Here is a 72,089-nt window from a genome sequence, read left to right on the forward strand (position 1 = left end):
CATTAGTGCAAAATGTTTTGGGTAAAAAATAGGCTATTAAAAGGAACTGTCGGAATGGCGGTATGTTAAAAAAAACAAAAAACATACCGCCATTCCGACCATAGGAGGAAAAAAGTGTCGGAATGGTGGGACGTTTGATAAAAAATTAAGTGTCGCCATTCCGACAATTGGAGACCCATGTCGGAATGGCGAGATGTCGGAATGGCAGCATGTAACCATGATGAAGGAGAGACCATTTGAGCAGCACAGCCATTTCGCAGCACAGGGACAGCAATCCAAGTTACAGGATCTCCCACGTGGTATCACCTGTCACATTGTGTCAAGGCATCAAAAGAAGAAAAAATCACCAAACTCAAGGACAAAAAGACAAAGACTCCGGTGAACGAAGACAGAGGACTGACAAACCAGAAATACAAAAGGATTCTCGATATCAAGATCCAGAAGAAGAGGCTAACAATGCCACGAACACTTACGATGCTGGGAATGATGCCAGCAATGAACAGAGAAGAAGATTCAGTGTCATCAATCTGCATTACGTGCCTCTAATGAGGGGGTGAATATAGAATCCTCAACGATTACAACGTCTCTGGGAACTGTGACAACAACAAGGTTTAAACCATTTTGATATATATTGTAACCTATTGTCTAAGGAATAGTGCTGAAAATGAGGTAAATCTAATCCACCACTGTCCTTGGTCTTCTGTAGGGTTTTTAAACTAATACGTGGTGGTTTGTTTTTCCACAGAAATTTGGAGATGCATGAATCTAGTGACTTAAACCAAGTAGCAGATGGTTTTATGGGGATCATTGAGAACAAATAGTTAACTTTTGGTAGTATCATCATTTTAATGGATGTAACTCTCCCCATAAGTGATATAGGTAAGGACTTCCAACGAGAGATCGTCCTCTACTGTCTTTAATAATTGCACATAATTTAGCTTTGTTAGCTCTGAGAGCCTGGAGGAAATGTTTATGCCTAAATATCTAATATTTCCTGACTGTAAAGTGATCGCAGGTATATTATGGACCCTACAGTTAATGGGCAGAACTGTGGTCTTAGACCAGTTGATAGAGTAGTCAGAAAGTGCTGAGAATTTATTTATGAGTGTGATCGTGTGACTGAGAGACGTCTGTGAGTTCTGAAGGAAAAGTAATACATCATCAGCATAAAGACTTATTTTATGCTCAATATTTTGGGATTAATTACTCACAAACGGGTAAGAAAAGGTAGTATTGCCAGACCATACATGATCAAAACAGGGAGCGGAGGTGGTTCAGCTGCAAGGTGTGAATGTCTGACTATAGTTTGTAAAAAGCGGTTAAGATAAGGTGCGAATGCCCGACAATGTATGATCAAAAGAGGGAGCGGAGGGTTTTGGCTACAAGAAGGTTTGAATGTCCGACCATAGTTTGTAAAAAGCGGGTAAGAAAAGGTTACCATACATCATCAAAAGCAGGAGTGGATGTGTTCGGCTACAAGAAGATTTGAATGTCCATCAATAATTGCTTTAAAACATGAAAGAAAATTTTCGAATATCAAACCGCACATGATCATAAGCGGGAGAGGAGTTGTTCAGCTGCAAGAAGGTGTGAATGTCCACCCATAATTACTGAAAAATGGGTAAGAAAAGGTGAAAATGCCCAACCATACATCATAAAAAGCAGGAGTGGATGTGTTCGGCTACAAGAAAGTTTGAATGTCCGACCACAGTTTGTAAAAAGCGGGTAAGAAAAGGTTAGAATGCCCGAACATAGACCATCAAAAGAGGGAGCGGAGGTGTTCCGCTGTAAGAAGGTGTAAATGTCCGACCATAGTTGGTAAAAAACGGGTAAGAAAAGGTTAAAATACCCGACTGTACACAATCAATAGGGGGAGCGGAGTTGTTTGGCTACAAGAAGGTGTGAAAGTCCGACCACGGTTTGTAAAAAGCGGGTAAGAAAAGGTTCGAATGCCCGAATATATACCATCAAAAGTGGAAGTGGATGTGTTCGGCTGCAAGAAGGTGTGAACGTCCGACCAAAGTTTGTAAAAAGCAGTTAAGAAAAGGTTCGAATATCCAACCAAACATAATCAAAAGCGGGAGCAGAGCTGTTCGACTGCAAGTAGGTGTGAATGTCAGATCATAATTTGCAAAAAGCTGATGAGAAAGGGTGAGAATGCCCGGCTATACACCATCAAATGCGGGAGCGGAAGTGTTCGGCTGTGAGTAGATGTGAATGTCCAACCATAATTGCTGAAAAATGTGTTAGAAGAGACTAGAATGCAGGACAAGACATCATCAAATGCGGGAGCGGAGTTGTTCGGCTGTGAGTAGGTGTGAATCTCCGAGCATAGTTTGTAAAAAGGGGGTAAGAATAGGTTCGAATGCCCGAACATACACTATCAAAACAGGGAGCTGAGGTGGCTCAGCTGCAAGGTGTGAATGTCTGACTATAGTTTGTAAATAAGGTGCGAATGCCCAACAATGTATAATCAAAAGAGGGAGCGGAGGTTTTCGGCTACAAGAAGGTTTGAATGTCCGACCATAGTTTGTAAAAAGCGGGTAAGAAAAGGTTCAAATGCCTGACTATAGACCATCAAAAGCGGGAGCAGAGGTGTTCCGCTGTAAGACGGTGTGAATGTCCGACCATATTTGGTAAAAAGCGGGTAAGAAAAGGTTAAATTACCCGACTGTACACAATCAATAGCGGGAGAGGAGGTGTTCAGCTGCAAGAAGGTGTAAATGTCCAACCATGATTACTGAAAAATGGGTAAGAAAAGGTGCGAATGCCAAACCATACATTATCAACAGCAGGTGTGAATGTCAGATCATAATTTGCAAAAAGCTGATGAGAAAAGTTTTCGAATGCCCGACTATACACAATCAAAAGCGGGAGCGGGAGGTTTTCAGCTGCAAATCCTTCACTCAAACCAAGTGAAAACTGCTTTGTCCTTCATATTTATCAATGTCTAGATCGACTTCAACAAAGAACAACATTGTATTTTGCAGTAGAAGAAAAGGCAACACTGAAGGATCAGGAATCCGAGAATAAGCTTATTTTCATACGTTCTGCATAATTTGGGATTTTATGTATAAAATGAATTCCTTCACTCAAACCAAGTTAAAACTGCTTTGTCCTTCATATTTATCAATGTCTAGATCGACTTCAACAAAGAACAACATTGTATTTTGCAGTAGAAGAAAAAGCAACACTGAAGGATCAGGAATCCGAGAATAAGCTTCTTTTCATACGTTCTGCATGATTTGGGATTTTATGTATAAAATGAATTCCTTCACTCAAACCAAGTGAAAACTGCTTTGTCCTTCATATTTATCAATGTCTAGATTTATTTCAACAAAGAACAACATTGTATTTTGCAATAGTAGAAAGAGCAACACTTGAAGGAACAGGAATCCGAGAATAAGCTTATTTTCATACGTTCTGCATGATTTGGGATTTTATGTATAAAATGAATTCCTTTACTCAAACTATGTTAAAACTGCTTTGTCCTTCATATTTATCAATGTCTAGATTGACTTCAACAAAGAACAACATTGTATTTTGCAGTAGAAGAAATAGCAACACTGAAGGATCAGGAATCCGAAAACACGCTTATTTTCATACGTTCTGCTTGATTTGGGATTTTGCTATAAAATTAATTCCTTCACTCAAACAAAGTGGAAACTACTTTGTCCTTCATATTTATCAATGTCCATATCGATTTCAACAAAGAACAAGGCTGTATTTTGCAGTATAGGAAAGAGCAACACTGGAGGATCAGGAATCCGAGAATAAGCTTACTTTCATGAGTCCTGCACGATTTCGGATTTTCCTATAAAATGAATTGCTTTGCTCAAACCAAGTTAAAATTGCTTTGTCCTTCATAGTTATCCATGTCCAAAATGTATCAAGCATAAAGTTCCTCATATTACCCTGAATGAGAAAGAAGCATCCCTTTGGTTGAGCAATACGTTCCTTATGAGGAGTTATGCATGATTTCGGATTTTGCTATAAAATTCATTCCTTCACACCTTTTTTTTTCACCGCATTTTATAGATTATGGTTGGAAATTTCAACCACTCTAATCCGAAGACCTCTCCTCCCGCTTTTGTTAATATATTTGAACTTTAGTTGGACATTCACCCCTTTTTGCAGCTAAACCACCTCCGCTCCCTGTTTTGATCATGTATGGTCTGGCAATACTACATTTTCTTACCCGTTTGTGAGTAATTATGGCTGGATATTCACACCTACTTGCAGCTGAACACAATCTCTCTCGCTTTTAATTATGTTTGGATATTCGAACCTTTTCTTTACTGCTTTTTGCCAACTTTGGTCGGACGTTCACACCTTCTTGCAGCCGAACAACTCCGCTCCCGCTATTGATTGTGTAAAGTCGGGTATTTTAACCTTTTCTTACCCGCTTTTTACCAACTATGATCGGACATTCACACCGTCTTACAGCGGAACATCTCCGCTCCCGCTTTTGATGGTGTATAGTCAGGCATTTGAACCTTTTCTTACCCGCTTTTTACAAACTATGGTCGGACATTCAAACCTTCGTGTAGCCGAAAACCTCTGCTCCCTCTTTTGATTATACATTGTCGGGCATTCGCACCTTATCTTACCCGCTTTTCACAAACTATGGTCAGACATTCACACCTTGCAGCTGAACCACCTCAGTTCCCTGTTTTGATCATGTATGGTCTGGCAATAATACCTTTTCTTACCCCTTTGTGAGTAATTATGGCTGGACATTCACACCTACTTGCAGTCGAACAGCTCTGCTCCAGCTTTTGATTATGTTTGGTTGGATATTCGAACCTTTTCTTAACTGCTTTTTACAAACTTTGGTCGGACGTTCACACCTTCTTGCAGCCGAACACCTCTGCTTCCGCTTTTGATGGTGTATAGTTAGGCATTTGAACCTTTTCTTACCCGCTTTTTACAAACTATGGTCGGACATTCAAACCTTCTTGTAGCCAAAAACCTCCGCTCCCTCTTTTGATCATACATTGTCGGGCATTCGCACCTTTTCTTACCCGTTTTTTACAAACCATGGTCGGACTTTCACACATTCTTGTAGCCAAACACATCCGCTCCCGCTATTGATTGTGTACAGTCGGGTATTTTAACCTTTTCTTACCCACTTTTTACCAACTATGGTCGGACATTCACACCTTACAGCGGAACACCTCCGCTCCCTCTTTTGATGGTGTATGTTTGGGCATTCGAACCTTTTCTTACCCGCTTTTTACAAACTATGCTCGGACATTCAAACCTTCTTGTAGCCGAACACATCCACTCCTTCTTTTGATGATGTATGCTTGGGCATTCAAACCTACTTTTTACCCGCTTTTCATTAATTTTGGGTGGACATTCACACCTTGTCACAGCCAAACACCTCCGCTCCCTGTTTTGATCATGTATGGTTGGACATTCGCACCTTTTCTCACCCGCTTTTTGCAAACTATGGTCGGCTGTTCACAGCTTCCTCTCCACCATACTTGTATGGTGGGATATTCACACCCACTTGCATCCGAAGACCTTTTGTTGATATTTAGTTGGTCATTCGCAGCTTACCCGCTTTTGGCAAACTATGGCCTTCTTGCAGCCAAACACCTCTGATCTCGCTTTTGATAATGTAAGGTTGGGCATTCAGACCTTGCTTCACCTGCTTTTCACCAAATATAGTCGGACATTCACACCTTCTTGCAGCCGAACACTTCCGCTCCACCTTTTAGTGTTCTATCACACCTTTTTTTCACCGAATTTTATAGATTATGGTTGGAAATTCTCAACCACTCTCATCCGAAGACCTCTCCTCCCGCTTTTGTTAATATATTTGAACTTTAGTGAGACATTCACACCTTCTTGCAGCTGAACCACCTCCGCTCCCTGTTTTGATCATGTATGGTCTGGCAATACTACCTTTTCTTACCCGTTTGTGAGTAATTATGGCTGGACATTCACACCTACTTGCAGCCGAACACCACCTCTCTCGCTTTTGATGATGTATGGACCGGCATTCTTACCTTTTCTAACACATTTTTCAGAAATTACGGTCGGAGATTCACACCTACTCACAGCCGAACAACTCCGCTCCCGCATTTGATGGTGTGCAGTCGGACATTCTCACCCTCTCTCATCAGCTTTTTGCAAATTATGATCTGACATTCACACCTACTTGCAGTCGAAAAGCTATGCTCCCGCTTTTGATTATGTTTGGTTGGATATTCAAACCTTTTCTTAACTGCTTTTTACAAACTTTGGTTGGACGTTCACACCTTCTTGTAGCCGAACACATCCACTCCTGCTTTTGATGATGTATGGTTGGGCATTCGCACCTTTTTTTTACCCATTTGTCAGGAATAATGGGTGGACATTCACACCTTCTTGCAGCTGAACACCTCCTCTCCCACTTATGATCATGTGCGCTTTGATTTTCGAAAATTTTCTTTCATGTTTTCTAGCAATTATTGATGGACATTTAGACCTTCTTGCAGCTGAACACCTCCGCTCCTGCTTTTGATCATACCTTGTCAGGCATTCGCACCATGTCTTACCCGCTTTTTACAAACTTTAGTCGAACATTTACACCTTTTTGCAGCCGAACACCACCTCTCTCGCTTTTGATGATGTATGGTCCGGCATTCTTTCCTTTTCTAACACATTTTTCAGCAATTATGGTCGGACATTCACACCTACTCAGAGCCGAACACCTCCGCTCCCGCATTTGATGGTGTATAGTCGGGCATTCTCACCCTTTCTCATCAGCTTTTTGCAAATTATGATCTGACATTCACACCTGCTTTTGATAATGTATGGTTGGGCATTCGCACCTTTTTTTACCCATTTTTCAGGAATTATGGGTGGACATTCACACCTTCTTGCAGCTGAACACCTCCTCTCCTTCTTATGATCATGTGCGGATGATATTCGAAAATTTTATTTCATGTTTTAAAGCAATTATTGATGGACATTCAGACCTTCTTGCAGCTGAACACCTCCTCTCCCGCTTATGATGGTGTATAGTCGGGCTTTCGAGCCTTTTCTTACCCGGTTTTTACAAATTATGGTTGGACATTCAGACCTTCTTGCAGCCGAACACCTCCGCTCCCTCTTTTGATCATACATTGTCGGGCATTAGCACCTTTTCTTACCCGCTTTTTAAAACCAGGGTCGGACTTTCACACCTTTTAGTAGCCGAACAACTCCGCTCCCGCTATTGATTGTGTACAGTCGGGTATTTTAACCTTTTCTTACCCGCTTTTTACCAACTATGGTCGGACATTCACACCTTCTTACAGCGGAACACCTCCGCTCCCTCTTTTGATGGTGTATGTTCGGGCATTCGAACCTTTTCTTACCCGCTTTTTACAAACTATGGTCGGACATTCAAACCTTCTTGTAGCCGAACACATCCACTCGTGCATTTGATGATGTATGGTTGGGAATTCGCACCTTTTCTTACCCATTTTTCAGTAATTATGGGTGGACATTCACACCTTCTTGCAGCTGAACACCTCCTCTCCCGCTTATTATCATGTGCGGTTTGATATTCGAAAATTCTCTTTCATGTTTTCTAGCAATTATTGATGGACATTCAGACCTTCTTGCAGCTGAACACCTCCGCTCCAGCTTTTGATGGTGTATAGTCGGGCTTTCGAGCCTTTTCTTCCCCGGTTTTTACAAATTATGGTTGGACATTCAGACCTTCTTTCAGCCGAAAACCTCCGCTCCCTCTTTTGATCATACATTGTCGGGCATTCGCACTTTTTCTTACCCGCTTTTTACAAACCTTAGTCGGACATTAACACCTTCTTGCAGCTTAACCACCTCCGCTCCCTGTTTTGATCATGTATGGTCTGGCAATACTACCTTTTCTTACCCATTTGTGAGTAATTATGGCTGGACATTCACACCTACTTGCAGCCGAACACCACCTCTCCCGCTTTTGATGATGTATGGACCGGCATTCTTACCTTTTCTAACACATTTTTCAGCAATTATGGTTGGAGATTCACACCTACTCACAGCCGAACACCTCCGCTCCCGCATTTGATGGTGTATATTCGGGCATACGAACCTGTTCTTACCCGCTTTTTACAAACCATGGTCGGACTTTCACACCTTCTTGTAGCTGAACAACTCCGCTCCCTCTTTTGATTGTGTACAGTCGGGCATACAAACCTGTTCTTACCCGCTTTTTACAAACTATGGTCGGACATTCAAACCTTCTTGTAGCCGAACACATCCACTCCTGCTTTTGATGATGTATGGTTGGGCATTTGCACCTTTTCTTACCCATTTTTCAGTAATTATGGGTGGATATTCACACCTTCTTGCAGCGGAACACCTCCTCTCCCGCTTATGATTATGTGCGGTTTGATATTCGAAAATTTTCTTTAATGTTTTATAGCAATTATTGATGGACATTCATACCTTCTTGAAGCCGAACACATCCACTCCTGCTTTTGATGATGTATGGTTGGGCATTCGAACCTACTTGTTGCCCGTTTTTCATTAATTATGGGTGGACATTCACACCTTGTCGCAGCCAAACACCTCCGCTCCCTGTTTTGATCATGTATGTTTTGACATTCGCACCTTTTCTCACCTGCTTTTTACTATTGTCGGCCAATCACAGCTTCCTCTCCACCATACTTGTATGGTAGGAAATTCTCACCCACTCTCATCCGAAGACCTCTCCTCCCGCTTTTGTTAATATTTAGTCGGGCATTCGAACCTTTTCTTACCCACTTTTTACAAATTATGGTCGAACATTCACACCTACTTGCAGCTGAATACTTCCGCTCCACCTTTTAGTGATGTATGGTTGGCATTTGCACCTTTTGTTACCCTCTTTTTATACTTATTGCTGAAGATTAAGTTGTTCTTTCTCAAACTACAATTTTTTTTTAATTGTTGAAACTTGATTTGAAGTGGATAAATAAGGACGACAAACAGTTTTAAGTCACGCTGATAGAAGAAATTAATTTTATAGCAAAATCTGTATTTCGTCATATGTCGAGAGATGCTTATTGCTGAAGAAGTTCTTTCTCATTCTACAAAGTACAACGTTGTTTATCGTTGAAACTTGATTAGACATGAATAAATATGAAGGACAAAGCAGTCTTAACTTGGTTTGAGTTAATTAATTCGTTTTATAGGAGAATCCGAATTCGTGCTTATTTTCGGATTCCTGAAGAATGAGTCTGGTTCTTTCTCATAATACAAAGTTTGTTGTTTATTCTTGAAACTTCCTCAGAAGTGAAGAAATAAATGAATGCCTATCAACAAATGTGGGATCTAAACTCTACTGCTTACTCTAAAATAATTTCTTTTCTCAATTCAGAAATGTGTGTGTGTAAGTCACAACACCCGTGACACCAAAACGGCTTTCTTTTCTCTACACTCTGCACTATGAGCACACACACCAAATCAGAAAGGCTTTTTTCTCTCTTTTCTACATTATGGACTGTGGGGACACAAAACCGCTCTCTCTTTTTTTTTTATCGTGTGCCAGGGCGTTGTCTCACGTATTAGATTGTGCTTAAGATACGAATGGGTTTATCAGTCACATCAGAATCCATACATACTGATCCTCCCGTAATAAAATGGTCGGATCTTATCAAACACACTTTGTTTCTTGTGACAATCAAGTCAGCGAAACAGCGTATACACGTCAAGACACTGAATCAAGTTTGCCACAAGAACTCATAAGTTTGGCAGTATTGCTCTGCCGTCAGCAATCATACATCCATTTTATTTTCGTGAGACATGTGCAGGCACCTGTTCATCTACTGTTCTATCACTATGAATTAGTTTATCTATTATCAATAAGGATACTTCTACAACTACTATCAAAGTATGTCCAGACTTCTTATGTTGTCAGTTGCTATATATGAATAAGTGGGTAGCTACTGACAAGCATTAAGCATGTCACACAGCCCAAACATATAACATTTCAGGACACACCACACAGTTAACAACCACAGTGAAGTGTCAAAGCCCAAACATTCAACAGGACACTTACACAACACATTCAAATCAAACAGTCAGACAACATACAAGAACATATACCCCAGCCGGCATTGCTCCCTGCCTATTTTCCTACAGCTCACTATGTGTGCGCACACCTTTATTCACAAACTCTTCAACTTATAATCTTTTACCGAAGCTGCTACAGCTCGATTGGCCGAATACCCTTAGATCCTATTTCGGTGAATTTGACATCTGCCTTACATGTAACAGATTAGCGGTTTAGCAGTTTTAATTTAGTTTGAGTGAAGGAATTCATTTTATAGCAAAATCCAAAATCGTGAAGAACTCATGAAAGTAAGCTTATTCTCGGATTCCTGAAACTTTAGATTTGCTCTTTCTTTTACTGCAAAGTCATGGTAAGACATGGTAAATATGAAGGACAAAGCAGTTTTAACATAGTTTGAGTGAAGGAATTCATTTTATAGATAAAATCCCAAGAGTCTGCTGAGAAAAGAGAGTGAATGCGAAGTAGACTTTAACATGGCTCTGGGAGCGAGCCGAGTGTGGGCTAAGCGGGAGAATTGCTTGAAAGAAACGCGACACCGAATGAGCGGTCAGAACAAAGCCTCAATACGGTGTTCCCGTGGTGTTTTTGTTGCTGCCTTGTCGATTGCACAGGGGCAAGCGTTTCAACCAAGCAACGCTCACCATGGGGAAGGTGGCTATGGCAACTAGCCTGATGCCCTGCTCCCGCAGTGACGGATAATCGTACTCTGGTTTCTCTTCATAACATACAAGTCTTTCGCCTTTTACTAAAGACTTTCGTGGAGAGCAGCACTAATGAGTTGTTTCTATTTTTGGCAGGCTTTACCTTTGCGGGTGAAGCCCTTTCTGTCTGTGCAAAAGAAATCTTGTTACTGTGCAGAGTGACTTCTCTGAGTAGAGTCGCCTTACTTGTTGCGATTGTGCCGATGTTCGAAGCTGGAGTGCAAAGTTGTTGCTTGAATGGTGCTTGCTGGAGCATGCGGGAGTGCAAAGTTATACCATTTAAAAGGGCTGAAGAGTGCTCAGTGCAGCGGGTGGGCGGAGGTGCAACGTGACACTCTGGCCACCTATGGCCATAAAAAGAACACTGCTACAAGTGCGCATTGTGCCAGCAAGGGCCCTCGGACCTGAAACAGTGGACAGTTATCGCTTCTCGGCCTTTTGGCTAAGATCAAGTGTAGTATCTGTTCTTATCAGTTTAATATGTCCTCTATACGAGGACTACATATTAAATGGATTTTTAAGAATAGGAGTTGAAAAAGGTGCTTGCTCCGTTCACTCCAAGCATCGACCCAGTACTGCAGTGCCGCTGGGAACGGTGCGCTCTTCTCTGCTCTTGTGAAAAAGCAAACAGCGGTGCAGGATGGAAGTTTCTGGGAGCCCAAGATGAAACTTTCTTTTAATCTGCTGAGAAAAGAGAGTGAATGCGAAGTAGACTTTAACACAGCTCTGGGAGCGAGCCGAGTGTGGGCTAACCGGGAGAATTGCTTGAAAGAAACGCGACACCGAATGAGTGGTCAGAACAAAGCCTCAATACGGTGTTCCCGTGGTGTTTGTGGCTGCCTTGTCTTTTGCACAGAGTAAAAGACAAGGCAGCCATCGAATAGGGCCCGATTGTTCCTACTTGGTCAGCCGAGGAGCAAGGGGGGGGAGCAAGCGTCTCAACCAAGCAAATCTCACCAAGTAGGAACAATCGGGCCCTATTCGATGGCTGCAACACCTGAAAGAGATATTGATTCGAGACCCGATCAAAAGCTTTTTCAAAGTCTAAATTTAAGATGACAAGCCGGGTGTTTCTGTCTCTAGCGTAATCAATGATGTCTCGAATCAGTACGAGGCTGTCGGTGAGTTGTCTCTCTGAGATGGCACAAGCCTGGTCTGGGTGAATTACCTCCTCTAAAACAGAGGACATCCGTGTCGTTAAAACCTTGCTAAAAAGTTTACAGTCAAGGTTTAAAAGTGTGATGGGCCTCCAATTCTTTAGGTCAGTCTTATCATTTTTATCAGAAGTGAAGAAATAAATGAATGCCTATCAACAAATTTGGGATCTAAACTCTAGTGCTTCCTCTAAAATAATTTCCTTTCTCAATTTAGAAATGTGTGTGTGTAAGTCACAACACCCGTGACACCAAAACGGCTTTCTTTTCTCTACACTCTGCACTATGAGCACACACACCAAATCAGAAAGGCTTTTTTCTCTCTTTTCTACATTATGGACTGTGGGGACACAAAACCGCTCTCTCTTTTTTTTTTATCGTGTGCCAGGGCGTTGTCTCACGTATTAGATTGTGCTTAAGATACGAATGGGTTTATCAGTCACATCAGAATCCATACATACTGATCCTCCCGTAATAAAATGGTCGGATCTTATCAAACACACTTTGTTTCTTGTGACAATCAAGTCAGCGAAACAGCGTATACACGTCAAGACACTGAATCAAGTTTGCCACAAGAACTCATAAGTTTGGCAGTATTGCTCTGCCGTCAGCAATCATACATCCATTTTATTTTCGTGAGACATGTGCAGGCACCTGTTCATCTACTGTTCTATCACTATGAATTAGTTTATCTATTATCAATAAGGATACTTCTACAACTACTCTATCAAAGTATGTCCGGACTTCTTACGTTGTCAGTTGCTATATATGAATAAGTGGGTAGCTACTGACAAGCATTAAGCATGTCACACAGCCCAAACATATAACATTTCAGGACACACCACACAGTTAACAACCACAGTGAAGCGTGTCAAAGCCCAAACATGTAACATTCAACAGGACACTTACACAACACATTCAAATCAAACAGTCAGACAACATACAAGAACATATACCCCAGCCGGCATTGCTCCCTGCCTATTTTCCTACAGCTCACTATGTGTGCGCACACCTTTATTCACAAACTCTTCAACTTATACTCTTTTACCGAAGCTGCTACAGCTCGATTGGCCGAATACCGAATAATCCTAATTCGGTGAATTTGACATCTGCCTTACATGTAACAGATTAGCGGTTTAGCAGTTTTAATTTAGTTTGAGTGAAGGAATTCATTTTATAGCAAAATCCGAAATCGTGAAGAACTCATGAAAGTAAGCTTATTCTCGGATTCCTGAAACTTTAGATTTGCTATTTCTTTTACTGCAAAGTACAACGTTGGTTTTTTTGTTTAAATCTTTCAAGACATGGTAAATATGAAGGACAAAGCAGTTTGAACATAGTTTGAGTGAAGGAATTCTTTTTATTGATAAAATCCCAAGAGTCTGCTGAGAAAAGAGAGTGAATGCGAAGTAGACTTTAACACGGCTCTGGGAGCGAGCCGAGTGCGGGCTAACCGGGAGAATTGCTTGAAAGAAACGCGACACCGAATGAGCGGTCAGAACAAAGCCTCAATACGGTTTTCCCGTGGTGTTTTTGTTGCTGCCTTGTCGATTGCACAGAGTAAAAGACAAGGCAGCCATCGAATAGGGCCCGATTGTTCCTACTTGGTCAGCCGAGGAGCAAGGGGGGGGAGCAAGCGTCTCAACCAAGCAAATCTCACCAAGTAGGAACAATCGGGCCCTATTCGATGGCTGCAACACCTGAAAGAGATATTGATGCGAGACCCGATCAAAAGCTTTTTCAAAGTCTAAATTTAAGATGACAAGCCGGGTGTTTCTGTCTCTAGCGTAATCAATGATGTCTCGAATCAGTACGAGGCTGTCGGTGAGTTGTCTCTCTGAGATGGCACAAGCCTGGTCTGGGTGAATTACCTCCTCTAAAACAGAGGACATCCGTGTCGTTAAAACCTTGCTAAAAAGTTTACTGTCAAAGTTTAAAAGTGTGATGGGCCTCCAATTCTTTAGGTCAGTCTTATCATTTTTATCAGAAGTGAAGAAATAAATGAATGCCTATCAACAAATTTGGGATCTAAACTCTAGTGCTTCCTCTAAAATAATTTCCTTTCTCAATTTAGAAATGTGTGTGTGTAAGTCACAACACCCGTGACACCAAAACGGCTTTCTTTTCTCTACAGTCTGCACTATGAGCACACACACCAAATCAGAAAGGCTTTTTTCTCTCTTTTCTACATTATGGACTGTGGGGACACAAAACCGCTCTCTCTTTTTTTTTTATCGTGTGCCAGGGCGTTGTCTCACGTATTAGATTATGCTTAAGATACAAATGGGTTTATCAGTCACATCAGAATCCATACATACTGATCCTCCCGTAATAAAATGGTCGGATCTTATCAAACACACTTTGTTTCTTGTGACAATCAAGTCAGCGAAACAGCGTATACACGTCAAGACACTGAATCAAGTTTGCCACAAGAACTCATAAGTTTGGCAGTATTGCTCTGCCGTCAGCAATCATACATCCATTTTATTTTCGTGAGACATGTGCAGGCACCTGTTCATCTACTGTTCTATCACTATGAATTAGTTTATCTATTATCAATAAGGATACTTCTACAACTACTCTATCAAAGTATGTCCGGACTTCTTACGTTGTCAGTTGCTATATATGAATAAGTGGGTAGCTACTGACAAGCATTAAGCATGTCACACAGCCCAAACATATAACATTTCAGGACACACCACACAGTTAACAACCACAGTGAAGCGTGTCAAAGCCCAAACATGTAACATTCAACAGGACACTTACACAACACATTCAAATCAAACAGTCAGACAACATACAAGAACATATACCCCAGCCGGCATTGCTCCCTGCCTATTTTCCTACAGCTCACTATGTGTGCGCACACCTTTATTCACAAACTCTTCAACTTATACTCTTTTACCGAAGCTGCTACAGCTCGATTGGCCGAATACCGAATAATCCTAATTCGGTGAATTTGACATCTGCCTTACATGTAACAGATTAGCGGTTTAGCAGTTTTAATTTAGTTTGAGTGAAGGAATCAATTTTATAGGAAAATCCGAAATCGTGAAGAACTCATGAAAGTAAGCTTATTCTCGGATTCCTGAAACTTTAGATTTGCTATTTCTTTTACTGCAAAGTACAACGTTGGTTTTTTTGTTTAAATCTTTCAAGACATGGTAAATATGAAGGACAAAGCAGTTTGAACATAGTTTGAGTGAAGGAATTCATTTTATTGATAAAATCCCAAGAGTCTGCTGAGAAAAGAGAGTGAATGCGAAGTAGACTTTAACACGGCTCTGGGAGTGAGCCGAGTGCGGGCTAACCGGGAGAATTGCTTGAAAGAAACGCGACACCGAATGAGCGGTCAGAACAAAGCCTCAATACGGTTTTCCCGTGGTGTTTTTGTTGCTGCCTTGTCTTTTGTACAGAGTAAAAGACAAGGCAGCCATCGAATAGGGCCCGATTGTTCCTACAAGCGTCTCAACCAAGCAAAGCTCACCGTGGGGAAGGTGGCTATGCCAACTAGCCTGATGCCCTGCTCCCGCAGTGACGGATAATCGTACTCTGGTTTCTCTTCATAACGTACAAGTCTTTCGCCTTTTACTAAAGGCTTCTGTGGAGAGCAGCACTAATGAGTTGTTTCTATTTTTGGCAGGCTTTACCTTTGCAGGTGAAGCCCTTTCTGTCTGTGCAAAAGAAATCTTGTTACTGTGCAGAGTGACTTCTCTGAGTAGAGTCGCCTTACTTGTTGCGACTGTGCCAATGTTCGAAGCTGGAGTGCAAAGTTGTTGCTTGAATGGTGCTTGCTGGAGCGTGCGGGAGTGCAAAGTTATACCATTTAAAAGGGCTGAAGAGTGCTCAGTGCAGCGGGTGGGCGGAGGTGCAAAGTGACACTCTGGCCACCTATGGCCATAAAAAGAACAGGGGTGTTAGCGGACAAGTGCGCATTGTGCCAGGAAGGGCCCTCGGACGTGAACCAGTGGACAGTTGTCGCTTCTCGGCCTTTTGGCTAAGATCAAGTGTAGTATCTGTTCTTATCAGTTTATTATGTCCTCTATACGAGAACTACATATTAAATGGATTTTTAAGAATAGGAGTTGAAAAAGAAGCTTGCTCCGTTCACTCCAAGCATCGACCCAGTACTGCAGTGCCGCTGGGAACGGTGCGCTCTTCTCTGCTCTTGTGAAAAAGCAAACAGCGGTGCAGGATGGAAGTTTCAGGGAGCCCAAGATGAAACTTTCTTTTAGTCTGCTGAGAAAAGAGAGTGAATGCGAAGTAGACTTTAACACGGCTCTGGGAGCGAGCCGAGTGCGGGCTAACCGGGAGAATTGCTTGAAAGAAACGGCATACCAGAACAAAGCCTCAATACGGTGTTCCCGTTGTGTTTTTGTTGCTGCCGCTGTTTGCTTTTTCACAAGAGCGCACCTGTTGAGGGGGGGCATGGGGGGGCCTGGGTGATGGTGGGTCTCAGGCCCGGGCTGCTGCGACTGGTGTGACCGGGTGGTTTGTTTGTTTGTTTTTTGTTGTTGTTTGTTTGTTTTTTGTAGAGGTCCTCCGGAGTGGGGTTGGGTTAAGTGGGGTGGGGCGGGATGGGTACCTTCTGGGGGTACAGTAGCTCCCAGAATATGGTCGCTGCAGGCCCCACAGAAGTCTTTAGTAAAAGGCGAAAGACTTGTACGTTATGAAGAGAAACCAGAGTACGATTATCCGTCACTGCGGGAGCAGGGCATCAGGCTAGTTGGCATAGCCACCTTCCCCATGGTGAGCTTTGCTTGGTTGAGACCCCCCCCCCCCCTTGCACCTCGGCTGACCAAGTAGGAACAATCGGGCCCTATTCGATGGCTGCCTTGTCTTTTACTCTGTGCAAAAGACAAGGCAGCAACAAAAACACCACGGGAAAACCGTATTGAGGCTTTGTTCTGACCGCTCATTCGGTGTCGCGTTTCTTTCAAGCAATTCTCCCGGTTAGCCCGCACTCGGCTCGCTCCCAGAGCCGTGTTAAAGTCTACTTCGCATTCACTCTCTTTTCTCAGCAGACTCTTGGGATTTTATCAATAAAAAGAATTCCTTCACTCAAACTATGTTCAAACTGCTTTGTCCTTCATATTTACCATGTCTTGAAAGATTTAAACAAAAAAACCAACGTTGTACTTTGCAGTAAAAGAAATAGCAAATCTAAAGTTTCAGGAATCCGAGAATAAGCTTACTTTCATGAGTTCTTCACGATTTCGGATTTTGCTATAAAATGAATTCCTTCAATCAAACTAAATTAAAACTGCTAAACCGCTAATCTGTTACATGTAAGGCAGATGTCAAATTCACCGAATTAGGATTATTTGGTATTCGGCCAATCGAGCTGTAGCAGCTTTGGTAAAAGAGTATAAGTTGAAGAGTTTGTGAATAAAGGTGTGCGCACACATAGTGAGCTGTAGGAAAATAGGCAGGGAGCAATGCCGGCTGGGGTATATGTTCTTGTATGTTGTCTGACTGTTTGATTTGAATGTGTTGTGTAAGTGTCCTGTTGAATGTTACATGTTTGGGCTTTGACACGCTTCACTGTGGTTGTTAACTGTGTGGTGTGTCCTGAAATGTTATATGTTTGGGCTGTGTGACATGCTTAATGCTTGTCAGTAGCTACCCACTTATTCATATATAGCAACTGACAACGTAAGAAGTCCGGACATACTTTGATAGAGTAGTTGTAGAAGTATCCTTATTGATAATAGATAAACTAATTCATAGTGATAGAACAGTAGATGAACAGGTGCCTGCACATGTCTCACGAAAATAAAATGGATGTATGATTGCTGACAGCAGAGCAATACTGCCAAACTTATGAGTTCTTGTGGCAAACTTGATTCAGTGTCTTGACGTGTATACGCTGTTTCGCTGACTTGATTGTCACAAGAAACAAAGTGTGTTTGATAAGATCCGACCATTTTATTACGGGAGGATCAGTATGTATGGATTCTGATGTGACTGATAAACCCATTCGTATCTTAAGCACAATCTAATACGTGAGACAACGCCCTGGCACACGATAAAAAAAAAAGAGAGAGCGGTTTTATGTCCCCACAGTCCATAATGTAGAAAAGAGAGAAAAAACCCTTTCTGATTTGGTGTGTGTGCTCATAGTGCAGAGTGTAGAGAAAAGAAAGCCGTTTTGGTGTCACGGGTGTTGTGACTTACACACACATATTTCTAAATTGAGAAAGGAAATTATTTTAGAGGAAGCACTAGAGTTTAGATCCCACATTTGTTGATAGGCATTCATTTATTTCTTCACTTCTGATAAAAATGATAAGACTGACCTAAAGAATTGGAGGCCCATCACACTTTTAAACTTTGACTGTAAACTTTTAAGCAAGGTTTTAACGACACGGATGTCCTCTGTTTTAGAGGAGGTAATTCACCCAGACCAGGCTTGTGCCATCTCAGAGAGACAACTCACCGACAGCCTCGTACTGATTCGAGACATCATTGATTACGCTAGAGACAGAAACACCCGGCTTGTCATCTTAAATTTAGACTTTGAAAAAGCTTTTGATCGGGTCTCGCATCAATATCTCTTTCAGGTGTTGCAGCCATCGAATAGGGCCCGATTGTTCCTACTTGGTGAGATTTGCTTGGTTGAGACGCTTGCTCCCCCCCCTTGCTCCTCGGCTGACCAAGTAGGAACAATCGGGCCCTATTCGATGGCTGCCTTGTCTTTTACTCTGTGCAAAAGACAAGGCAGCCACAAACACCACGGGAACACCATATTGAGGCTTTGTTCTGACCACTCATTCGGTGTCGCGTTTCTTTCAAGCAATTCTCCCGGTTAGCCCACACTCGGCTCGCTCCCAGAGCAGAGTGTAGAGAAAAGAGAGAAAAGAAAGCCGTTTTGGTGTCACGGGTGTTGTGACTTACACACACACATTTCTGAATTGAGAAAGGAAATTATTTTAGAGGAAGCACTAGAGTTTAGATCCCACATTTGTTGATAGGCATTAATTTATTTCTTCACTTCTGATGAAGTTTCAACAATAAACAACAAACTTTGTATTATGAGAAAGAACCAGACTCATTCTTCAGGAATCCGAAAATAAGCTCTATTTTACGAGTTATGCACGAATTCGGATTCTCCTATAAAACGAATTCCTTAACTCTAACCAAGTTAAGACTGCTTTGTCCTTCATATTTATTCATGTCTAATCAAGTTTCAACGATAAACAACGTTGTACTTTGTACTTCTTCAGCAATAAGCATCTCTCGACATATGACGAAATAAAGATTTTGCTATAAAATTAATTCCTTCTATCAGCCTGACTTAAAACTGTTTGTCCTCCTTATTTATCCACTTCAAATCAAGTTTCAACAATTAAAAAAATGTTGTAGTTTGAGAAAAAACAACTTAATCTTAAGCAATCAGTAGGGTAAGAAAGGGTAAGAAAAGGTGCAAATGCCAACCATACATCACTAAAAGGTGGAGCGGAAGTATTCGGCTGCAAGTAGGTGCGAATGCCTGACAATGTATGATCAAAAGAGGGAGCGGAGGTTTTCGGCTGCAAGGTCTGAATGTCCAACCATAATTTGTAAAAACCGGGGAAGAAAAGGCTCGAAAGCCCGACTATACACCATCAAAAGCGGGAGCGGAGGTGTTCGGCTGCAAGTAGGTGTGAATGTTCGACCATAATTTGTAAAAAGCGGGTAAGAAAAGGTTCGAATGCCCGACTATATATTAACCAAAGCAGGAGGAGAGGTCTTCGGATAAGAGTGGGTGAGAATTTACAACCATAATCTATAAAATGCGGTGAAAAAAAAGGTGTGAATACCCCATAGAACACTAAAAGGTAGAGCGGAAGTGTTCGGCTGCAAGAAGGTGTGAATGTCTGACCATAGTTTGTAAAAAGCGGGTAAGAAAAGGTTTGAATGCCCGAACATACACCATCAAAGGAGGGAGCGGAGGTGTTCCGCTGTAAGAAGGTGTGAATGTCCGACCATAGTTGGCAAAAAGCAGGTAAGAAAAGGTTAAAATACCCGATTGTACACAATCAATAGCGGGAGCAGAGTTGTTCCGCTACTAAAAGGTGTGAAAGTCCGACCATGGTTTGTAAAAAGCGGGTAAGAAAAGGTGCGAATGCCCGACAATGTATGATCAAAAGAGGGAGCGGAGGTTTTCGGCTGAAACAAGGTCTGAATGTCCATCCATATTTTGTAAAAATCTGGGAAGAAAAGGCTTGAAAGCCCGACTATACACCATCAACAGCTGGAGCGGAGGTGTTCAGCTGCAAGAAGGTCTGAATGTCCATCAATAATTGCTAGAAAACATGGAAGAGAATTTTCGAATATCAAACCGCACATGATCATAAGCGGGAGAGGAGGTGTTCAAATGCAAGAAGTTGTGAATGTCCACCCATAATTACTGCAAAATGGGTAAGAAAAGGTACGAATGCCCAACCATACATGATCCTAACAGGGAGCGGAGGTGTTTGGCTGCGACAAGGTGTGTATGTCCACCCATAATTAATGAAAAGCGGGCAACAAGTAGGTTTGAATACCCATCATCAAAAGCAGGAGTGGATGTGTTCGGCTACAAGAAGGTTTGAATGTCTGACCATAGTTTGTAAAAAGCAGGTAAGAAAAGGTTAAAATACCCTATAGTACACAATCAATAGCGGGAGCAGAGTTGTTCCGCTACTAAAAGGTGTGAAAGTCCGACCATGAATTGTAAAAAGCAGGTAAGAAAAGGTGCGAATGCCCGACAATGTAGGATCAAAGGAGGGAGCGGAGGTGTTCCGCTGTAAGAAGGTGTGAATGTCCAACCATAATTGGCAAAAAGCAGGTAAGAAAAGGTTAAAATACCCTATAGTACACAATCAATAGCGGGAGTAGAGTTGTTCCGCTACTAAAAGGTGTGAAAGTCCGACCATGAATTGTAAAAAGCAGGTAAGAAAAGGTGCGAATGCCCGACAATGTAGGATCAAAAGAGGGAGCGGAGGTTTTCGGCTGAAAGACGGTCTGAATGTCCATCCATAATTTGTAAAAATCGGGGAAGAAAAGGCTCGAAAGCCCGACTATACACCATCAACAGCTGGAGCGGAGGTGTTCAGCTGCAAGAAGGTCTGAATGTCCATCAATAATTGCTAGAAAACATGGAAGAGAATTTTCGAATATCAAACCGCACATGATCATAAGCGGGAGAGGAGGTGTTAAAATGCAAAAAGGTGTGAATGTCCACCCATAATTACTGCAAAATGGGTAAGAAAAGGTACGAATGCCCAACCATACATCATCAAAAGCAGGAGTGGATGTGTTCGTCTACAAGAAGGTTTTAATGTCCGACCATAGTTTGTAAAAAGCGGGTAAGAAAAGGTTCGAATGCCCGAACATACACCATCAAAAGAGGGAGCGGAGGTGTTCCACTGTAAGAAGGTGTGAATGTCTGACCATAGTTGGTAAAAAGCGGGTAAGAAAAGGTGAAAATACCCGACTGTACACAATCAATAGCGGGAGCGGAGTTGTTCGGCTACTAAAAGGTGTGAAAGTCCGACCCTGGTTTGTAAAAAGCGGGTAAGAGAAGGTGCGAATGCCCGACAATGTATGATCAAAAGAGGGAGCGGAGGTTTTCGGCTGGAAGAAGGTCTGAATGTCCAACAATAATTTTGTAAAAACCGGGGAAGAAAAGGCTCGAAAGCCCGACTATACATCATCAAAAGCGGGAGCGGAGGTGTTCAGCTGCAAGAAGGTCTGAATGTCCATCAATAATTGCTAGAAAAAATGAAAGAAAATTTTCGAATATCAAACCACACATCATCATAAGCGGGAGAGGAGGTGTTCAGCTGCAAGAAGGTGTGAATGTCCGACCATAGTTTGTAAAAAATGGGTAAGAAAAGGTGCGAATGCTCAACCATACATCATCAAAAGCAGGAGTGGATGTGTTCGGCTACAAGAAGGTGTGAAAGTCCGACCATGGTTTGTAAAAAGCGGGTAAGAAAAGGTTCGAATGCCCGAATATATACCATCAAAAGCGGAAGCGGAGGTGTTCGGCTGCAAGAAGGTGTGAACGTCCGACCAAAGTTTGTAAAAAGCAGTGAAGAAAAGTTTCGAATATCCAACCAAACATAATCAAAAGCGGGAGCAGAGCTGTTCGACTGCAAGTAGGTGTGAATGTCAGATCATAATTTGCAAAAAGCTGATGAGAAAGGGTGAGAATGCCCGACTATACACCATCAAATGCGGGAGCGGAAGTGTTCGGCTGTGAGTAGGTGTGAATGTCAAACCATAATTGCTGAAAAATGTGTTAGAAAAGACTAGAATGCCGGACCATACATCATCAAAAGCGGGAAAAGTGGTATTCGGCTGCAAGTAGGTGTGAATATCCAGCCATAATTACTCACAAACCGGTAAGAAAAGGTAGTATTGCCATACCATACATTATCAAAACAGGGAGCGGAGGTGGTTCAGCTGCAAGGTGTGAATGTCTGACTAAAGTTTATAAAAAGCGGGTAAGACAAGGTGCGAATGCCTGACAATGTATGATCAAATGAGGGAGCGGAGGTTTTCGGCTGCAAGGTCTGAATGTACAACCATAATTTGTAAAAACCGGGGAAGAAAAGGCTCGAAAGCCCGACTATAAACCAACAAAAGCGGGAGCGGAGGTGTTCAGCTGCAAGTAGGTGTGAATGTTCGACCATAATTTGTAAAAAGCGGGTAAGAAAAGGTTTGAATGCCCGACTATATATTAACAAAAGCAGGAGGAGAGGTCTTCGGATAAGAGTGGGTGAGAATTTCCAACCATAATCAATAAAATGCGGTGAAAAAAAAGGTGTGAATACCCCATAGAACACTAAAAGGTGGAGCAGAAGTGTTCGGCTGCAAGAAGGTGTGACTGTTTGACTATATTTGGTGAAAAGCAGGTGAAGCAAGGTCTGAATGCCCAACCTTACATCATCAAAAACGAGATCAGAGGTGTTTGGCTGCAAGAAGGCCATAGTTTGCCAAAACTAAGCTGCGAATGACCGACTAAATATCAACAAAAGTGGGGGCGGAGGTCTTCGGATGCAAGTGGGTGTGAATATCCCACCATACAAGTATGGTGGAGAGGAAGCTGTGAATGGCCGACCATAGTAAAAAGCGGGTGAGAAAAGGTGCGAATGTCCAATCATACATGATCAAAACAGGGAGCGGAGGTGTTTGGCTGCGACAAGGTGTGTATGTCCACCCATAATTAATGAAAAGCGGGCAACAAGTAGGTTTGAATACCCATCATCAAAAGCAGGAGTGGATGTGTTCGGCTACAAGAAGGTTTTAATGTCCGACCATAGTTTGTAAAAAGCGGGTAAGAAAAGGTTCGAATGCCCGAACATACACCATCAAAAGAGGGAGCGGAGGTGTTCCACTGTAAGAAGGTGTGAATGTCTGACCATAGTTGGGAAAAAGCGGGTAAGAAAAGGTGAAAATACCCGACTGTACACAATCAATAGCGGGAGCGGAGTTGTTCGGCTACTAAAAGGTGTGAAAGTCCGACCCTGGTTTGTAAAAAGCGGGTAAGAGAAGGTGCGAATGCCCGACAATGTATGATCAAAAGAGGGAGCGGAGGTTTTCGGCTGGAAGAAGGTCTGAATGTCCAACAATAATTTTGTAAAAACCGGGGAAGAAAAGGCTCGAAAGCCCGACTATACATCATCAAAAGCGGGAGCGGAGGTGTTCAGCTGCAAGAAGGTCTGAATGTCCATCAATAATTGCTAGAAAACATGAAAGAAAATTTTCGAATATCAAACCACACATCATCATAAGCGGGAGAGGAGGTGTTCAGCTGCAAGAAGGTGTGAATGTCCGACCATAGTTTGTAAAAAATGGATAAGAAAAGGTGCGAATGCTCAACCATACATCATCAAAAGCAGTAGTGGATGTGTTCGGCTAAAAGAAGGTTTGAATGTCCGACCATAGTTCGTAAAATGCGGGTAAGAAAAGGTTCGAATGCCCGAACATACACCATCAAAAGAGGGAGCGGAGGTGTTCCGCTGTAAGACGGTGTGAATGTCCAACAATAGTTGGTAAAAAGCGGGTAAGAAAAGGTTAAAATACCCGACTGTACACAATCAATAGCGGGAGCGGAGTTGTTCGGCTACAAGAAGGTGTGAAAGTCCGACCATGGTTTGTAAAAAGCGGGTAAGAAAAGGTTCGAATGCCCGAATATATACCATCAAAAGCGGAAGCGGAGGTGTTCGGCTGCAAGAAGGTGTGAACGTCCGACCAAAGTTTGTAAAAAGCAGTGAAGAAAAGTTTCGAATATCCAACCAAACATAATCAAAAGCGGGACTAGAGCTGTTCGACTGCAAGTAGGTGTGAATGTCAGATCATAATTTGCAAAAAGCTGATGAGAAAGGGTGAGAATGCCCGACTATACACCATCAAATGCGGGAGCGGAAGTGTTCGGCTGTGAGTAGGTGTGAATGTCAAACCATAATTGCTGAAAAATGTGTTAGAAAAGACTAGAATGCCGGACCATACATCATCAAAAGCGGGAAAAGTGGTGTTCGGCTGCAAGTAGGTGTGAATATCCAGCCATAATTACTCACAAACCGGTAAGAAAAGGTAGTATTGCCAGACCATGCATTATCAAAACAGGGAGCGGAGGTTCAGCTGCAAGGTGTGAATGTCTGACTATAGTTTGTAAAAAGCGGGTAAGACAAGGTGCGAATGCCCAACAATGTATGATCAAAAGAGAGAGCGGAGGTGTTCGGCTGCAAGGTCTGAATGTCCAACCATAATTTGTAAAAACCGGGTAAGAAAAGGCTCGAAAGCCCGACTATAAATCATCAAAAGCGGGAGCGGAGGTGTTCAGCTGCAAGAAGGTGTGAATGTTTGACTAAAGTTTGTAAAAAGCTGGTAAGACAAGGAGCGATGTCCCGACATTGTATGATCAAAAGCGGGAGCGGAGGTGTCCAGCTGTGAGTAGGTGTGAATGTCCGACCATAATTGCTGAAAAATGTGTTAGAAAAGGTAAGAATACTGGACCATACATCATCAAAAGCGGGAGAGGTGGTGTTCGGCTGCAAGAAGGTGTGAAAGTACGACAATGGTTTGTAAAAAGCGGGTAAAAAAAGGTTCAAATGCCCGAATATACATCATCAAAAGCGGAAGCGGAGGTGTTCGGATGCAAGAAGGTGTGAACGTCCGACAAAAGTTTGTAAAAAGCAGTGAAAAGCGAGAAAAAGCATTTCGTGAGTTCTGCATGATTTGGGATTTTGCTTATAAAATGCATTACTTCACTCAAACTATGTTAAAACTGATTTGTCCTTCATATTTACCATGTCTAGAAATATTTAAACAAGAAAACAACGTTGTATTTTGCAGTAAAAGAAAGAGCAAATCTAAAGTTTCAGGAATCCGAGTATAAGCCTGCTTTCATGAGTTCTGCACGATTTCGGATTTTGCTATAAAATGAATTGCTTTGCTCAAACCAAGTTAAAACTGCTTTGTCCTTCCATATTCATCAATGTCTAGATCGACTTCAACAAAGAAAAACATTGGACTTTGCAGTAGAAGAAGTTGAAATCCATCTACACATTGATAAATATGAAGGACAAAGCAGTTCCCACTTGCCCATAAGAAAATAAGCTTATTCTCGGATTCCTGATCCTTCAGTGTTGCTCTTTCTTCTACTGCAAAATACAATGTTGTTCTTTGTTGAAGTCGATCTAGACATTGATAAATATGAAGGAAAAAGCAGTTTTAACTTGGTTTGAGTGAATGAATTCATTTTATACATAAAATCCGAAATCGTGCAGAACTCATGAAAATAAGCTTATTCTCGGATTCCTAAAACTTTTGATTGGCTCTTTCTTTTACTGCAAAGTACAACGTTGTTTTTTTGTTTAAATCTATCGAGACATTGATAAATATGAAGGTAAAAGCCGTTTTAACATAGTTTGAGTGAAGGAATTGATTTTATAGATAAAATCCCAAATCATGCAGAACTCCTCAAAAGGGGCGTATGGCTTAATCACAAGTGTGGTTCTTTCTCATTCATGGTAGTATGAGGAAGTTTATGCTTGAAATATATGTAGAAATGGGTACATAGGAAGGACAAAGCAGTGTTAACTTAGTTTGAGTGAAGGAATTCATTTTATACATAAAATCCCAAATCATGCAGAACGTATGAAAAGAAGCTTATTCTCGGATTCCTGATCCTTCAGTTTTGCTCTTTCTTCTACTGCAAAATACAATGTTGTTCTTTGTTGAAGTCGATCTAGACATTGATAAATATGAAGGAAAAAGCAGTTTTAACTTGGTTTGAGTGAATGAATTCATTTTATACATAAAATCCGAAATCGTGCAGAACTCATGAAAATAAGCTTATTCTCGGATTCCTAAAACTTTTGATTTGCACTTTCTTTTACTGCAAAGTACAACGTTGTTTTTTGTTGAAATCTATCTAGACATTGATAAATACCAGCCGAAACTCTGCTGCCGCTTTTGATAATTTATGGTTGGGCATTCTTACCTTTTCTTACCCGCTTTTTACAAATTATGATCTTACATTCACACCTACTTGCAGTCGAACACCTTCTCATCCACTTATGATCATGTGCGGTTGGGCTTTCGCACCTTTTCTTACCCATTTTTCAGTAATTATGGGTAGACATTCAGACCTTCTTGCAGCCGAAAACCTCCGCTCCTCTTTTGATCATACATTGTCGGGCATTCACACCTTGTCTTACCCGCTTTTTACAAACTTTAGTCGGACATTCAAACCTTCTTGCAGCTGAACCACCTCCGCTCCCTGTTTTGATCATATATGGTCTGGCAATAGTACCTTTTCTTACCCGTTTGTGAGTAATTATGGCTGGACATTCACACCTTCTTGCAGCCGAACACAACCTCTCCCGCTTTTGATGATATATGGTCCGGCATTCTTACCTTTTCTAACACATTTTTCAGCAATTATGGTCGGACATTCACACCTACTCACAGACGAACACCTCCGCTCCCACATTTGATAGTGTATAGTCGGGCATTCTCACCCTTTCTCATCAGTTTTTTGCAAATTATGATCTGATATTCACACCTACTTGCAGTCGAACAGATCTGCTCCCGCTTTTGATTATGTTTGGTTGGATATTCGAACATTTTCTTAATGCTTTTTACAAACTTTGGTCGGACGTTCACACCGTCTTGCAGCTGAACACCTCCGCTTCCGCTTTTGATGGTGTATAGTTGGGCATTCGCACCTTTTTTTTTACCCATTTTTCAGGTATTATGGGTGGACATTCACACCTTCTTGCAGCTGAACACCTCCTCTCCCACTTATTGATCATGTGTGTTTTGATTTTCGAAAATTTTCTTTCATGTTTTCTAGCAATTATTGATGGACATTTAGACCTTCTTGCAGCTGAACACCACCTCTCCCGATTTTGATGATGTATGGACCGGCATTTTTACCTTTTCTAACACATTTTTCAGCAATTATGGTTGGAGATTCACACCTACTCACAGCCGAATAATCCCCTACCGCATTTGATGGTGTATAGTCGGGCATTCTCACCCTTTCTCATCAGCTTTTTGCAAATTATGATCTGACATTCACACCTACTTCCAGTTGAACAGCTCTGCTCCCGCTTTTGATTATGTTTGGTTAGATATTCGAACATTTTCTTAACTGCTTTTTACAAACTTTGGTCAGACGTTCACAATATCTTGCAGCCGAACACCTCCGCTTCCGCTTTTGATGGTGTATATTCGGGCATACGAACCTTTTCTTACCCGCTTTTTACAAACCAAGGTCGGACTTTCACACCTTGTCTTAGCTGAACAACTCCGCTCCCTCTTTTGATTGTGTACAGTCGGGTAATTTAACCTTTTCTTACCCGCTTTTTACCATCTATGGTCGGACATTCACACCGTCTTACAGCGGAACACCTCCGCTCCCTCTTTTGATGATGTATGGTTAGGCATTCGCACCATTTCTTACCCATTTTTCAGTAATTATGGGTAGACATTCACACCTTCTTGCAGCTGAACACCTCCTCTCCCGCTTATGATCATGTGCAGTTTGATATTCGAAAATTTTCTTTCATGTTTTCTAGCAATTATTGATGGACATTCAGACCGTCTTGCAGCTGAACACCTCCGCTCACACTTTTGATGGTGTATAGTCGGGCTTTCGAGCCTTTTCTTCCCCGGTTTTTACAAATTATGGTTGGACATTCAGACCTTCTTGCAGCCGAAAACCTCCACTCCCTCTTTTGATCATACATTGTCGGGCATTCGCACCTTTTCTTACCCGCTTTTTACAAACCATGGTCGGACTTTCACACCTTTTAGTAGCCGAACAACTCCGCTCCCGCTATTGATTGTGTACAGTCGGGTATTTTAACCTTTTCTTACCCGCTTTTTACCAACTATGGTTGGACATTCACACCTTCTTACAGCAGAACACCTCCGCTCCCTGTTTTGATTATGTATGGTTTGACATTCGCACCTTCTCTCACCCGCCTTTTACAATGGTCGGCCATTCACAGCTTCCTCTCCACCATACTTGTATGGTGGGATATTCACACCCACCTGCATCCGAAGACCTCCGCCCCCACTTTTGTTGATATTTAGTCGGTCATTCGCACCTTACCCGCTTTTGGCAAACTATGGCCTTCTTGCAGCCCAACACCTCTGATCTCGCTTTTGATGATGTAAGGTTGGGCATTCAGACCTTGCTTCACCTGCTTTTCACCAAATATAGTTGGACATTCACACCCACTTGCATCCGAAGTCCTCCGCCCCAAATTTTGTTGATATTTAGTCGGACATTCGCACCTTACCCGCTTTTGGCAAACTATGGCCTTCTTGCAGCCAAACACCTCTGATCTCGCTTTTGATGATGTAAGGTTGGGCATTCAGACCTTGCTTCACCTGCTTTTCACCAAATATAGTTGGACATTCACACCTTCTTGCAGCCGAACACTTCCGCTCCACCTTTTAGTGTTCTATCACACCTTTTTTTCACCGCATTTTATACATTATGGTTGGAAATTTTCAACCACTCTCATCCGAAGACCTCTCCTCCCGCTTTTGTTAATATATTTGAACTTTATTCGGATATTCAAACCTTCTTGCAGCTGAACCACCTCCGCTCCCTGTTTTGATCATATATGGTCTGGCAATAGTACCTTTTCTTACCCGTTTGTGAGTAATTATGGCTGGACATTCACACCTACTTGCAGCCGAACACAACCTCTCTCGCTTTTGATGATGTATGGACCGGCATTCTTACCTTTTCTAACACATTTTTCAGCAATTATGGTCGGAGATTCACACCTACTCACAGCCGAACAACTCCGCTCCCGCATTTGATGGTGTATAGTCGGGCATTCTCACCCTTTCTCATCAGCTTTTTGCAAATTATGATCTGACATTCACACCTACTTGCAGTTGAACAGCTCTGCTCCCGCTTTTGATTATGTATGGTTGGATATTCGAACCTTTTCTTAACTGCTTTTTACAAACTTTGGTTGGACGTTCACACCTTCTTGTAGCCGAACACATGCACTCCTGCTTTTGATAATGTATGGTTGGGCATTCGCACCTTTTTTTTTACCCATTTTTCAGGTATTATGGGTGGACATTCACACCTTCTTGCAGCTGAACACCTCCTCTCTCACTTATGATCATGTGTGGTTTGATTTTCGAAAATTTTCTTTCATGTTTTCTAGCAATTATTGATGGACATTTAGACCTTGCAGCTGAACACCACCTCTCCCGATTTTGATTATGTATGGACCGGCATTTTTACCTTTTCTAACACATTTTTCAGCAATTATGGTTGGAGATTCACACCTACTCACAGCCGAACAACTCCGCTACCGCATTTGATGGTGTCTAGTCGGGCATTCTCATCCTTTCTCATCAGCTTTTTGCAAATTATGATCTGACATTCACACCTACTTGCAGTCGAACAGCTCTGCTCCCGCTTTTGATTATGTATGGTTGGATATTCGAACCTTTTCTTAACTGCTTTTTACAAACTTTGGTTGGACGTTCACACCTTCTTGTAGCCGAACACATGCACTCCTGCTTTTGATGATGTATGGTTGGGCATTCGCACCTTTTTTTTACCCATTTTTCAGGTATTATGGGTGGACATTCACACCTTCTTGCAGCTGAACACCTCCTCTCCCACTTATGATCATGTGTGGTTTGATTTTCGGAAATTTTCTTTCATGTTTTCTAGCAATTATTGATGGACATTTAGACCTTCTTGCAGCTGAACACCACCTCTCCCGATTTTGATTATGTATGGACCGGCATTTTTACCTTTTCTAACACATTTTTCAGCAATTATGGTTGGAGATTCACACCTATTCACAGCCGAATAATCCCCTACCGCAATTTGATGGTGTATAGTCGGGCATTCTCACCCTTTCTCATCAGCTTTTTGCAAATTATGATCTGACATTCACACCTACTTCCAGTTGAACAGCTCTGCTCCCGCTTTTGAGAATGTTTGGTTAGATATTCGAACCTTTTCTTAACTGCTTTTTACAAACTTTGGTCGGACGTTCACGATATCTTGCAGCCGAACACCTCCGCTTCCGCTTTTGATGGTGTATATTCGGGCATACGAACCTTTTCTTACCCGCTTTTTACAAACCAAGGTCGGACTTTCACACCTTCTCTTAGCTGAACACCTCCGCTCCCACTTTTGATGGTGTATAGTCGGGCTTTCGAGCCTTTTCTTCCCCGGGTTTTACAAGTTATGGTTGGACATTCAGACCTTCTTGCAGCCTAAAACCTCCACTCCCTCTTTTGATCATACATTGTCGGGCATTCGCACCTTTTCTTACCCGCTTTTTACAAACCATGGTCGGACTTTCACACCTTTTAGTAGCCGAACAACTCCGCTCCCTCTATTGATTGTGTACAGTCGGGTATTTTAACCTTTTCTTACCCGCTTTTTACCATCTATGGTCGGACATTCACACCGTCTTACAGCGGAACACCTCCGCTCCCTCTTTTGATGATGTATGGTTAGGCATTCGCACCTTTTCTTACCCATTTTTCAGTAATTATGGGTAGACATTCACACCTTCTTGCAGCTGAACACCTCCTCTCCCGCTTATGATCATGTGCAGTTTGATATTCGAAAATTTTCTTTCATGTTTTCTAGCAATTATTGATGGACATTCAGACCGTCTTGCAGCTGAACACCTCCGCTCCAACTTTTGATGGTGTATAGTCGGGCTTTCGAGCCTTTTCTTCCCCGGTTTTTACAAGTTATGGTTGGACATTCAGACCTTCTTGCAGCCGAAAACCTCCACTCCCTCTTTTGATCATACATTGTCGGGCATTCGCACCTTTTCTTACCCGCTTTTTACAAACCATGGTCGGACTTTCACACCTTTTAGTAGCCGAACAACTCCGCTCCCGCTATTGATTGTGTACAGTCGGGTATTTTAACCTTTTCTTACCCGCTTTTTACCAACTATGGTTGGACATTCACACCTTCTTACAGCAGAACACCTCCGCTCCCTGTTTTGATTATGTATGGTCGGCCATTCACAGCTTCCTCTCCACCATACTTGTATGGTGGGATATTCACACCCACCTGCATCCGAAGACCTCCGCCCCCACTTTTGTTGATATTTAGTCGGTCATTCGCACCTTACCCGCTTTTGGCAAACTATGGCCTTCTTGCAGCCCAACACCTCTTATCTCGCTTTTGATGATGTAAGGTTGGGCATTCAGACCTTGCTTCACCTGCTTTTCACCAAATATAGTCGGACATTCACACGCACTTGCATCCGAAGACCTCCGCCCCAAATTTTGTTGATATTTAGTCGGACATTCGCACCTTACCCGCTTTTGGCAAACTATGGCCTTCTTGCAGCCAAACACCTCTGATCTCGCTTTTGATGATGTAAGGTTGGGCATTCAGACCTTGCTTCACCTGCTTTTCACCAAATATAGTCGGACATTCACACCTTCTTGCAGCCGAACACTTCCGCTCCACCTTTTAGTGTTCTATCACACCTTTTTTTCACCGCATTTTATACATTATGGTTGGAAATTTTCAACCACTCTCATCCGAAGACCTCTCCTCCCGCTTTTGTTAATATATTTGAACTTTATTCGGACATTCAAACCTTCTTGCAGCTGAACCACCTCCGCTCCCTGTTTTGATCATATATGGTCTGGCAATACTACCTTTTCTTACCCGTTTGTGAGTAATTATGGCTGGACATTCACACCTACTTGCAGCCGAACACAACCTCTCTCGCTTTTGATGATGTATGGACCGGCATTCTTTCCTTTTCTAACACATTTTTCAGCAATTATGGTCGGAGATTCACACCTACTCACAGCCGAACAACTCCGCTCCCGCATTTGATGGTGTATAGTCGGGCATTCTCACCCTTTCTCATCAGCTTTTTGCAAATTATGATCTGACATTCACACCTACTTGCAGTTGAACAGCTCTGCTCCCGCTTTTGATTATGTATGGTTGGATATTCGAACCTTTTCTTAACTGCTTTTTACAAACTTTGGTTGGACGTTCACACCTTCTTGTAGCCGAACACATGTACTCCTACTTTTGATAATGTATGGTTGGGCATTCGCACCTTTTTTTTTACCCATTTTTCAAGTATTATGGGTGGACATTCACACCTTCTTGCAGCTGAACACCTCCTCTCCCACTTATGATCATGTGTGGTTTGATTTTCGAAAATTTTCTTTCATGTTTTCTAGCAATTATTGATGGACATTTAGACCTTCTTGCAGCTGAACACCACCTCTCCCGATTTTGATTATTTATGGACCGGCATTTTTACCTTTTCTAACACATTTTTCAGCAATTATGGTTGGAGATTCACACCTACTCACAGCCGAACAACTCCGCTACCGCATTTGATGGTGTATAGTCGGGCATTCTCACCCTTTCTCATCAGCTTTTTGCAAATTATGATCTGACATTCACACCTACTTGCAGTCGAACAGCTCTGCTCCCGCTTTTGATTATGTATGGTTGGATATTCGAACCTTTTCTTAACTGCTTTTTACAAACTTTGGTTGGACGTTCACACCTTCTTGTAGCCGAACACATGCACTCCTGCTTTTGATGATGTATGGTTGGGCATTCGCACCTTTTTTTTACCCATTTTTCAGGTATTATGGGTGGACATTCACACCTTCTTGCAGCTGAACACCTCCTCTCCCACTTATGATCATGTGTGGTTTGATTTTAGGAAATTTTCTTTCATGTTTTCTAGCAATTATTGATGGACATTTAGACCTTCTTGCAGCTGAACACCACCTCTCCCGATTTTGATTATGTATGGACCGGCATTTTTACCTTTTCTAACACATTTTTCAGCAATTATGGTTGGAGATTCACACCTATTCACAGCCGAATAATCCCCTACCGCATTTGATGGTGTATAGTCGGGCATTCTCACCCTTTCTCATCAGCTTTTTGCAAATTATGATCTGACATTCACACCTACTTCCAGTTGAACAGCTCTGCTCCCGCTTTTGAGAATGTTTGGTTAGATATTCAAACCTTTTCTTAACTGCTTTTTACAAACTTTGGTCGGACGTTCACGATATCTTGCAGCCGAACACCTCCGCTTCCGCTTTTGATGGTGTATATTCGGGCATACGAACCTTTTCTTACCCGCTTTTTACAAACCAAGGTCGGACTTTCACACCTTCTCTTAGCTGAACACCTCCGCTCCCACTTTTGATGGTGTATAGTCGGGCTTTCGAGCCTTTTCTTCCCCGGGTTTTACAAGTTATGGTTGGACATTCAGACCTTCTTGCAGCCTAAAACCTCCACTCCCTCTTTTGATCATACATTGTCGGGCATTCGCACCTTTTCTTACCCGCTTTTTACAAACCATGGTCGGACTTTCACACCTTTTAGTAGCCGAACAACTCCGCTCCCGCTATTGATTGTGTACAGTCGGGTATTTTAGCCTTTTCTTACCCGCTTTTTACCATCTATGGTCGGACATTCACACCGTCTTACAGCGGAACACCTCCGCTCCCTCTTTTGATGATGTATGGTTAGGCATTCGCACCTTTTCTTACCCATTTTTCAGTAATTATGGGTAGACATTCACACCTTCTTGCAGCTGAACACCTCCTCTCCCGCTTATGATCATGTGCAGTTTGATATTCGAAAATTTTCTTTCATGTTTTCTAGCAATTATTGATGGACATTCAGACCGTCTTGCAGCTGAACACCTCCGCTCCCACTTTTGATGGTGTATAGTCGGGTTTTCGAGCCTTTTCTTCCCCGGTTTTTACAAGTTATGGTTGGACATTGAGACCTTCTTGCAGCCGAAAACCTCCACTCCCTCTTTTGATCATACATTGTCGGGCATTCGCACCTTTTCTTACCCGCTTTTTACAAACCATGGTCGGACTTTCACACCTTTTAGTAGCCGAACAACTCCGCTCCCGCTATTGATTGTGTACAGTCGGGTATTTTAACCTTTTCTTACCCGCTTTTTACCAACTATGGTTGGACATTCACACCTTCTTACAGCAGAACACCTCCGCTCCCTGTTTTGATTATGTATGGTCGGCCATTCACAGCTTCCTCTCCACCATACTTGTATGGTGGGATATTCACACCCACCTGCATCCGAAGACCTCCGCCCCCACTTTTGTTGATATTTAGTCGGTCATTCGCACCTTACCCGCTTTTGGCAAACTATGGCCTTCTTGCAGCCCAACACCTCTTATCTCGCTTTTGATGATGTAAGGTTGGGCATTCAGACCTTGCTTCACCTGCTTTTCACCAAATATAGTCGGACATTCACACCCACTTGCATCCGAAGACCTCCGCCCCAAATTTTGTTGATATTTAGTCGGACATTCGCACCTTACCCGCTTTTGGCAAACTATGGCCTTCTTGCAGCCAAACACCTCTGATCTCGCTTTTGATGATGTAAGGTTGGGCATTCAGACCTTGCTTCACCTGCTTTTCACCAAATATAGTCGGACATTCACACCTTCTTGCAGCCGAACACTTCCGCTCCACCTTTTAGTGTTCTATCACACCTTTTTTTCACCGCATTTTATACATTATGGTTGGAAATTTTCAACCACTCTCATCCGAAGACCTCTCCTCCCGCTTTTGTTAATATATTTGAACTTTATTCGGACATTCAAACCTTCTTGCAGCTGAACCACCTCCGCTCCCTGTTTTGATCATATATGGTCTGGCAATACTACCTTTTCTTACCCGTTTGTGAGTAATTATGGCTGGACATTCACACCTACTTGCAGCCGAACACAACCTCTCTCGCTTTTGATGATGTATGGACCGGCATTCTTACCTTTTCTAACACATTTTTCAGCAATTATGGTCGGAGATTCACACCTACTCACAGCCGAACAACTCCGCTCCCGCATTTGATGGTGTATAGTCGGGCATTCTCACCCTTTCTCATCAGCTTTTTGCAAATTATGATCTGACATTCACACCTACTTGCAGTTGAACAGCTCTGCTCCCGCTTTTGATTATGTATGGTTGGATATTCGAACCTTTTCTTAACTGCTTTTTACAAACTTTGGTTGGACGTTCACACCTTCTTGTAGCCGAACACATGTACTCCTACTTTTGATAATGTATGGTTGGGCATTCGCACCTTTTTTTTCACCGCATTTTTCAGGTATTATGGGTGGACATTCACACCTTCTTGCAGCTGAACACCTCCTCTCCCACTTATGATCATGTGTGGTTTGATTTTCGAAAATTTTCTTTCATGTTTTCTATCAATTATTGATGGACATTTAGACCTTCTTGCAGCTGAACACCACCTCTCCCGATTTTGATTATTTATGGACCGGCATTTTTACCTTTTCTAACACATTTTTCAGCAATTATGGTTGGAGATTCACACCTACTCACAGCCGAACAACTCCGCTACCGCATTTGATGGTGTATAGTCGGGCATTCTCACCCTTTCTCATCAGCTTTTTGCAAATTATGATCTGACATTCACACCTACTTGCAGTCGAACAGCTCTGCTCCCGCTTTTGATTATGTATGGTTGGATATTCGAACCTTTTCTTAACTGCTTTTTACAAACTTTGGTTGGACGTTCACACCTTCTTGTAGCCGAACACATGCACTCCTGCTTTTGATGATGTATGGTTGGGCATTCGCACCTTTTTTTTACCCATTTTTCAGGTATTATGGGTGGACATTCACACCTTCTTGCAGCTGAACACCTCCTCTCCCACTTATGATCATGTGTGGTTTGATTTTCGAAAATTTTCTTTCATGTTTTCTAGCAATTATTGATGGACATTTAGACCTTCTTGCAGCTGAACACCACCTCTCCCGATTTTGATTATGTATGGACCGGCATTTTTACCTTTTCTAACACATTTTTCAGCAATTATGGTTGGAGATTCACACCTACTCACAGCCGAACAACTCCGCTACCGCATTTGATGGTGTATAGTCGGGCATTCTCACCCTTTCTCATCAGCTTTTTGCAAATTATGATCTGACATTCACACCTACTTCCAGTCGAACAGCTCTGCTCCCGCTTTTGATTATGTTTGGTTAGATATTCGAACCTTTTCTTAACTGCTTTTTACAAACTTTGGTCGGACGTTCACAATATCTTGCAGCCGAACACCTCCGCTTCCGCTTTTGATGGTATATATTCGGGCATACGAACCTTTTCTTACCCGCTTTTTACAAACCAAGGTCGGACTTTCACACCTTCTCTTAGCTGAACAACTCCGCTCCCTCTTTTGATTGTGTACAGTCGGGTAATTTAACCTTTTCTTACCCGCTTTTTACCATCTATGGTCGGACATTCACACCGTCTTACAGCGGAACACCTCCGCTCCTTCTTTTGATGATGTATGGTTAGGCATTCGCACCTTTTCTTACCCATTTTTCAGTAATTATGGGTAGACAATCACACCTTCTTGCAGCTGAACACCTCCTCTCCCGCTTATGATCATGTGCAGTTTGATATTCGAAATTTTTCTTTCATGTTTTCTAGCAATTATTGATGGACATTCAGACCGTCTTGCAGCTGAACACCTCCGCTCCCACTTTTGATGGTGTATAGTCGGGCTTTCGAGCCTTTTCTTCCCCGGTTTTTACAAATTATGGTTGGACATTCAGACCTTCTTGCAGCCAAAAACCTCCACTCCCTCTTTTGATCATACATTGTCGGGCATTCGCACCTTTTCTTACCCGCTTTTTACAAACCATGGTCGGACTTTCACACCTTTTAGTAGCCGAACAACTCCGCTCCCGCTATTGATTGTGTACAGTCGGGTATTTTAACCTTTTCTTACCCGCTTTTTACCAACTATGGTTGGACATTCACACCTTCTTACAGCAGAACACCTCCGCTCCTTCTTTTGATTATGTATGGTTTGACATTCGCGCCTTCTCTCACCCGCCTTTTACTATGGTCGGCCATTCACAGCTTCCTCTCCACCATACTTGTATGGTGGGATATTCACACCCACTTGCATCCGAAGACCTCCGCCCCCACTTTTGTTGATATTTAGTCGGTCATTCGCACCTTACCCGCTTTTGGCAAACTATGGCCTTCTTGCAGCCAAACACCTCTGATCTCGCTTTTGATGATGTAAGGTTGGGCATTCAGACCTTGCTTCACCTGCTTTTCACCAAATATAGTCGGACATTCACACCTTCTTGCAGCCGAACACTTCCGCTTTTAGTGTTCTATGAGGCATTCACATATTTTTTTTCACCGTATTTTATAGATTATGGTTGGAAATTCTCACCCACTCTCATCCGAAGACCTCTCCTCCCGCTTTTGTTAATATATAGTCGGGCATTCGAACCTTTTCTTACCCGCTTTTTACAAATTATGGTCGAACATTCACACCTACTTGCAGCTGAATACTTCCGCTCCACCTTTTAGGTATGTATGGTTGGCATTTGCACCTCTTTTTATACTGATTGCTGAAGATTAAGTTGTTCTTTCTCAAACTACAAATTTTTTTTAATTGTTGAAACTTGATTTGAAGTGGATAAATAAGGAGGACAAACAGTTTTAAGTCAGGCTGATAGAAGGAATTAATTTTATAGCAAAATCTCTATTTCGTCATATGTCGAGAGATGCTTATTGCTGAAGAAGTTCTTTCTCATTCTACAAAGTACAACGTTGTTTATCGTTGAAACTTGATTAGACATGATAAATATGAAGGACAAAGCAGTCTTAACTTGGTTTGAGTTAAGGAATTCGTTTTATAGGAGAATCCGAATTCGTGCATAACTCATAAAATAGAGCTTATTTTCGGATTCCTGAAGAATGATTCTGGTTCTTTCTCATAATACAAAGTTTGTTGTTTATTGTTGAAACTTCATCAGAAGTGAAGAAATAAATGAATGCCTATCAACAAATGTGGGATCTAAACTCTAGTGCTTCCTCTAAAATAATTTCCTTTCTCAATTTAGAAATGTGTGTGTGTAAGTCACAACACCCGTGACACCAAAACGGCTTTCTTTTCTCTACACTCTGCACTATGAGCACACACACCAAATCAGAAAGGCTTTTTTCTCTCTTTTCTACATTATGGACTGTGGGGACACAAAACCGCTCTCTCTCTTTTTTTTTTTTATCGTGTGCCAGGGCGTTGTCTCATGTATTAGATTATGCTTAAGATACGAATGGGTTTATCAGTCACATCAGAATCCATACATACTGATCCTCCCGTAATAAAATGGTCGGATCTTATCAAACACACTTTGTTTCTTGTGACAATCAAGTCAGCGAAACAGCGTATACACGTCAAGACACTGAATCAAGTTTGCCACAAGAACTCATAAGTTTGGCAGTATTGCTCTGCCATCAGCAATGATACACCCATTTTATTTTCGTGAGACATGTGCAAGCACCTGTTCATCTACTGTTCTATCACTATGAATTAGTGATCTATTATCAATAAGGATACTTCTACAACTACTATCAAAGTATGTCCGGACTTCTTATGTTGTCAGTTGCTATATATGAATAAGTGGGTAGCTACTGACAAGCATTAAGCATGTCACACAGCCCAAACATATAACATTTCAGGACACACCACACAGTTAACAACCACAGTGAAGCGTGTCAAAGCCCAAACATGTAACATTCAACAGGACACTTACACAACACATTCAAATCAAACAGTCAGACAACATACAAGAACATATACCCCAGCCGGCATTGCTCCCTGCCTATTTTCGTACAGCACACTATGTGTGCGCACACCTTTATTCACAAACTCTTCAACTTATACTCTTTTACCGAAGCTGCTACAGCTCGATTGGCCGAATACCCTTAGATCCTATTTCGGTGAATTTGACATCTGCCTTACATGTAACAGATTAGCGGTTTAGCAGTTTTAATTTAGTTTGAGTGAAGGAATTCATTTTATAGCAAAATCCGAAATCGTGAAGCACTCATGAAAGTAAGCTTATTCTCGGATTCCTGAAACTTTAGATTTGCTCTTTCTTTTACTGCAAAGTACAACGTTGTTTTTTTTGTTTAAATCTTTCTAGACATGGTAAATATGAACGACAAAGCAGTTTTAACATAGTTTGAGTGAAGGAATTCATTTTATAGATAAAATCCCAAGAGTCTGCAGAGAAAAGAGAGTGAATGCGAAGTAGACTTTAACACGGCTATGGGAGCGAGCCGAGTGTCGGCTAACCGGGAGAATTGCTTGAAAGAAACGCGACACCGAATGAGCGGTCAGAACAAAGCCTCAATACGGGATTCTCGTGGTGTTTTTGTTGCTGCCTTGTCTTTTGCATAGAGTAAAAGACAAGGCAGCCATCGAATAGGGCCCGATTGTTCCTACTTGGTCAGCCGAGGAGCAAGGGGGGGGGGGGCAAGCGTCTCAACCAAGCAAAGCTCACCATGGGGAAGGTGGCTATACCAACTAGCCTGATGCCCTGCTCCCGCAGTGACGGATAATCATACTCTGGTTTCTCTTCATAACATACAAGTCTTTCGCCTTTTACTAAAGACTTCCGTGGAGAGCAGCACTAATGAGTTGTTTCTATTATTGGCAGGCTTTACCTTTGCGGGTGAAGCCCTTTCTGTCTGTGCAAAAGAAATCTTGCTACTTTGCAGAGTGACTTCTCTGAGTAGAGTCGCCTTACAAGACAAGGCAGCCATCGAATAGATTGTTTCTACTTGGTCAGCCGAGGAGCAGGGGGGGGGGCAAGCGTCTCAACCAAGCAAAGCTCACCAAGTAGGAACAATCGGGCCCTTTTCGATGGCTGCAACACCTGAAAGAGATATTGATGCGAGACCCGATCAAATGCTTTTTCAAAGTCTAAATTTAAGATGACAAGCCGGGTGTTTCTGTCTCTAGCGTAATCAATGATGTCTCGAATCAGTACGAGGCTGTCGGTGAGTTGTCTCCCTGAGATGGCACAAGCTTGGTCTGGGTGAATTACCTCCTCTAAAACAGAGGACATCCGTGTCGCTAAAACCTTGCTAAAAAGTTTACAGTCAAAGTTTAAAAGTGTGATGGGCCTCCAATTCTTTAGGTCAGTCTTATCATTTTTTTTATAAAGTAGAGTCACTATTCCCACTCTAAAACTGTCAGGCAGTCGGTCGAGTTTTTCAAAATCTTTAAAAACATCTAAAATGTCTGATGATAAAAGGTCCCAATAGGTCAGATAGAATTCTGCAGGAAGCCCGTCTAAACCCGGAGCTCGACTTCTCTTAAAACCTGTTAGGCATTTTTTTTAACTCTAAAGCAGTAAAATTCTGTGTCAAGTGTGCATTCTCTTTTACGGTTTTGTCAACGAATTTTAAGATTTCTGCCGATGTTTCCAAGTGCACTGGTTTCTCTTTGTACATGTTACTATAAAAGGTATGTACAGTTTCAATCATCTCTTGTGTGGATTTTGTTAAAAACCCATCTTCTCTTTTTAGATTTTGAATACACTCCTTTTTATTTATAACTTTCTTTCTTTTTCACCTTCCTCAATTTCCTGCTCCCTGCTTCTTACAAAAATTCCTTTACTCTTTATTTCTGCTAAAACTGACATTTCCTTTTTGACATCTTTGATTTCTTCTTTAAAGTCTATGCCACACTGATTTAGTTTAAAGTAGCGCTGTAAGCGTTTATGTAGTCCCATCATACATCTATTCTCTTTCCTTTTTTTACGTTTACCTTGCTGTTTAAAAAAAGTCTGGGTCGTTTCCTTCACCATTTCCCACCATTGTGCATGTGTTTCGTAGAGGTCTTGAAGGGTCTGCCACTCTTTATAACATTCCCTGTACTGACTGACTATGATTTCATCCTCCAACAGGGAACAGTTGAGTTTCCACAGACCACTTCCTACCGTCACACCAGAAGGGGGTGAAAGGGTGCAGGAGAGCATAAGGTGGTCTGAAAAGAAAACAGGGGTTAATCTAACATCAGTGGGTGGGCAATCTCTAGTAAAGAAATAATCAATGCGAGAGGCTCTGGTGCCATCATGACTAAACCAGGTGAAGCCCTCCTCTCTGGGATGCATGGTTTTAAAACAGTCAGTAAGCTTAAAATCCCTGCATATGCCCTGAAGTAAAATCGAAGTCTTATCCACTTTAAAATCTACCCCTGCTCTTTTTCTATCTTTCCTGCTCAAGATACAGTTAAAATCCCCTCCTACAACTAAAGGTACTTGCCCTAGCATGTAAAGCTGTATATCTTCTAAAAGGTCATACCTTTCATTTTTTCCATTGAAACCATAAATATTTAAGAGGTTAAAGTCTTGCCCCATAAAATTCAAGTGTGCTAAAAGTGCCCGTCCGTCTCTCACCACTGTGCTACCTTTCACCAGAACATGCGGATTTTTAATTAGAATGGCCACACCATCATTTTTATTTTGATTTGAGCCACTCCATATCGATAAATGGGGCCACATTTCCTCCCATTGTCTATGGTTTTTTAAAAAAGGTAGTCCACATTCTTGTATTAAAAACACATCTGATTTTATGGAGTCTAAGAAGGATAAAATACTCTGGGCTCTTGTCTTTGATTTCACACTTCTCACATTTAGTGTTGAGAAGGTGAGAACCATTAAAAGCATAAAGGAAAGTAGGTATGTCATTTTCGTTTTTCTAAGTTATCAAAACAAATTACACACAGGTTATTTCTTGGGAAACTAGCTCTTCCTTCATTTCTTTAGGTGAAAAGTGAGTAGGGTGATCTATATTTCCTTTTCGGACTCTCGGTGTTGGCCTCTGACGCAATGTTGCATTTAACTTTGAGTCCCTGGGGGTCGAGTGCAGAGCTGAAGTTAAAAAGGAGACCTCATTTGGTCAGTCGGAGGGGAAGACTCTAGGTTCTTCCACTGAAGAACTGTCTGAAAGGGACCTAACCCTTCCCCTCTTCTCTGATACCACTGGGGAATCAGAGGCTCAGATGCCGTCCTCTTCGGCTGTTGACCTTCGGGGAGGTGAGTATCTTCACTAGACTCACCTGTCTGCTCTTCCTCCTCATTTAGCGTAGCTCCACCCTCTGCCTGTGAATTCTCACAGACTTCAACACTGAGTGGTGAGGCCTCTACAGGCCCCTCCCCTTTTTGCTCCTCACTTCCAATCCAAGCTTTTGGCGGGAAGTTTGAATTTATTGGGTCAACCTCTTCACTTTGTTCACCAACTGCCACCTTTGGTCCTTCTCTTTGTTGGCTTGACTGTGGCTTTACCGTCTTTAATTTGTTGGCAAAAGATTTAGGGCAATCTCTGAAGAGGTGATTTAATTCTCCACAGAGATTACATTTCCTGCCATTTGGACACTCTCCAAAAGTTTGCCCAATTTCTCTGCTCTTCCCACATTAATACAAGCCTCAACCAGGTGCCCATGCTCACCACACTTGCGGCAGAACTTGGGCTGCCCCTGGTAGTGGATGTAACCTCGGTTTTCAAGGTGGCCAGAGTGTCGCCCACCCGCTGCACTGAGCACTCTTCAGCCCTTTTAAATGGTATAACTTTGCACTCCCGCACGCTCCAGCAAGCACCATTCAAGCAACAACTTTGCACTCCAGCTTCGAACATCGGCACAGTCGCAACAAGTAAGGCGACTCTACTCAGAGAAGTCACTCTGCACAGTAAGAAGATTTCTTTTGCACAGACAGAAAGGGCTTCACCCGCAAAGGTAAAGCCTGCCAAAAATAGAAACAACTCATTAGTGCTGCTCAACATTGTACTTTGCAGTAAAAGAAAGAGCAAATCTAAAGATTCAGGAATCCGAGAATAAGCTTAGTTCTTCACGATTTCGGATTTTGCTATAAAATGAATTCCTTCACTCAAACTAAATTAAAACTGCTAAACCGCTAATCTGTTACATACAAGGCAGATGTCAAATTCACCGAAATAGGATCTAAGGGTATTTGGCCAATCGAGCTGTAGCAGCTTCGGTAAAAGAGTATAAGTTGAAGAGTTTGTGAATAAAGGTGTGCGCACACATAGTGTGCTGTACGAAAATAGGCAGGGAGCAATGCCGGCTGGGGTATATGTTCTTGTATGTTGTCTGACTGTTTGATTTGAATGTGTTGTGTAAGTGTCCTGTTGAATGTTACATGTTTGGGCTTTGACACGCTTCACTGTGGTTGTTAACTGTGTGGTGTGTCCTGAAATGTTATATGTTTGGGCTGTGTGACATGCTTAATGCTTGTCAGTAGCTACCCACTTATTCATATATAGCAACTGACAACATAAGAAGTCCGGACATACTTTGATAGTAGTTGTAGAAGTATCATTATTGATAATAGATCACTAATTCATAGTGATAGAACAGTAGATGAACAGGTGCTTGCACATGTCTCACGAAAATAAAATGGGTGTATCATTGCTGATGGCAGAGCAATACTGCCAAACTTATGAGTTCTTGTGGCAAACTTGATTCAGTGTCTTGACGTGTATACGCTGTTTCGCTGACTTGATTGTCACAAGAAACAAAGTGTGTTTGATAAGATCCGACCATTTTATTACGGGAGGATCAGTATGTATGGATTCTGATGTGACTGATAAACCCATTCGTATCTTAAGCATAATCTAATACATGAGACAACGCCCTGGCACACGATAAAAAAAAAAAAGAGAGAGAGCGGTTTTGTGTCCCCACAGTCCATAATGTAGAAAAGAGAGAAAAAAGCCTTTCTGATTTGGTGTGTGTGCTCATAGTGCAGAGTGTAGAGAAAAGAAAGCCGTTTTGGTGTCACAGGTGTTGTGACTTACACACACACATTTCTAAATTGAGAAAGGAAATTATTTTAGAGGAAGCACTAGAGTTTAGATCCCACATTTGTTGATAGGCATTCATTTATTTCTTCACTTCTGATGAAGTTTCAACAATAAACAACAAACTTTGTATTATGAGATAGAACCAGAACCATTCTTCAGGAATCCGAAAATAAGCTCTATTTTATGAGTTATGCACGAATTCGGATTCTCCTATAAAACGAATTCCTTAACTCAAACCAAGTTAAGACTGCTTTGTCCTTCATATTTATTCATGTCTAATCAAGTTTCAACGATAAACAACGTTGTACTTTGTAGAATGAGAAAGAACTTCTTCAGCAATAAGCATCTCTCGACATATGACGAAGTACAGATTTTGCTATAAAATTAATTCCTTCTATCAGCCTGACTTAAAACTGTTTGTCCTCCTTATTTATCCACTTCAAATCAAGTTTCAACAAATAAAAAAATGTTGTAGTTTGAGAAAGTACAACTTAATATTCAGCAATCAGTATAAAAAGAGGTGCAAATGCCAACCATACATACCTAAAAGGTGGAGCGGAAGTATTCAGCTGCAAGTAGGTGTGAATGTTCGACTATAATTTGTAAAAAGCGGGTAAGAAAAGGTTCGAATATTAACAAAAGCAGGAGGAGAGGTCTTCGGATGAGAGTGGGTGAGAAATTCCAACCATAATCTATAAAATACGGTGAAAAAAAATATGTGAATGCCTCATAGAACACTAAAAGCGGAAGTGTTCGGCTGCAAGAAGGTGTGAATGTCCGACTATATTTGGTGAAAAGCAGGTGAAGCAAGGTCTGAATGCCCAACCTTACATCATCAAAAGCGAGATCAGAGGTGTTTGGCTGCAAGAAGGCCATAGTTTTCCAAAAGCGGGTAAGGTGCGAATGTCCGACTAAATATCAACAAAATTTGGGGCGGAGGTCTTCGGATGCAAGTGGGTGTGAATATTCCACCATACAAGTATGGTGGAGAGGAAGCTGTGAATAGCCGACCATAGTTTGGAAAAAGCGGGTAAGAAAAGGTTAAAATACCCGACTGTACACAATCAATAGCGGGAGCGGATGTGTTCGGCTACAAGAAGATGTGAAAGTCCGACCATGGTTTGTAAAAAGCGGGTAAGAAAAGGTGCGAATGTCCGACAATGTATGATCAAAAGAGAGAGCGGAGGTTTTCGGATACAAGAAGGTTTGAATGTCCCACCATAGTTTGTAAAAAGCGGGTAAGAAAAGCTTCGAATGCCCGACTATACACCATCAAAAGCGGGAGCGGAGGTGTTCCGCTGTAAGACGGTGTGAATGTCCGACCATAGTTGGTAAAAAGCGGGTAAGAAAAGGTTAAAATACCCGACTGTACACAATCAATAGCGGGAGCGGAGTTGTTCGGCTACAAGAAGGTGTGAAAGTCCAACCATGGTTTGTAAAAACCGGGAAGAAAAGGCTCGAAAGCCCGACTATACACCATCAAAAAGAAGGTTTGAATGTCCATCAATAATTGCTTTAAAACAAGAAAGTAAATTTTCGAATATCAAACCGCACATGATCATAAGCGGGAGAGGAGGTGTTCGGCTGCAAGAAGGTGTGAATGTCCACCCATAATTCATGAAAAATGGGTAAAAAAAAAGGTGCGAATGCCTAACAATACATTATCAAAAGCAGGTGTGAATGTCAGATCATAATTTGTAAAAAGCTGATGAGAAAGGGTGAGAATGCCCGACTATACACCATCAAATGCGGGAGCGGAGGTGTTCGGCTCTGAGTAGGTGTGAATGTCCGACCATAATTGCTGAAGAATGTGTTAGAAAAGGTAAGAATGCTGGACCATACATCATCAAAAGCGGGAGAGGTGGTGTTCGGCTGCAAAAAGGTGTGACTGTTCGACTAAAGTTTGTAAAAAGAGGGTAAGACAAGGTGCGAATGCTTGACAGTGTATGATCAAAAGCGGGAGCGGAGGTGTTCAGCTGCAAGAAGGTCTACATGTCCATCAATAATTGCTAGAAAACATGAAAGAAACTTTTCGAAAATCAAACCGCACATGATCATAAGTGGGATAGGAGGTGTTCAGCTGCAAGGTGTGAATGTCCACCCATAATTCCTGAAAAATGGGCAAAAAAAAGGTGTGAATGCCCAACCATACATCATCAAAAGCAGGAGTGGAAGTGTTCGGCTACAAGAAGGTGTGAACGTCCAACCAAAATATGTAAAAAGAAGTTAAGAAAAGGTTCGAATATCCAACCAAACATAATCAAAAGCGGGAGCAGAGCTGTTCGACTGCAAGTAGGTGTGAATGTCAGATCATAATTTGCAAAAAGCTGATGAGAAAGGGTGAGAATGCACGACTATACATCATCAAATGCGGGAGCGGAGTTGTTCGGCTGTGAGTAGGTGTGAATCTCCGACCATAATTGCTGAAAAATGTGTTAGAAAAGGTAAAAATGCCGGTCCATACATCATCAAAAGCGAGAGAGGTTGTGTTCGACTGCAAGTAGGTGTGAATGTCCAGCCATAATTACTCACAAACGGGTAAGAAAAGGTAGTAGCCAGACCATATATGATCAAAACAGGGAGCGGAGGTGGTTCAGCTGCAAGAAGGTTTGAATGTCAAACTAAAGTTCAAATATATTAACAAAAGCGGGAGGAGAGGTCTTCGGATGAGAGTGGTTGAAAATTTCCAACCATAATGTATAAAATGCGGTGAAAAAAAAGGTGTGATAGAACACTAAAAGGTGGAGCGGAAGTGTTCGGCTGCAAGAAGGTGTGAATATCCGACTATATTTGGTGAAAAGCAGGTGAAGCAAGGTCTGAATGCCCAACCTTACATCATCAAAAGCAAGATCAGAGTTGTTTGGCTGCAAGAAGGCCATAGTTTGCCAAAAGCGGGTAAGGTGCGAATGTCCGACTAAATATCAACAAAATTTGGGGCGGAGGTCTTCGGATGCAAGTGGGTGTGAATATCCCACCATACAAGTATGGTGGAGAGGAAGCTGTGAATAGCCGACCATAGTTTGGAAAAAGCAGGTAAGAAAAGGTTTGAATGCCCGAACATACACCATCAAAAGAGGGAGCGGAGGTGTTCCGCTGTACGAAGGTGTGAATGTCCGACCATACTTGGTAAAAAGCGGGTAAGAAAAGGTTAAAATACCCGACTGTACACAATCAATAGCGGGAGCGGATGTGTTCGGCTACAAGAAGATGTGAAAGTCCGACCATGGTTTGTAAAAAGCGGGTAAGAAAAGGTGCGAATGTCCGACAATGTATGATCAAAAGAGAGAGCGGAGGTTTTCGGATACAAGAAGGTTTGAATGTCCCACCATAGTTTGTAAAAAGCGGGTAAGAAAAGCTTCGAATGCCCGACTATACACCATCAAAAGCGGGAGCAGAGGTGTTCCGCTGTAAGACGGTGTGAATGTCCGACCATAGTTGGTAAAAAGCGGGTAAGAAAAGGTTAAAATACCCGACTGTACACAATCAATAGCGGGAGCGGAGTTGTTCGGCTACAAGAAGGTGTGAAAGTCCGACCATGGTTTGTAAAATCCGGGAAGAAAAGGCTCGAAAGCCTGACTATACACCATCAAAAAGAAGGTTTGAATGTCCATCAATAATTGCTTTAAAACAAGAAAGTAAATTTTCGAAAATCAAACCGCACATGATCATAAGTGGGATAGGAGGTGTTCAGCTGCAAGGTGTGAATGTCCACCCATAATTCCTGAAAAATGGGCAAAAAAAAGGTGTGAATGCCTAACAATACATTATCAAAAGCAGGTGTGAATGTCAGATCATAATTTTTAAAAAGCTGATGAGAAAGGGTGAGAATGCCCGACTATACACCATCAAATGCGGGAGCGGAGGTGTTCGGCTCTGAGTAGGTGTGAATGTCCGACCATAATTGCTGAAGAATGTGTTAGAAAAGGTAAGAATGCTGGACCATACATCATCAAAAGCGGGAGAGGTGGTGTTCGGCTGCAAAAAGGTGTGACTGTTCGACTAAAGTTTGTAAAAAGTGGGTAAGACAAGGTGCGAATGCCTGACAATGTATGATCAAAAGCGGGAGCGGAGGTGTTCAGCTGCAAGAAGGTCTACATGTCCATCGATAATTGCTAGAAAACATGAAAGAAACTTTTCGAAAATCAAACCGCACATGATCATAAGTGGGATAGGAGGTGTTCAGCTGCAAGGTGTGAATGTCCACCCATAATTCCTGAAAAATGGGCAAAAAAAAGGTGTGAATGCCCAACCATACATCATCAAAAGCAGGAGTGGAAGTGTTCGGCTACAAGAAGGTGTGAACGTCCAACCAAAATATGTAAAAAGAAGTTAAGAAAAGGTTCGAATATCCAACCAAACATAATCAAAAGCGGGAGCAGAGCTGTTCAACTGCAAGTAGGTGTGAATGTCAGATCATAATTTGCAAAAAGCTGATGAGAAAGGGTGAGAATGCCCGACTATACACCATCAAATGTGGGAGCGGAGTTGTTCGGCTGTGAGTAGGTGTGAATCTCCGACCATAATTGCTGAAAAATGTGTTAGAAAAGGTAAGAATGCCGGTCCGTACATCATCAAAAGCGAGAGAGGTTGTGTTCGGCTGCAAGTAGGTGTGAATGTCCAGCCATAATTACTCACAAACGGGTAAGAAAAGGTAGTATTGCCAGACCATATATGATCAAAACAGGGAGCGGAGGTGGTTCAGCTGCAATAAGGTTTGAATGTCCGACTAAAGTTCAAATATATTAACAAAAGCGGGAGGAGAGGTCTTCGGATGAGAGTGGTCGAAAATTTCCGACCATAATGTATAAAATGCGGTGAAAAAAAGGTGTGATAGAACACTAAAAGGTGGAGCGGAAGTGTTCGGCTGCAAGAAGGTGTGAATGTCCGACTATATTTGGTGAAAAGCAGGTGAAGCAAGGTCTGAATGCCCAACCTTACATCATCAAAAGCGAGATCAGAGGTGTTTGGCTGCAAGAAGGCCATAGTTTGCCAAAAGCGGGTAAGGTGCGAATGTCCGACTAAATATCAACAAAATTTGGGGCGGAGGTCTTCGGATGCAAGTGGGTGTGAATATCCCAGCATACAAGTATGGTGGAGAGGAAGCTGTGAATAGCCGACCATAGTTTGGAAAAAGCGGGTAAGAAAAGGTTTGAATGCCCGAACATACACCATCAAAAGAGGGAGCGGAGGTGTTCCGCTGTACGAAGGTGTGAATGTCCGACCATACTTGGTAAAAAGCGGGTAAGAAAAGGTTAAAATACCCGACTGTACACAATCAATAGCGGGAGCGGATGTGTTCGGCTACAAGAAGATGTGAAAGTCCGACCATGGTTTGTAAAAAGCGGGTAAGAAAAGGTGCGAATGTCCGACAATGTATGATCAAAAGAGAGAGCGGAGGTTTTCGGATACAAGAAGGTTTGAATGTCCCACCATAGTTTGTAAAAAGCGGGTAAGAAAAGCTTCGAATGCCCGACTATACACCATCAAAAGCGGGAGCAGAGGTGTTCCGCTGTAAGACGGTGTGAATGTCCGACCATAGTTGGTAAAAAGCGGGTAAGAAAAGGTTAAAATACCCGACTGTACACAATCAATAGCGGGAGCGGAGTTGTTCGGCTACAAGAAGGTGTGAAAGTCCGACCATGGTTTGTAAAAACCGGGAAGAAAAGGCTCGAAAGCCCGACTATACACCATCAAAAAGAAGGTTTGAATGTCCATCAATAATTGCTTTAAAACAAGAAAGTAAATTTTCGAATATCAAACCGCACATGATCATAAGCGGGAGAGGAGGTGTTCGGCTGCAAGAAGGTGTGAATGTCCACCCATAATTCATGAAAAATGGGTAAAAAAAAAGGTGCGAATGCCTAACAATACATTATCAAAAGCAGGTGTGAATGTCAGATCATAATTTGTAAAAAGCTGATGAGAAAGGGTGAGAATGCCCGACTATACACCATCAAATGCGGGAGCGGAGGTGTTCGGCTCTGAGTAGGTGTGAATGTCCGACCATAATTGCTGAAGAATGTGTTAGAAAAGGTAAGAATGCTGGACCATACATCATCAAAAGCGGGAGAGGTGGTGTTCGGCTGCAAAAAGGTGTGACTGTTCGACTAAAGTTTGTAAAAAGAGGGTAAGACAAGGTGCGAATGCCTGACAGTGTATGATCAAAAGCGGGAGCGGAGGTGTTCAGCTGCAAGAAGGTCTACATGTCCATCAATAATTGCTAGAAAACATGAAAGAAACTTTTCGAAAATCAAACCGCACATGATCATAAGTGGGATAGGAGGTGTTCAGCTGCAAGGTGTGAATGTCCACCCATAATTCCTGAAAAATGGGCAAAAAAAAGGTGTGAATGCCCAACCATACATCATCAAAAGCAGGAGTGGAAGTGTTCGGCTACAAGAAGGTGTGAACGTCCAACCAAAATATGTAAAAAGAAGTTAAGAAAAGGTTCGAATATCCAACCAAACATAATCAAAAGCGGGAGCAGAGCTGTTCGACTGCAAGTAGGTGTGAATGTCAGATCATAATTTGCAAAAAGCTGATGAGAAAGGGTGAGAATGCCCGACTATACATCATCAAATGCGGGAGCGGAGTTGTTCGGCTGTGAGTAGGTGTGAATCTCCGACCATAATTGCTGAAAAATGTGTTAGAAAAGGTAAAAATGCCGGTCCATACATCATCAAAAGCGAGAGAGGTTGTGTTCGACTGCAAGTAGGTGTGAATGTCCAGCCATAATTACTCACAAACGGGTAAGAAAAGGTAGTAGCCAGACCATATATGATCAAAACAGGGAGCGGAGGTGGTTCAGCTGCAAGAAGGTTTGAATGTAAAACTAAAGTTCAAATATATTAACAAAAGCGGGAGGAGAGGTCTTCGGATGAGAGTGGTTGAAAATTTCCAACCATAATGTATAAAATGCGGTGAAAAAAAAGGTGTGATAGAACACTAAAAGGTGGAGCGGAAGTGTTCGGCTGCAAGAAGGTGTGAATATCCGACTATATTTGGTGAAAAGCAGGTGAAGCAAGGTCTGAATGCCCAACCTTACATCATCAAAAGCAAGATCAGAGTTGTTTGGCTGCAAGAAGGCCATAGTTTGCCAAAAGCGGGTAAGGTGCGAATGTCCGACTAAATATCAACAAAATTTGGGGCGGAGGTCTTCGGATGCAAGTGGGTGTGAATATCCCACCATACAAGTATGGTGGAGAGGAAGCTGTGAATAGCCGACCATAGTTTGGAAAAAGCGGGTAAGAAAAGGTTTGAATGCCCGAACATACACCATCAAAATAGGGAGCGGAGGTGTTCCGCTGTACGAAGGTGTGAATGTCCAACCATACTTGGTAAAAAGCGGGTAAGAAAAGGTTAATATACCCGACTGTACACAATCAATTGCGGGAGCGGATGTGTTCGGCTACAAGAAGGTGTGACAGTCCGACCATGATTTGTAAAAAGCGGGTAAGAAAAGGTTTGAATGCCCGACTATACACCATCAAAAGCGGGAGCAGAGGTGTTCCGCTGTAAGACGGTGTGAATGTCCGACCATAGTTGGTAAAATGCAGGTAAGAAAAGGTTAAAATACCCGACTGTACACAATCAATAGCGGGAGCGGAGTTGTTCGGCTACAAGAAGGTGTGAAAGTCCGACCATGGTTTGTAAAAACCGGGAAGAAAAGGCTCGAAAGCCCGACTATACACCATCAAAAAGAAGTTTTGAATGTCCATCAATAATTGCTTTATAACAAGAAAGTAAATTTTCGAATATCAAACCGCACATGATCATAAGCGGGAGAGGAGGTGTTCGGCTGCAGGAAGGTGTGAATGTCCACCCATAATTTATGAAAAATGGGTAAAAAAAGGTGCGAATGCCTAACAATACATTATCAAAAGCAGGTGTGAATGTCAGATCATAATTTGTAAAAAGCTGATGAGAAAGGGTGAGAATGCCCGACTATACACCATCAAATGCGGGAGCGCAGGTGTTCGGCTCTGAGTAGGTGTGAATGTCCGACCATAATTGCTGAAGAATGTGTTAGAAAAGGTAAGAATGCTGGACCATACATCATCAAAAGCGGGAGAGGTGGTGTTCGGCTGCAAAAAGGTGTGACTGTTCGACTAAAGTTTGTAAAAAGTGGGTAAGACAAGGTGCGAATGCCTGACAATGTATGATCAAAAGCGGGAGCGGAGGTGTTCAGCTGCAAGAAGGTCTACATGTCCATCAATAATTGCTAGAAAACACGAAAGAAACTTTTCGAAAATCAAACCGCACATGATCATAAGTGGGATAGGAGGTGTTCAGCTGCAAGGTGTGAATGTCCACCCATAATTCCTGAAAAATGGGCAAAAAAAAGGTGTGAATGCCCAACCATACATCATCAAAAGCAGGAGTGGAAGTGTTCGGCTACAAGAAGGTGTGAACGTCCAATCAAAATATGTAAAAAGAAGTTAAGAAAAGGTTCGAATATCCAACCATACATAATCAAAAGCGGGAGCAGAGCTGTTCGACTGCAAGTAGGTGTGAATGTCAGATCATAATTTGCAAAAAGCTGATGAGAAAGGGTGAGAATGCCCGACTATACACCATCAAATGCGGGAGCGGAGTTGTTCGGCTGTGAGTAGGTGTGAATCTCCGACCATAATTGCTGAAAAATCTGTGAGAAAAGGTAAGAATGCCGGTCCATACATCATCAAAAGCGAGAGAGGTTGTGTTCGGCTGCAAGTAGGTGTGAATGTCCAGCCATAATTACTCACAAACGGGTAAGAAAAGGTAGTATTGCCAGACCATATATGATCAAAACAGGGAGCGGAGGTGGTTCAGCTGCAAGAAGGTTTGAATGTCCGACTAAAGTTCAAATATATTAACAAAAGCGGGAGGAGAGGTCTTCGGATGAGAGTGGTTGAAAATTTCCGACCATAATGTATAAAATGCGGTGAAAAAAAGGTGTGATAGAACACTAAAAGGTGGAGCGGAAGTGTTCGGCTGCAAGAAGGTGTGAATGTCCGACTATATTTGGTGAAAAGCAGGTGAAGCAAGGTCTGAATGCCCAACCTTACATCATCAAAAGCGAGATCAGAGGTGTTTGGCTGCAAGAAGGCCATAGTTTGCCAAAAGCGGGTAAGGTGCGAATGTCCGACTAAATATCAACAAAATTTGGGGCGGAGGTCTTCGGATGCAAGTGGGTGTGAATATCCCACTATACAAGTATGGTGGAGAGGAAGCTGTGAATAGCCAACCATAGTTTGGAAAAAGCGGGTAAGAAAAGGTTTGAATGCCCGAACATACACCATCAAAAGAGGGAGCGGAGGTGTTCCGCTGTATGAAGGTGTGAATGTCCAACCATACTTGGTAAAAAGCGGGTAAGAAAAGGTTAAAATACCCGACTGTACACAATCAATAGCGGGAGCGGATGTGTTCGGCTACAAGAAGATGTGAAAGTCCGACCATGGTTTGTAAAAAGCGGGTAAGAAAAGGTGCGAATGTCCGACAATGTATGATCAAAAGAGAGAGCGGAGGTTTTCGGATACAAGAAGGTTTGAATGTCCCACCATAGTTTGTAAAAAGCGGGTAAGAAAAGCTTCGAATGCCCGACTATACACCATCAAAAGCGGGAGCAGAGGTGTTCCGCTCTAAGACGGTGTGAATGTCCGACCATAGTTGGTAAAAAGCGGGTAAGAAAAGGTTAAAATACCCGACTGTACACAATCAATAGCGGGAGCGGAGTTGTTCGGCTACAAGAAGGTGTGAAAGTCCGACCATGGTTTGTAAAAACCGGGAAGAAAATGCTCGAAAGCCCGACTATACACCATCAAAAAGAAGGTTTGAATGTCCATCAATAATTGCTTTAAAACAAGAAAGTAAATTTTCGAATATCAAACCGCACATGATCATAAGCGGGAGAGGAGGTGTTCGGCTGCAAGAAGGTGTGAATGTCCACCCATAATTCATGAAAAATGGGTAAAAAAAAGGTGCGAATGCCTAACAATACATTATCAAAAGCAGATGTGAATGTCAGATCATAATTTGTAAAAAGCTGATGAGAAAGGGTGAGAATGCCCGACTATACATCATCAAATGCGGGAGCGGAGGTGTTCGGCTCTGAGTAGGTGTGAATGTCCGACCATAATTGCTGAAGAATGTGTTAGAAAAGGTAAAAATGCCGGTCCATACATCATCAAAAGCGAGAGAGGTTGTGTTCGACTGCAATTAGGTGTGAATGTCCAGCCATAATTACTCACAAACGGGTAAGAAAAGGTAGTAGCCAGACCATATATGATCAAAACAGGGAGCGGAGGTGGTTCAGCTGCAAGAAGGTTTGAATGTAAAACTAAAGTTCAAATATATTAACAAAAGCGGGAGGAGAGGTCTTCGGATGAGAGTGGTTGAAAATTTTCAACCATAATGTATAAAATGCGGTGAAAAAAAAAAGGTGTGATAGAACACTAAAAGGTGGAGCGGAAGTGTTTGGCTGCAAGAAGGTGCGAATGTCCGACTAAATATCAACAAAATTTGGGGCGGAGGTCTTCGGATGCAAGTGGGTGTGAATATCCCACTATACAAGTATGGTGGAGAGTAAGCTGTGAATAGCCGACCATAGTTTGGAAAAAGCGGGTAAGAAAAGGTTTGAATGCCCGAACATACACCATCAAAAGATGGAGCGGAGGTGTTCCGCTGTACGAACGTGTGAATGTCCAACCATACTTGGTAAAAAGCGGGTAAGAAAAGGTTAAAATACCCGACTGTACACAATCAATAGCGGGAGCGGATGTGTTCGGCTACAAGAAGGTGTGAAAGTCCGACCATGGTTTGTAAAAAGCGGGTAAGAAAAGGTGCGAATGTCCGACAATGTATCATCAAAAGAGAGAGCGGAGGTTTTCGGATACAAGAAGGTTTGAATGTCCCACCATAGTTTGTAAAAAGCGGGTAAGAAAAGCTTCGAATGCCCGACTATACACCATCAAAAGCGGGAGCAGAGGTGTTCCGCTGTAAGACGGTGTGAATGTCCGACCATAGTTGGTAAAAAGCGGGTAAGAAAAGGTTAAAATACCCGACTGTACACAATCAATAGCGGGAGCGGAGTTGTTCGGCTACAAGAAGGTGTGAAAGTCCGACCATGGTTTGTAAAAACCGGGAAGAAAAGGCTCGAAAGCCCGACTATACACCATCAAAAAGAAGGTTTGAATGTCCATCAATAATTGCTTTAAAACAAGAAAGTAAATTTTCTAATATCAAACCGCACATGATCATAAGCGGGAGAGGAGGTGTTCGGCTGCAGGAAGGTGTGAATGTCCACCCATAATTCATGAAAAATGGGTAAAAAAAAAGGTGCGAATGCCTAACAATACATTATCAAAAGCAGGTGTGAATGTCAGATCATAATATGCAAAAAGCTGATGAGAAAGGGTGAGAATGCCCGACTATACATCATCAAATGCGGAAGCGGAGTTGTTCGGCTGTGAGTAGGTGTGAATCTCCGACCATAATTGCTGAAAAATGTGTTAGAAAAGGTAAAAATGCCGGTCCATACATCATCAAAAGCGAGAGAGGTTGTGTTCGACTGCAAGTAGGTGTGAATGTCCAGCCATAATTACTCACAAACGGGTAAGAAAAGGTAGTAGCCAGACCATATATGATCAAAACAGGGAGCGGAGGTGGTTCAGCTGCAAGAAGGTTTGAATGTAAAACTAAAGTTCAAATATATTAACAAAAGCGGGAGGAGAGGTCTTCGGATGAGAGTGGTTGAAAATTTCCAACCATAATGTATAAAATGCGGTGAAAAAAAAGGTGTGATAGAACACTAAAAGGTGGAGCGGAAGTGTTCGGCTGCAGGAAGGTGTGAATGTCCACCCATAATTCATGAAAAATGGGTAAAAAAAAAGGTGCGAATGCCTAACAATACATTATCAAAAGCAGGTGTGAATGTCAGATCATAATTTGTAAAAAGCTGATGAGAAAGGGTGAGAATGCCCGACTATACACCATCAAATGCGGGAGCGGAGGTGTTCGGCTCTGAGTAGGTGTGAATGTCCGACCATAATTGCTGAAGAATGTGTTATAAAAGGTAAGAATGCTGGACCATACATCATCAAAAGCGGGAGCAGAGCTGTTCGACTGCAAGTAGGTGTGAATGTCAGATCATAATTTGTAAAAAGCTGATGAGAAAGGGTGAGAATGCCTGACTATACACCATCAAATGCGGGAGCGGTGGTGTTCGGCTCTGAGTAGGTGTGAATGTCCGACCATAATTGCTGAAGAATGTGTTAGAAAAGGTAAAAATGCCGGTCCATACATCATCAAAAGCGAGAGAGGTTGTGTTCGACTGCAAGTAGGTGTGAATGTCCAGCCATAATTACTCACAAACGGGTAAGAAAAGGTAGTAGCCAGACCATATATGATCAAAACAGGGAGCGGAGGTGGTTCAGCTGCAAGAAGGTTTGAATGTCAAACTAAAGTTCAAATATATTAACAAAAGCGGGAGGAGAGGTCTTCGGATGAGAGTGGTTGAAAATTTCCAACCATAATGTATAAAATGCGGTGAAAAAAAAGGTGTGATAGAACACTAAAAGGTGGAGCGGAAGTGTTCGGCTGCAAGAAGGTGTGAATGTCCGACTATATTTGGTGAAAAGCAGGTGAAGCAAGGTCTGAATGCCCAACCTTACATCATCAAAAGCAAGATCAGAGTTGTTTGGCTGCAAGAAGGCCATAGTTTGCCAAAAGCGGGTAAGGTTCGAATGTCCGACTAAATATCAACAAAATTTGGGGCGGAGGTCTTCAGATGCAAGTGGGTGTGAATATCCCACCATACAAGTATGGTGGAGAGGAAGCTGTGAATAGCTGACCATAGTTTGGAAAAAGCGGGTAAGAAAAGGTTTGAATGCCCGAACATACACCATCAAAAGAGGGAGCGGAGGTGTTCCGCTGTACGAAGGTGTGAATGTCCGACCATACTTGGTAAAAAGCGGGTAAGAAAAGGTTAAAATACCCGACTGTACACAATCAATAGCGGGAGCGGATGTGTTCGGCTACAAGAAGGTGTGAAAGTCCGACCATGGTTTGTAAAAAGCGGGTAAGAAAAGGTGCGAATGTCCGACAATGTATGATCAAAAGAGAGAGCGGAGGTTTTCGGATACAAGAAGGTTTGAATGTCCCACCATAGTTTGTAAAAAGCGGGTAAGAAAAGGTTCGAATGCCCGACTATACACCATCAAAAGCGGGAGCAGAGGTGTTCCGCTGTAAGACGGTGTGAATGTCCGACCATAGTTGGTAAAAAGCGGGTAAGAAAAGGTTAAAATACCCGACTGTACACAATCAATAGCGGGAGCGGAGTTGTTCGGCTACAAGAAGGTGTGAAAGTCCGACCATGGTTTGTAAAAACCGGGAAGAAAAGGCTCGAAAGCCCGACTATACACCATCAAAAAGAAGGTTTGAATGTCCATCAATAATTGCTTTAAAACAAGAAAGTAAATTTTCGAATATCAAACCGCACATGATCATAAGCGGGAGAGGAGGTGTTCGGCTGCAGGAAGGTGTGAATGTCCACCCATAATTCATGAAAAATGGGTAAAAAAAAAGGTGCGAATGCCTAACAATACATTATCAAAAGCAGGTGTGAATGTCAGATCATAATTTGCAAAAAGCTGATGAGAAAGGGTGAGAATGCCCGACTATACATCATCAAATGCGGAAGCGGAGTTGTTCGGCTGTGAGTAGGTGTGAATCTCCGACCATAATTGCTGAAAAATGTGTTAGAAAAGGTAAAAATGCCGGTCCATACATCATCAAAAGCGAGAGAGGTTGTGTTCGACTGCAAGTAGGTGTGAATGTCCAGCCATAATTACTTCAAAACGGGTAAGAAAAGGTAGTAGCCAGACCATATATGATCAAAACAGGGAGCGGAGGTGGTTCAGCTGCAAGAAGGTTTGAATGTAAAACTAAAGTTCAAATATATTAACAAAAGCGGGAGGAGAGGTCTTCGGATGAGAGTGGTTGAAAATTTCCAACCATAATGTATAAAATGCGGTGAAAAAAAAGGTGTGATAGAACACTAAAAGGTGGAGCGGAAGTGTTCGGCTGCAGGAAGGTGTGAATGTCCACCCATAATTCATGAAAAATGGGTAAAAAAAAAGGTGCGAATGCCTAACAATACATTATCAAAAGCAGGTGTGAATGTCAGATCATAATTTGTAAAAAGCTGATGAGAAAGGGTGAGAATGCCCGACTATACACCATCAAATGCGGGAGCGGAGGTGTTCGACTCTGAGTAGGTGTGAATGTCCGACCATAATTGCTGAAGAATGTGTTATAAAAGGTAAGAATGCTGGACCATACATCATCAAAAGCGGGAGCAGAGCTGTTCGACTGCAAGTAGGTGTGAATGTCAGATCATAATTTGTAAAAAGCTGATGAGAAAGGGTGAGAATGCCTGACTATACACCATCAAATGCGGGAGCGGTGGTGTTCGGCTCTGAGTAGGTGTGAATGTCCGACCATAATTGCTGAAGAATGTGTTAGAAAAGGTAAAAATGCCGGTCCATACATCATCAAAAGCGAGAGAGGTTGTGTTCGACTGCAAGTAGGTGTGAATGTCCAGCCATAATTACTCACAAACGGGTAAGAAAAGGTAGTAGCCAGACCATATATGATCAAAACAGGGAGCGGAGGTGGTTCAGCTGCAATAAGGTTTGAATGTCAAACTAAAGTTCAAATATATTAACAAAAGCGGGAGGAGAGGTCTTCGGATGAGAGTGGTTGAAAATTTCCAACCATAATGTATAAAATGCGGTGAAAAAAAAGGTGTGATAGAACACTAAAAGGTGGAGCGGAAGTGTTCGGCTGCAAGAAGGTGTGAATGTCCGACTATATTTGGTGAAAAGCAGGTGAAGCAAGGTCTGAATGCCCAACCTTACATCATCAAAAGCAAGATCAGAGTTGTTTGGCTGCAAGAAGGCCATAGTTTGCCAAAAGCGGGTAAGGTTCGAATGTCCGACTAAATATCAACAAAATTTGGGGCGGAGGTCTTCGGATGCAAGTGGGTGTGAATATCCCACCATACAAGTATGGTGGAGAGGAAGCTGTGAATAGCTGACCATAGTTTGGAAAAAGCGGGTAAGAAAAGGTTTGAATGCCCGAACATACACCATCAAAAGAGGGAGCGGAGGTGTTCCGCTGTACGAAGGTGTGAATGTCCGACCATACTTGGTAAAAAGCGGGTAAGAAAAGGTTAAAATACCCGACTGTACACAATCAATAGCGGGAGCGGATGTGTTCGGCTACAAGAAGGTGTGAAAGTCCGACCATGGTTTGTAAAAAGCGGGTAAGAAAAGGTGCGAATGTCCGACAATGTATGATCAAAAGAGAGAGCGGAGGTTTTCGGATACAAGAAGGTTTGAATGTCCCACCATAGTTTGTAAAAAGCGGGTAAGAAAAGCTTCGAATGCCCGACTATACACCATCAAAAGCGGGAGCAGAGGTGTTCCGCTGTAAGACGGTGTGAATGTCCGACCATAGTTGGTAAAAAGCGGGTAAGAAAAGGTTAAAATACCCGACTGTACACAATCAATAGCGGGAGCGGAGTTGTTCGGCTACAAGAAGGTGTGAAAGTCCGACCATGGTTTGTAAAAACCGGGAAGAAAAGGCTCAAAAGCCCGACTATACACCATCAAAAAGAAGGTTTGAATGTCCATCAATAATTGCTTTAAAACAAGAAAGTAAATTTTCGAATATCAAACCGCACATGATCATAAGCGGGAGAGGAGGTGTTCGGCTGCAGGAAGGTGTGAATGTCCACCCATAATTCATGAAAAATGGGTAAAAAAAAAGGTGCGAATGCCTAACAATACATTATCAAAAGCAGGTGTGAATGTCAGATCATAATTTGTAAAAAGCTGATGAGAAAGGGTGAGAATGCCCGACTATACACCATCAAATGCGGGAGCGGAGGTGTTCGGCTCTGAGTAGGTGTGAATGTCCGACCATAATTGCTGAAGAATGTGTTAGAAAAGGTAAGAATGCTGGACCATACATCATCAAAAGCGGGAGCAGAGCTGTTCGACTGCAAGTAGGTGTGAATGTCAGATCATAATTTGTAAAAAGCTGATGAGAAAGGGTGAGAATGCCCGACTATACACCATCAAATGCGGGAGCGGTGGTGTTCGGCTCTGAGTAGGTGTGAATCTCCGACCATAATTGCTGAAGAATGTGTTAGAAAAGGTAAGAATGCTGGACCATACATCATCAAAAGCGGGAGAGGTGGTGTTCGGCTGCAAAAAGGTGTGACTGTTCGACTAAAGTTTGTAAAAAGTGGGTAAGACAAGGTGCGAATGCCTTACAATGTATGATCAAAAGCGGGAGCGGAGGTGTTCAGCTGCAAGAAGGTCTACATGTCCATCAATAATTGCTAGAAAACATGAAAGAAACTTTTCGAAAATCAAACCGCATATGATCATAGGTGGGATAGGAGGTGTTCAGCTGCAAGGTGTGAATGTCCACTCATAATTCCTGAAAAATGGGCAAAACAAATTTGTGAATGTCCAACCATACATCATCAAAAGCAGGAGTGGAAGTGTTCGGCTACAAGAAGGTGTGAACGTCCAACCAAAATATGTAAAAAGAAGTTAAGAAAAGGTTCGAATATCCAACCAAACATAATCAAAAGCGGGAGCAGAGCTGTTCGACTGCAAGTAGGTGTGAATGTCAGATCATAATTTGCAAAAAGCTGATGAGAAAGGGTGAGAATGCCCGACTATACATCATCAAATGCGGAAGCGGAGTTGTTCGGCTGTGAGTAGGTGTGAATCTCCGACCATAATTGCTGAAAAATGTGTTAGAAAAGGTAAAAATGCCGGTCCATACATCATCAAAAGCGAGAGAGGTTGTGTTCGACTGCAAGTAGGTGTGAATGTCCAGCCATAATTACTCACAAACGGGTAAGAAAAGGTAGTAGCCAGACCATATATGATCAAAACAGGGAGCGGAGGTGGTTCAGCTGCAAGAAGGTTTGAATGTAAAACTAAAGTTCAAATATATTAACAAAAGCGGGAGGAGAGGTCTTCGGATGAGAGTGGTTGAAAATTTCCAACCATAATGTATAAAATGCGGTGAAAAAAAAGGTGTGATAGAACACTAAAAGGTGGAGCGGAAGTGTTCGGCTGCAGGAAGGTGTGAATGTCCACCCATAATTCATGAAAAATGGGTAAAAAAAAAGGTGCGAATGCCTAACAATACATTATCAAAAGCAGGTGTGAATGTCAGATCATAATTTGTAAAAAGCTGATGAGAAAGGGTGAGAATGCCCGACTATACACCATCAAATGCGGGAGCGGAGGTGTTCGGCTCTGAGTAGGTGTGAATGTCCGACCATAATTGCTGAAGAATGTGTTATAAAAGGTAAGAATGCTGGACCATACATCATCAAAAGCGGGAGCAGAGCTGTTCGACTGCAAGTAGGTGTGAATGTCAGATCATAATTTGTAAAAAGCTGATGAGAAAGGGTGAGAATGCCTGACTATACACCATCAAATGCGGGAGCGGTGGTGTTCGGCTCTGAGTAGGTGTGAATGTCCGACCATAATTGCTGAAGAATGTGTTAGAAAAGGTAAAAATGCCGGTCCATACATCATCAAAAGCGAGAGAGGTTGTGTTCGACTGCAAGTAGGTGTGAATGTCCAGCCATAATTACTCACAAACGGGTAAGAAAAGGTAGTAGCCAGACCATATATGATCAAAACAGGGAGCGGAGGTGGTTCAGCTGCAAGAAGGTTTGAATGTCAAACTAAAGTTCAAATATATTAACAAAAGCGGGAGGAGAGGTCTTCGGATGAGAGTGGTTGAAAATTTCCAACCATAATGTATAAAATGCGGTGAAAAAAAAGGTGTGATAGAACACTAAAAGGTGGAGCGGAAGTGTTCGGCTGCAAGAAGGTGTGAATGTCCGACTATATTTGGTGAAAAGCAGGTGAAGCAAGGTCTGAATGCCCAACCTTACATCATCAAAAGCAAGATCAGAGTTGTTTGGCTGCAAGAAGGCCATAGTTTGCCAAAAGCGGGTAAGGTTCGAATGTCCGACTAAATATCAACAAAATTTGGGGCGGAGGTCTTCAGATGCAAGTGGGTGTGAATATCCCACCATACAAGTATGGTGGAGAGGAAGCTGTGAATAGCTGACCATAGTTTGGAAAAAGCGGGTAAGAAAAGGTTTGAATGCCCGAACATACACCATCAAAAGAGGGAGCGGAGGTGTTCCGCTGTACGAAGGTGTGAATGTCCGACCATACTTGGTAAAAAGCGGGTAAGAAAAGGTTAAAATACCCGACTGTACACAATCAATAGCGGGAGCGGATGTGTTCGGCTACAAGAAGGTGTGAAAGTCCGACCATGGTTTGTAAAAAGCGGGTAAGGAAAGGTGCGAATGTCCGACAATGTATGATCAAAAGAGAGAGCGGAGGTTTTCGGATACAAGAAGGTTTGAATGTCCCACCATAGTTTGTAAAAAGCGGGTAAGAAAAGGTTCGAATGCCCGACTATACACCATCAAAAGCGGGAGCAGAGGTGTTCCGCTGTAAGACGGTGTGAATGTCCGACCATAGTTGGTAAAAAGCGGGTAAGAAAAGGTTAAAATACCCGACTGTACACAATCAATAGCGGGAGCGGAGTTGTTCGGCTACAAGAAGGTGTGAAAGTCCGACCATGGTTTGTAAAAACCGGGAAGAAAAGGCTCGAAAGCCCGACTATACACCATCAAAAAGAAGGTTTGAATGTCCATCAATAATTGCTTTAAAACAAGAAAGTAAATTTTCGAATATCAAACCGCACATGATCATAAGCGGGAGAGGAGGTGTTCGGCTGCAGGAAGGTGTGAATGTCCACCCATAATTCATGAAAAATGGGTAAAAAAAAAGGTGCGAATGCCTAACAATACATTATCAAAAGCAGGTGTGAATGTCAGATCATAATTTGCAAAAAGCTGATGAGAAAGGGTGAGAATGCCCGACTATACATCATCAAATGCGGAAGCGGAGTTGTTCGGCTGTGAGTAGGTGTGAATCTCCGACCATAATTGCTGAAAAATGTGTTAGAAAAGGTAAAAATGCCGGTCCATACATCATCAAAAGCGAGAGAGGTTGTGTTCGACTGCAAGTAGGTGTGAATGTCCAGCCATAATTACTTCAAAACGGGTAAGAAAAGGTAGTAGCCAGACCATATATGATCAAAACAGGGAGCGGAGGTGGTTCAGCTGCAAGAAGGTTTGAATGTAAAACTAAAGTTCAAATATATTAACAAAAGCGGGAGGAGAGGTCTTCGGATGAGAGTGGTTGAAAATTTCCAACCATAATGTATAAAATGCGGTGAAAAAAAAGGTGTGATAGAACACTAAAAGGTGGAGCGGAAGTGTTCGGCTGCAGGAAGGTGTGAATGTCCACCCATAATTCATGAAAAATGGGTAAAAAAAAAGGTGCGAATGCCTAACAATACATTATCAAAAGCAGGTGTGAATGTCAGATCATAATTTGTAAAAAGCTGATGAGAAAGGGTGAGAATGCCCGACTATACACCATCAAATGCGGGAGCGGAGGTGTTCGACTCTGAGTAGGTGTGAATGTCCGACCATAATTGCTGAAGAATGTGTTATAAAAGGTAAGAATGCTGGACCATACATCATCAAAAGCGGGAGCAGAGCTGTTCGACTGCAAGTAGGTGTGAATGTCAGATCATAATTTGTAAAAAGCTGATGAGAAAGGGTGAGAATGCCTGACTATACACCATCAAATGCGGGAGCGGTGGTGTTCGGCTCTGAGTAGGTGTGAATGTCCGACCATAATTGCTGAAGAATGTGTTAGAAAAGGTAAAAATGCCGGTCCATACATCATCAAAAGCGAGAGAGGTTGTGTTCGACTGCAAGTAGGTGTGAATGTCCAGCCATAATTACTCACAAACGGGTAAGAAAAGGTAGTAGCCAGACCATATATGATCAAAACAGGGAGCGGAGGTGGTTCAGCTGCAATAAGGTTTGAATGTCAAACTAAAGTTCAAATATATTAACAAAAGCGGGAGGAGAGGTCTTCGGATGAGAGTGGTTGAAAATTTCCAACCATAATGTATAAAATGCGGTGAAAAAAAAGGTGTGATAGAACACTAAAAGGTGGAGCGGAAGTGTTCGGCTGCAAGAAGGTGTGAATGTCCGACTATATTTGGTGAAAAGCAGGTGAAGCAAGGTCTGAATGCCCAACCTTACATCATCAAAAGCAAGATCAGAGTTGTTTGGCTGCAAGAAGGCCATAGTTTGCCAAAAGCGGGTAAGGTTCGAATGTCCGACTAAATATCAACAAAATTTGGGGCGGAGGTCTTCGGATGCAAGTGGGTGTGAATATCCCACCATACAAGTATGGTGGAGAGGAAGCTGTGAATAGCTGACCATAGTTTGGAAAAAGCGGGTAAGAAAAGGTTTGAATGCCCGAACATACACCATCAAAAGAGGGAGCGGAGGTGTTCCGCTGTACGAAGGTGTGAATGTCCGACCATACTTGGTAAAAAGCGGGTAAGAAAAGGTTAAAATACCCGACTGTACACAATCAATAGCGGGAGCGGATGTGTTCGGCTACAAGAAGGTGTGAAAGTCCGACCATGGTTTGTAAAAAGCGGGTAAGAAAAGGTGCGAATGTCCGACAATGTATGATCAAAAGAGAGAGCGGAGGTTTTCGGATACAAGAAGGTTTGAATGTCCCACCATAGTTTGTAAAAAGCGGGTAAGAAAAGCTTCGAATGCCCGACTATACACCATCAAAAGCGGGAGCAGAGGTGTTCCGCTGTAAGACGGTGTGAATGTCCGACCATAGTTGGTAAAAAGCGGGTAAGAAAAGGTTAAAATACCCGACTGTACACAATCAATAGCGGGAGCGGAGTTGTTCGGCTACAAGAAGGTGTGAAAGTCCGACCATGGTTTGTAAAAACCGGGAAGAAAAGGCTCAAAAGCCCGACTATACACCATCAAAAAGAAGGTTTGAATGTCCATCAATAATTGCTTTAAAACAAGAAAGTAAATTTTCGAATATCAAACCGCACATGATCATAAGCGGGAGAGGAGGTGTTCGGCTGCAGGAAGGTGTGAATGTCCACCCATAATTCATGAAAAATGGGTAAAAAAAAAGGTGCGAATGCCTAACAATACATTATCAAAAGCAGGTGTGAATGTCAGATCATAATTTGTAAAAAGCTGATGAGAAAGGGTGAGAATGCCCGACTATACACCATCAAATGCGGGAGCGGAGGTGTTCGGCTCTGAGTAGGTGTGAATGTCCGACCATAATTGCTGAAGAATGTGTTAGAAAAGGTAAGAATGCTGGACCATACATCATCAAAAGCGGGAGCAGAGCTGTTCGACTGCAAGTAGGTGTGAATGTCAGATCATAATTTGTAAAAAGCTGATGAGAAAGGGTGAGAATGCCCGACTATACACCATCAAATGCGGGAGCGGTGGTGTTCGGCTCTGAGTAGGTGTGAATCTCCGACCATAATTGCTGAAGAATGTGTTAGAAAAGGTAAGAATGCTGGACCATACATCATCAAAAGCGGGAGAGGTGGTGTTCGGCTGCAAAAAGGTGTGACTGTTCGACTAAAGTTTGTAAAAAGTGGGTAAGACAAGGTGCGAATGCCTTACAATGTATGATCAAAAGCGGGAGCGGAGGTGTTCAGCTGCAAGAAGGTCTACATGTCCATCAATAATTGCTAGAAAACATGAAAGAAACTTTTCGAAAATCAAACCGCATATGATCATAGGTGGGATAGGAGGTGTTCAGCTGCAAGGTGTGAATGTCCACTCATAATTCCTGAAAAATGGGCAAAACAAATTTGTGAATGCCCAACCATACATCATCAAAAGCAGGAGTGGAAGTGTTCGGCTACAAGAAGGTGTGAACGTCCAACCAAAATATGTAAAAAGAAGTTAAGAAAAGGTTCGAATATCCAACCAAACATAATCAAAAGCGGGAGCAGAGCTGTTCGACTGCAAGTAGGTGTGAATGTCAGATCATAATTTGCAAAAAGCTGATGAGAAAGGGTGAGAATGCCCGACTATACATCATCAAATGCGGAAGCGGAGTTGTTCGGCTGTGAGTAGGTGTGAATCTCCGACCATAATTGCTGAAAAATGTGTTAGAAAAGGTAAAAATGCCGGTCCATACATCATCAAAAGCGAGAGAGGTTGTGTTCGACTGCAAGTAGGTGTGAATGTCCAGCCATAATTACTCACAAACGGGTAAGAAAAGGTAGTAGCCAGACCATATATGATCAAAACAGGGAGCGGAGGTGGTTCAGCTGCAAGAAGGTTTGAATGTAAAACTAAAGTTCAAATATATTAACAAAAGCGGGAGGAGAGGTCTTCGGATGAGAGTGGTTGAAAATTTCCAACCATAATGTATAAAATGCGGTGAAAAAAAAGGTGTGATAGAACACTAAAAGGTGGAGCGGAAGTGTTCGGCTGCAAGAAGGTGTGAATGTCCGACTATATTTGGTGAAAAGCAGGTGAAGCAAGGTCTGAATGCCCAACCTTACATCATCAAAAGCAAGATCAGAGTTGTTTGGCTGCTAGAAGGCCATAGTTTGCCAAAAGCGGGTAAGGTGCGAATGTCCGACTAAATATCAACAAAATTTGGGGCGGAGGTCTTCGGATGCAAGTGGGTGTGAATATCCCACCATACAAGTATGGTGGAGAGGAAGCTGTGAATAGCCGACCATAGTTTGGAAAAAGCGGGTAAGAAAAGGTTTGAATGCCCGAACATACACCATCAAAAGAGGGAGCGGAGGTGTTCCGCTGTACGAAGGTGTGAATGTCCAACCATACTTGGTAAAAAGCGGGTAAGAAAAGGTTAATATACCCGACTGTACACAATCAATAGCGGGAGCGGATGTGTTCGGCTACAAGAAGGTGTGACAGTCCGACCATGGTTTGTAAAAAGCGGGTAAGAAAAGGTCTGAATGTCCGACAATGTATGATCAAAAGAGAGAGCGGAGGTTTTCGGATACACGAAAGTTTGAATGTCCTACCATAGTTTGTAAATAGCGGGTAAGAAAAGGTTCGAATGCCCGACTATACACCATAAAAAGTGGGAGCGGAGGTGTTCCGCTGTAAGATGGTGTGAATGTCCGACCATAGTTGGTAAAAAGCGGGTAATAAAAGGTTAAAATACCCGACTGTACTAAATCAATAGCGGGAGCGGAGTTGTTCGGCTACAAGAAGGTGTGAAAGTCCGACCATGGTTTGTAAAAAGCAGTTAAGAAAAGGTTCGAATATCCAACCAAACGTAATCAAAAGCGGGAGCAGAGCTGTTCGACTGCAAGTAGGTGTGAATGTCCAGCCATAATTACTCACAAACGGGGGAAGAAAAGGTAGCATTGCCAGACCATACATGATCAAAACAGGGAGCGGAGGTTCAGCTGCAAGGTGTGAATGTCTGACTATAGTTTGTAAAAAGCGGGTAAGACAAGGTGCGAATGCCCGACAATGTATGATCAAAAGAGAGAGCGGAGGTGTTCGGCTGCAAGGTCTGAATGTCCAACCATAATTTGTAAAAACCGGTTAAGAAAAGGCTTGAAAGCCCGACTATACATCATCAAATGCGGGAGCGGAGGTGTTCAGCTGCAAGAAGGTGTGAATGTTCGACTAAAGTTTGTAAAAAGCTGGTAAGACAAGGAGCGATGTCCCGACATTGTATGATCAAAAGTGGGAGCGGAGGTGTCCAGCTGTGAGTAGGTGTGAATGTCCGACCATAATTGCTGAAAAATGTGTTAGAAAAGGTAAGAATACTGAACCATACATCATCAAAAGCGGTAGAGGTGGTGTTCGGCTGCAAGAAGGTGTAAAAGTCCGACAATGGTTTGTAAAAAGCGGGTAATAAAAGGTTCGAATGCCCGAATATACATCATCAAAAGCGGAAGCGGAGGTGTTCGGATGCAAGAAGGTGTGAACGTCCGACCAAAGTTTGTAAAAAGCAGTGAAAAGCGAGAAAAAGCTTTTCGTGAGTTCTGCATGATTTGGGATTTTGCTTATAAAATGCATTACTTCACTCAAACTATGTTAAAACTGATTTGTCCTTCATATTTACCATGTCTACAAAGATTTAAACAAAAAAACAACGTTGTACTTTGCAGTAAAAGAAAGAGCAAATCTAAAGTTTCAGGAATCCGAGTATAAGCCTGCTTTCATGAGTTCTGCACGATTTCGGATTTTGCTATAAAATGAATTGATTTGCTCAAACCAAGTTAAAACTGCTTTGTCCTTCCATATTCATCAATGTCTAGATCGACTTCAACAAAGAAAAACATTGGACTTTGAAGAAGTTGAAATCCATCTACACATTGATAAATATGTAGGACAAAGCAGTTCCCACTTGCCCATAAGAAAATAAGCTTATTCTCGGATTCCTGATCAGTTCAGGCAACTTCAGTTTTGCTCTTTCTTCTACTGCAAAATACAATGTTTTTCTTTGTTGAAGTCGATCTAGACATTGATAAATATGAATGAAAAAGCAGTTTTAACTTGGTTTGAGTGAATGAATTCATTTTATACATAAAATCCGAAATCGTGCAGAACTCATGAAAATAAGCTTATTCTCGGATTCCTAAAACTTTTGATTGGCTCTTTCTTTTACTGCAAAGTACAACGTTGTTTTTTTTGTTTAAATCTATCGAGACATTGATAAATATGAAGGTAAAAGCCGTTTTAACATAGTTTGAGTGAAGGAATTGATTTTATAGATAAAATCCCAAATCATGCAGAACTCCTCAAAAGGGGCGTATGGCTTAATCACAAGTGTAGCTCTTTCTCATTCAGAGTAGTATGAGGAAGTTTATGCTTGAAATATATGTAGAAATGGGTACATATGAAGGACAAAGCAGTGTTAACTTAGTTTGAGTGAAGGAATTCATTTTATACATAAAATCCCAAATCATGCAGAACGTATGAAAAGAAGCTTATTCTCGGATTCCTGATCCTTCAGTTTTGCTCTTTCTTCTACTGCAAAATACAATGCTGTTCTTTGTTGAAGTCGATCTAGACATTGATAAATATGAAGGAAAAAGCAGTTTTAACTTGGTTTGAGTGAATGAATTCATTTTATACATAAAATCCGAAATCGTGCAGAACTCATGAAAATAAGCTTATTCTCGGATTCCTAAAACTTTTGATTTGCTCTTTCTTTTATTGCAAAGTAAAACGTTGTTTTTTTGTTTAAATCTATCGAGACATTGATAAGTATGAAGGTAAAAGCCGTTTTAACATAGTTTGAGTGAAGGAATTAATTTTATAGATAAAATCCCAAACCATGCAGAACTCCTCAAAAGGGTCGTATGGCTTAATCACAAGTTTGGCTCTTTCTCATTCAGGGTAGTATGAGAAAGTTTATGCTTGAAATATATGTAGAAATGGGTACATATGAAGGACAAAGCAGTGTTAACTTAGTTTGCGTGAAGGAATTCATTTTATACATAAAATCCGAAATCGTGCAGAACTCATGAAAATAAGCTTATTCTCGGATTCCTAAAACTTTTGATTTGCACTTTCTTTTACTGCAAAGTACAACGTTGTTTTTTGTTGAAATCTATCTAGACATTGATAAATACGAGCCGAAACTCTGCTGCCGCTTTTGATAATTTATGGTTGGGCATTCTTACCTTTTCTTACCCGCTTTTTACAAATTATGATCTTACATTCACACCTACTTGCAGTCGAACACCTTCTCATCCACTTATGATCATGTGCGGTTGGGCTTTCGCACCTTTTCTTACCCATTTTTCAGTAATTATGGGTGGACATTCAGACCTTCTTGCAGCCGAAAACCTCCGCTCCTCTTTTGATCATACATTGTCGGGCATTCACACCTTGTCTTACCCGCTTTTTACAAACTTTAGTCGGACATTCAAACCTTCTTGCAGCTGAACCACCTCCGCTCCCTGTTTTGATCATATATGGTTTGGCAATAGTACCTTTTCTTACCCGTTTGTGAGTAATTATGGCTGGACATTCACACATACTTGCAGCCGAACACAACCTCTCCCGCTTTTGATGATATATGGTCCGGCATTCTTACCTTTTCTAACACATTTTTCAGCAATTATGGTCGGACATTCACACCTACTCACAGACGAACACCTCCGCTCCCACATTTGATAGTGTATAGTTTGGCATTCTCACCCTTTCTCATCAGCTTTTTGCAAATTATGATCTGATATTCACACCTACTTGCAGTCGAACAGCTCTGCTCCCGCTTTTGATTATGTTTGGTTGGATATTCGAACATTTTCTTAACTGCTTTTTACAAACTTTGGTCGGACGTTCACACCGTCTTGCAGCCGAACACCTCCGCTTCCGCTTTTGATGGTATATAGTCGGGCATTCGAGCCTTTTCTTACCCGCCTATTACTTACTATGGTTGGACATTCAAACCTTCTTGTAGCCGAACACATCCGCTCCTGCTTTTGATGATGTATGTTTTGGCATTCGCACCTTTTCTTACCCATTTTTCAGTAATTTTTGGTCGGACATTCAGACCTTCTTGCACCTGAACACCTCTGCTCCCGCTTTTGATGGTGTATAGTCGGGCTTTCGAGCCTTTTCTTCCCCGATTTTTACAAATTGTGGTTGGACATTCAGACCTTGCAGCCGAAAACCTCCGCTCCCTCTTTTGATCATACATTGTCGGGCATTCGCCCCTTGTCTTACACGGTTTTTACAAACTTTAGTCAGACATTCACACCTTGCAGCTGAACCACCTCCATTCCCTGTTTTGATCATGTGTGGTCTGGAAATACTACCTTTTCTTCCCCCGTTTGTGAGTAATTATGGCTGGACATTCACACCTACTTGCAGCCGAAAAACCACCTCTCCCGCTTTTGATGATGTATTGTCCGGCATTCTAGTCTTTTCTATCACATTTTTCAGCAATTATGATCTGACATTCACACCTACTTGCAGTCGAACAGCTCTGCTCCCGCTTTTGATTATGTTCGGTTGGATATTCAAACCTTTTCTTAACTGCTTTTTACAAACTTTGGTCGGACGTTCACACCTTCTTGCAGCCGAACACCTCCGCTTCCGCTTTTGATGGTATATATTCGGGTATTCGAACCTTCTCTTACTCGCTTTTTACAAACCATGGTTGGACTTTCATACCTTCTTGTAGCTGAACAACTCCACTCCTGCTTTTGATGATTTATGGTTGGACATTCGCATCTTTTCCTACCCATTTTTCAGTAATTATGGGTGGATATTCACACCTTCTTGCAGCTGAACACCTCCGCTACCGCATTTGATCATGTAAGGTTTGATATTCGAAAATTTTCTTTCATGTTTTAAAGCAATTATTAATGGACATTCACACCTACTTGCAGCCGAACACCACCTCTCCCGCTTTTGGTGATGTATGGACTGGCATTCTTACCTTTTCTAACACATTTTTCAGCAATTATGGTTGGAGAATCACACCTACTCACAGCCAAACAACTCCGCTACCGCATTTGATGGTGTATAGTCGGGATTTCTCACCCTTTCTCATCAGCTTTTTGCAAATTATTCTCTGACATTCACACCTAGTTGCAGTCGAACAGCTCTGCTCCCGCTTTTGATTATGTTTGGTTAGATATTCGAACCTTTTCTTAACTGCTTTTTCACAAACTTTGGTTGGACGTTCACACCTTCTTGCAGCCGAACACCTACGCTTCCGGTTTTGATAGTGTATATTCGGGCATACGAACCTTTTCTTACCCGCTTTTTACAAACCATGGTCGGACTTTCACACCTTCTCTTAGCTGAACAACTCCGCTCCCTCTTTTGATTGTGTACAGTCGGGTATTTTAACCTTTTCTTACCCGCTTTTTACCAACTATGATCGGACATTCACACCGTCTTACAGCGGAACACCTCCGCTACCTCTTTTGATGGTGTATGTTCGGGCATTCGAACCTTTTCTTACCCGCTTTTTAAAACCAGGGTCGGACTTTCACACCTTTT

General features: G+C 42.2%; 5 non-coding genes and 1 pseudogene across 5 annotated transcripts; 5 read left to right on the forward strand and 1 right to left on the reverse strand.

Annotated features, from left to right (window-relative positions):
* Positions 1-10,737: 10,737 nt before the first annotated feature.
* On the forward strand, positions 10,738-10,851 carry LOC140285721 (U5 spliceosomal RNA). Its single transcript, XR_011910698.1, has one exon. It is a non-coding gene; the product is annotated as a U5 spliceosomal RNA (small nuclear RNA).
* Positions 10,852-11,159: 308 nt separating this feature from the next.
* On the forward strand, positions 11,160-11,343 carry LOC140285716 (U2 spliceosomal RNA). The gene has a single exon (XR_011910694.1). It is a non-coding gene; the product is annotated as a U2 spliceosomal RNA (small nuclear RNA).
* A 4,095-nt stretch (positions 11,344-15,438) lies between these two features.
* LOC140285719 (U5 spliceosomal RNA) lies at positions 15,439-15,552 on the forward strand. Its single transcript, XR_011910696.1, has one exon. It is a non-coding gene; the product is annotated as a U5 spliceosomal RNA (small nuclear RNA).
* Positions 15,553-15,868: 316 nt separating this feature from the next.
* LOC140285718 (U2 spliceosomal RNA) lies at positions 15,869-16,052 on the forward strand. The gene has a single exon (XR_011910695.1). It is a non-coding gene; the product is annotated as a U2 spliceosomal RNA (small nuclear RNA).
* Positions 16,053-16,518: 466 nt separating this feature from the next.
* LOC140285717 (U5 spliceosomal RNA) lies at positions 16,519-16,566 on the reverse strand (annotated as a pseudogene).
* Positions 16,567-39,834: 23,268 nt separating this feature from the next.
* Positions 39,835-39,948, forward strand: LOC140285720 (U5 spliceosomal RNA). The gene has a single exon (XR_011910697.1). It is a non-coding gene; the product is annotated as a U5 spliceosomal RNA (small nuclear RNA).
* Positions 39,949-72,089: the final 32,141 nt, after the last annotated feature.

The sequence above is a fragment of the Leuresthes tenuis genome, unplaced genomic scaffold (genome assembly GCF_036924035.1).
Source record: "Leuresthes tenuis unplaced genomic scaffold, fLeuTen1.0.hap1 SCAF_55, whole genome shotgun sequence".
In the NCBI taxonomy this organism is placed as follows: Eukaryota; Metazoa; Chordata; class Actinopteri; order Atheriniformes; family Atherinopsidae; genus Leuresthes; species Leuresthes tenuis.